The sequence below is a fragment of the Castanea sativa genome, chromosome 10, assembly GCF_040712315.1.
Source record: "Castanea sativa cultivar Marrone di Chiusa Pesio chromosome 10, ASM4071231v1".
NCBI classification, from domain to species: domain Eukaryota; kingdom Viridiplantae; phylum Streptophyta; class Magnoliopsida; order Fagales; family Fagaceae; genus Castanea; species Castanea sativa.
The window spans coordinates 27,993,396-28,063,363 of NC_134022.1; the positions used below are offsets into that span (position 1 = coordinate 27,993,396).

A 69,968-nucleotide genomic window follows, 5' to 3' on the forward strand; every position below is an offset into this window, starting at 1 on the left:
GATCACAGATGTGATACAGACCTCTTACATCGCTTTACCAAAAGTTCATTTTGAGGCCCCTTCAAATTGATCCCTCAGCAAGTCGTACTTCTTAAGCTCAGACATGGAGATGGAAGGAGACAGCTCATCTAGGACCTGAGAAATCAGGACAAAATTCAGACATAATTAGTTCCAGAAAATGGTTCTACAACCAAGTTTTGTTGTTTAAATTGAATGGTAAGCAACATTGATGTAGATGTACTCAACTCATTAAAACCTTGGAAAAATGTCTGTCACATGTGAATTGGTAAGGCATAATTTCAATTGATAAGTATGCTTTGATCAAAATTATTGGTCTAAGATATTGTAAAGTTTGTACTACCAAATATTTCAGACGCAAAATGGAAAGATCATATTAGATAGCCAATACTTATGGTTGTTCAATGTGAGTATTCTTGTATATTCAGATACAAAGAATCGGTCTTTCATAGGCACGGGCAATTTTATAAGTCATGACTGCTATTGGAATTATTTTTTGAAGAAGCATATGTCTTTCATAGGCACGGGCAATTTTATAAGTCATGACTGCTATTGGAATTATTTTTTAAAGAAGCAAATGACCAATAAATGAGCATTTCCAAAAGTTTTCTCAACCTAATCACCTATTTGGATACTGCTGTTCTCCATGGATGGCAGAAATGTTTAATTAGTATTAAACTAAATGATGCTAGAATACTTCCAACATTTTCCAATACAATAATACACGGTCATGACTTAGCTGTCAACTCAAAGCAAGCAGAATATATATGATTTGTCTCAAAGATCACTTTATAAATAAATAAAAAAAACTGTGTCATACCTTCACAAAATCATCGTATTCAACAACAACAGAGTCTGCTCGATCATCAGTGCTAGAAGAATCTGAATCTGAACTCAAAACCTACACAAAAACAAGTAAACAAGTCTAAGCACCTTGTCTAATCAATGTAGCAACCATGATTCATCACAAAAACCATTAGGTTGCATAAATGCTTCCACCAGCTAATTCAGCAACAAGGTTGAACTCAAATGAGCTACCTTGCATTTTGCAGCATGGAACCAAGCATCTGCACATAAAGCATACATGTCTGCTCCTGTGAAGTTTGGGGGACATTTCTTTGCTATTGAGTAAAGTGAAACGTCTTTATGCAATTTGAACTTTCGTGTTAGTGCTTTGAGTACCCTGGGAAAAGAGAAAATTAAGCTTCAAAGAGAAGCGCATCACATCACTAAATTTTACATAATGACCATGAAAGAGAAATGACAAGAAAACCAACCGCTCCCTATAAGATGCATCAGAATTAACTCCAATGTATAGCAGCTTATCAAATCTACCAGGCCGTAAAAGCGCTGGGTCAATTAGATCAGGTCTGTTGCTTGCCCCTATTATAAACAGATCCTAAAAGCCAGAATGATTAAACAAGGGAAACTTTTTAGGTTTAAGCAAAAGAAGAAAACTAAATACTAGTATAAATTTGAATGCAAGCCAAGTAAGAATGTAGGATAAATTACCTGTGTTGAATCATTTAGGCCATCAATCTCTGCAAGCATCTAGGACAAGGGAAAGTTTCCATGTTAAGTATTATAAATGGAATAAGAGAAAAGGAATTTGCCAAGTTCTATAGAAAAAATAATCTTCACCTGAGAAACCACTCTGTCCATAACTCCTCCAGAATCCCCAGAGGCCCCCCGAGCTGGAGCAAGAGAATCAAGTTCATCAAAGAAGATAACACATGGGCGAGCTGATCTGGCCTGCAAGGCATGTACAGTATTACAAATTTTGCACCGATGAAAAATTCTGAAATCTAAGTAATAGTCACCCCCCCCCCCCCCCAAAACAAAAAAAAAAAAGCAAGAGAAATATTGCATAAAACAAGAAGGATATTTTACCTTCTGGAAAATGTCTCGAACATTCTTCTCTGACTCTCCAATGTACATGTTGATCAGCTCAGGTCCTTTTACGCTGAGAAAGTTTAGGGAACACTCGGTTGCAACAGCTTTTGCTAATAAAGTCTGAGGTTTGAAACACAAGAATAACAAACAGATGTTATGAAGCAGGTAATTAATAAAAAGAAAAAAAAAAAAAAAGTGGCAAGTTAAAAGAACATCATATAACTGAAACAACAGAACATACTTTTCCAGTTCCAGGAGGACCATAAAGAAGAACACCAGAGCGCTTACGCAACCCAGACGAAAACAAGTCCTTATGCAAGAGAGGCAACTGCATATACGACAAATAAGAATCACTTCAATAATTCAGAACCAATAAGAAGTTAGATAGCAGCGGATTTTCAAGCCTACTTTTTATGTTTCATAATGTTGTTGAAGAACTACTGACTTTGATTAACAATCTCTTTCTTGGGCAATGAGGTGAAGAAGGTCCAACATAAAAAAAAAGGTGGTGAAGAGAGTATTTGAACTCCTGGAGTTGTGGACTCGACCTGGGTAAAGTATTATGAGACTATCGATGTGCAATATATTAATTTAAAATACATTGTAAAAAGTTTGACTCTTATCAATTAATGCACGGCAAGAAACAGGATAGGACAAGCTCCTAGCTTTCAGTCAAAAACATTTGATTCATGCAGATTCAGTAAATTTGTCATTTCATTTTTGGGTTGCCGGGGGTGCAGTTTGTAATACTAAATCTAACATGCTTTTGGATCCTGATAAAAAAAAAAGCAGTCTTTATGCATATTATCAAACAAAAAGGCAGCAGAGATAAAAGAACCCACCTGAACAGTGTCCAAAATTGATTTCTTCACATCCTCAAGCCCACCAACATCTTCCCATTTCACATTAGGAACCTATAGCAGATAATGGAAAAGAGAATATTTATAAATAAATAAATAAAATAAACCCGCAAGCAGCAGTACATCTCTCTAAGAATGATATTTCTCACAATAAAATACCTTTTACAAAATGAAAAAAAAAAAGAAAAAAAAGAAAACTGCAACACAAGACACCAGCATTATGCATGGTGACATAAGATAAGAATATGAAGCCAACTTAGCTGACTTAACTTACCTTCGGAGTGCCCAATGCTGATGCATTCCTTTTCTTTGATCGTTCCAATGCTTTGGTCATGCCTTCCTTCCTCAAGACCTGTGGTGCAACTTCATGTGAATCACTATGTAGTTCCTTGGGCTCAACCTTTTCATTTGGTACATTTCCACTGGGAATTAAGTTTGCACCAGCATCAGCAATCAAAGCACATAAATCTCTAGGCATGAACCCAGATGTCTGCCCCACAATTTCCTTTATAAAATCCTCTGAACCAGTCTGCAAGAAGCAATATTCTGACCCATCACAGTTAAACAGTCATGATCAAAAGAACAAAAAGTATGACCAACATGTAAGATATTCCTAAAGAGAGATATAGGAACAGTTTGGGCCCTCAATGACCTCAACCAATGAAACAACAAATGCAATTAAAAAATGAAGGGATACAATCCGTTGTGTCATAGGCTCCTTATTATCACCCTAGTTAAAACTGATTCGGTTATATAATTTTTTTTTTTTTTTAATCCCATAACACTTTTTGAACATATCCAAAGACATCTGTAGACGGATAATTCCAGACAGTAAGACATGGACATTTCACATACAAGGAACAAGTCAACAACAATCTTTTAACAACACCTACTGAAGTATTATATGCATCAATTGACATTAGTCCACAAAAGCTATTAAACATAAAACATACAAAAGAAAACAATGCGTTCGCTTACATTAGACAGGAGCTCAGACACACTTTGCAGCGACTGGGAAAGCATTTCAACCCTTTGTTCTTCAGTCAAAGGACCCATACTTATTTCATGGCTAAAGCAACGCCTTATGGTTGGAGGTAGACCTTCAGAACTGTCAGCAGCCGCAACTAACAACACTCTGTGCCTTCTTACCTTTCCAACATCCTTCATGTTCTGCATCAGCAGAGCATCAGAGTTAACATCTTGACAGACAGTATGAACAGTAAGTCTTGTTCTTGAGAATAAAATAAGAAAATTTCACTATGTAGACATTTCCTTTTCTCAATTTAGATTACTCTTCTTACACACACTCACAAGGAAAACCTTTGGATGCCCCCCAAAGTCGACTAAAACCATCTCCATTACATGGGCATCTAAGAGGGCATAATATCACAATTATCTCTTGTATTTCAAACCTTTTCAAAAAAGGACATAAGATAATATCCAAAGGGGTAGCAAATTCATTCAGAAACCACACCTTGTTAAGTGAAGGTCACTGGTCTGACTCTCCCCTACTCTTGGGGCTACTCATTCACTAATCCAAAAATATAAATTCTGTAAGAAAGATGACAGATGCTATCCTTAGGTATAAAAAAAGGTATAATGTATGAGTTTCAGCATCATAATATGAAGGAATCCAATTCCAATATCAACACGTGTTATGAAATATTTGTTGGGTGCTTTGAAGTACTTTAGTCTCTTCAAAGGAGACTGTTTAACCTCCCATTTATTGGTCAGGCCAAGCTAACAAGGTTCCACAGAAGTAAATTTGGAAACAAATTTTGTTGCAGTGTGGTTCTCAACTTTTTAAGAGTTCTAGGCACCAAAAATCGTCAGCCTCCACCACGTCTATTTTCAAAAAAAGGGATTTCTTCTGATCCCCCACCTCCCCCCTCTGTTCTTGCCATTATTTCAATTAACAAAAATCTAGTATCTAACGGAAAAGAAGAAGATGAAGAAGAAAGAAATGCAAAAAACTTAGGTTTTATCATTTAGCTTGCAATCATTCAAGAGGAGCGTCCAATAAAAAAAACCATAGCACATCAAATAGTTGCATCTTACAGAATCATCATTAGGTTCCCCTTCAGAATAAATGTCTTCATCCTCAGTGACTGGCTCTGAGAATTTCCGAATAACTGATGCTACTTCTGAAGTGATGCCTACTTGATCATTTGGTGAACCCTCATGAGAGCCTAAATTTCGGAAAACATCAAAATGGCGGAGAAGAAGAATTGTTGGCAAGTATCTGTTAAAAAAACAAAACAACAGGCAAAAAATGGAAACATCAATATTATTTTCTTCTTTTCCCCCAATTTTGGGCCATGGAACAACAATATCAAAAACCGAACCAACGACAACAATATTGTATGGCCAGATGTAACAAAGACACCCATTACTAGATGAAATGGTAGAAGGCCACTCGGTACAAAAAGTAAAAGGATGGGATAACAAGTGAACCTCCCAGTTTGGCAGTCATAAAATGCTTTATGGACCCAAAGTTACTCATACAAAATAACATAATTACTGGAAGGTCATTGAATATCACTGTAGTAGAATAGTAACCATGCATAACCCCTTTTTGCATAAGGGAGCACAGTTGCAAGCAATTAACAGTAGGGCAAAAGGCATAAATTCTGGAAAAACTTTATTTTAACATACTCAGCGTGCTCAACTGCTACCTTTGAGCTGTATTGAAAGCTTGAGCTAAAGCAACAGATGCTTTTCTTTCAGAGGGTGCTATCAGATTATGACAGCTATATTCCACTACATGCAGGCCCAATCGACGAGCAACATATCTGACCACAGTCCTCTTCCCACATCCTGCAACAGGTATTGGATCAGAACCCACCAGAACCACACAATTATACACATGCAAACAGAATCAATGTCATTGTTTTGGTACAGATTTTCTATTATAACCAATGATAGCTCACAGGGATACTAAACTGAACATTTGTTTATGCATGCAGTAAACTATATGAAGACAACAGATCAGGTAACATAAAACAAACCTGCCAAACCATGTAGTAAAACAGAAACTCTGAATTTTGAAGAAAGTGCTGACGGGCAAAGAGGTGGTGTAAGAATGGAGGCCAAAATTTTCACTGTATCTCCCTGCAAAGGTGGAAAACCTTTTGGTCCAGCAATCAACAAATCTGGGGGAACAGCAGAAGGAACACTTCCCCCAAGCACAAGGGCAGTTTGGGTGCTATTTACTCGAAGAAATTTTTCATCTGATGGTTCCAGAGCTACAACCTGAGGACATAAATTACATTGTCAAAAGAACCGGACCTACTTATGACAATCCTCAAGCACCTGTACGACCATAAAAGAATACAGGGATATTTACCTTGAAGTAGATGATGTTATCACTTCTATTTTGTGACTTTTGGTTGCAAGGAATGCAAGTAATTGAATTGCAATTCCAATTTATGCAAATGCTGAAAATATCACCTCTTGCTAGATACCTATCTGCTTCAAAGTATTTCTGTAGCGCCAAGTCAATCATATCTTGACGATCTTCAGCCTCAATAGATGACCTTACTTTGAGAGTCTCAAGAGTACCACATTCTGGTATCTTCACAAAAGAAGCCCTCAAATGTGAAGCATATCTTGGCAACCGAGCCAATGATTCCAACCCTACACTAATCCCAGAACCCTCAATCACTTCCCCAGACGTCTCATCATCCACTTTTGCTTGGAAATAAGACGCTAAAGTTTCTTGCCCTCCGTGGACAAGAGAATTCAAGCACAATACATGCAAGTCAAGGTTAAATGCCAAAATAGGAGACAAATAGGCAACTTCCACTCCCATCTGTAGACAACCTTCTGGTGCAAAAGTAGCTGAAGGAAAAACACACATTGTATGGGAACAACCAAAAGTGGATAATTTAATCCCATGTGCAGCTTCGTGCATGCCCGGAGGGTCTAAAACAACAACCTGCGCGATTCTTTGCACATTTGTCTCGATATTCTTGACAAGCACCTTGTGTATTCAAAACAAACAAATAAAACTTATGCTAATCAACAAATTATAGTGCTAGAAATTCCATATTCAGAAGAACATCCAAATTAAACTAAACTAAACCAAACAAACAAGATAAAACTATTCAACAATAAAAGCCTCAAAATCATATAAATTTGAGGCTTATAACTAGTCCCAAAAGCTTAAGCTAATAGGGAAGAATGATTTAATCACTTAACCATGATTATAATGAAATTATTACACAATATAATCTAAACTGATTGTGATTCAGATACAGAACCCATCAATAAAGCCAAGTATCAAAATTTTCAATTATTGCATTTCTTTTAGAAGTTTTTGTCGCGAAAACTGAGATTTTGAAGTGAGCTTTTTAAATTGTTTCCTTTTCCTTTATTCTCTCGACAAACAAACAGAGTTTTATGCTTGAAATTGAAATATTTTTTATTACCAGTGAGGCTGAAGTAATGGAGAGTCGTTTGAGGGCGCAGGTGGAGAGTCCAACCAAAGCGGCGTCGTCGAGAGAAGCCAAATTGGAGTGGTGACTGGAAATGACGATTTTATCCCTTGGGAATCGGAGAATTCCGGCACGTAGCTGCAAGGTGCCGCCGGACACGTCATCTTCGACTCGGTCAGCGAGTTGCGGCGGCGGCGACGGCGACGATGAACTGAGTACGGAGTTGATGAGGAGCTTGGTGGAGGAGAGAACCAGAGGCTTCCTCCTCTCCACCATTGCCAAACAAAGTTTTTTATACCACACTCAAAACCCTAGCTTTGCTTTCCTCAAACCCACACCATTTCACAATATTAACTCTCTCTCTCTCTCACTGTGTCACTGTGTATGCGTGTGTTTGTGTAAATATATACAGAGCGAGCGAGAGGGATGAATTGAGCAAATCGACGAAGCTGTTTGTCTTGGGAGTTTGTGTTGACGCGATAAATCTAACCGTTTTCAACGTAATCAAATCTTTTGGGCTGGGCTTCCAAAATGAAAAAAGAACAAACCTTACGTGGGCTGCTGGGCTTCAACGAAAGTTCAAAAGTTTTTTCATCATTCAAAGGATAAAGATTAAAGAGATCGTATTAGCAAGCGATATTCGTGTTAATATCGCTCTTCTAAAAAACATGTCAAAAAATACTTAAGCAATAGCAATCACTTTATCCTCAATATGTAAACAACTAGTATTTGATTGAGGATTATATGTCGTCTACAGCAGGTTACCCAATAGACATAATCAATGTCAATGACCTCCATTCCTAAGACTGCAGAAGATCTATTGTACAAGTGTGCCATGATCTCCACCCGGAGAAAGGATATTAATGATGAGATGAACGGTTTTGAAGACAATGTTTTTATCAAGGCCAACAACAATTCAAGAAACAACATGATTTGTAGCAAATTAACCTTAAGATTTTCAACCAGTTCCATGATGACAACTTGACAACAACTCCATATATATTCAAGCCATATCAATGTCAAAATACATGTATAACTCAATTGAAAAGGATTCTAACTTGTTATTAAAAGAAAAAGTGGGGGTGGAGAAAACAACAGGAGGAGTATAATTTTTTTCAAATAAATTAACATCTAAAAAGTATGTTTTTGGTAACAACTGCCAGTTGACTAATATATTCTACTACAGCAACATTTCTGATGGAAATTACCAGTACATACCCTTTGAATTCCTTACTAACAAAGAAAAAAAAGCAACATTTCTGATGGAAATTACCAGTACATACCCTTTGAATTCCTTACTAACAAAGAAAAAAAAACATTTGTGATAAAAAAAATTGTCCCTAAAAGGTCAACTTTAAGCCAATAGTAAATAAGTAAGATAAAAAAAATAAAAATAAAAGAGGAAAATTGAATCTTCACTCTTCAGCAAGGATAAAACATAGGGAAATCATAACATGCTGTATTGATAAACTGAATCCAAGTAGTTTGAAACAGATAGTTGCTGTCTTCAAGTTCCCATCAAACATTAGAAAGGAAACATGCTAATACTACAATGGGGAATGAAGACCCCGCACCTAACTCACCACAAACAGACATATGTATCAATCCCACATCGCTTAGCAACCAAACAGTTTCTATATTCATATACTGCAGCATAGTGGAATCGGATGCCGAGCTCTGTAACGTGGGCTTGTGACCCATTGTGGGGGCATTAAGGTGGGCTGAAGAACTTTAGTTGTGGATAACCTTGAAGGAAAATGGCACCTGTGGGGCATTGTGTGGGCCCTTATCGACTCTCCACTGGAGAATAAGAAGCTCGGGATGGCACGTGCAGTAAATAATGGGTTACGGTTGTTGTGTATAAAAGATAATACACTTCGCGTAACCAGCGCTGGCTTATCAGAGCAGTGATACGTCCCTGAAGGACACGAGCTTCTTCCTCTCCAGTGGACCAACGAGTCGGTACCCCTCAGGCCTACCCTGAGAGGCCCACTCTCAATTCCACTTCCATCTTTTCGGCCCAGAATATTTTGCCTTTTATCATTAATATTTTTTCAGTGAGCCCAATCTCAATTATATGTTCGGTCCTCCGTTCAAGACAGCCACTTTTTATAACATGCTGCTGTATTAATAAACTGAATCCAAGTTTCGAAACAGATAGTTGCTAACTTGCTATCTTCAAGTTCCATCAAATCAAACATTAGAAAGGAAGCATGCTAATAGTATAGTGGGTATGTAGACACCCCCCCCCCCAAACAAACATATGTTTCAATGTTTCAATCCCCACATCGCTTAGCAACCATAGTATTTCTTTCTTCATATGCTACATCATAATGGAAACAGAAGCCGAGCTCTGTAACATGGGCTTGTGACCCAATGTGGGGGCATTAAGGTGGGCTGAAGAGTTAAGAGAAGGCTCCACTGAAGAAAAAGCTCGTGCAAAACATATAGGCCACGGTTAGGGATTTGGAATAAGCTACGAGTTTCTGACTCTTGGACCTGGTGCTGGCTTATGCTGAAGCTGACTCTCAGGCTAACTCAGTGAGTCAATTATGTTTGGTTTTCTCTCTTCAAGACAGCTACTTTTTATTACAAATAGGAGGAGCACCCAGTTGGGTCTTCTTCAGAAAAATGCTTTCTTTATCATCCAATCATTTACATCAGTAGGTTGTTTAACTGAATCAGAGTTTGAAAATGAATCAGAAAGAAATTCTTTTACAGTGTCTTATCTCGTAAACTCATGTGGGTTGTCACCAGAATCAGCTCTATTAGCATCCAACAAGGTACACTTTCAAAACCCAGATAGGCCTGACTCAGTGCTTAATCTTCTCAAAGAGAATGGATTCGACAATACCCAAATCACCAAACTTATCAGGACTCGTCCAACCTTGCTTTTAGCTGATCCTGAGAATACCCTTTTGCCAAAGATTGAGTTTTTCCGTTCTATAGGGGTTTCAGGCTCTGACCTCCCTAGAATCCTCACTTTAAGCCCTGACCTACTGCGAAGGAGCTTGACTAATCACCTAATTCCATGCTATGATTTCCTTAAAAGTGTGCTTCTTGTGAATGAGAAAGTCATTACAACTATGAAGCGCTCACAGCGTGCTTTTCTATGTGATGTAACCAATGTTATGGTTCCAAATGTTGCTCTTTTGAGAGAACTTGGAGCACCTCAATCTACCGTCTCTCTTTTGGTGACTCATTTTCCAAGTATGGCATTCATTACACATGCGAAGTTTGTTAAGGCCGTCCAGGAGGTTAAGGAATTGGGTTTTGATCCTTCAAAAGCAGTGTTCGTGCAAGCAATCCAAGCGGTTTTGAAGTTGAAAAAACCAATGTGGGAATCTAAATTTGAGATTTTTAGGAGGTGGGGTTGGTCTAAAGAGGACACTCTCTTAGCATTTAAAAAGCACCCTAATTGTATGCTTTTATCAGAGGAGAAGATCACAAAAGCAATGAAATTCCTTGTGAGCAAATTGGGTTTCTCAACAAAAAATATTGCTAAAAATCCTGTGGTTCTGAATTTAAGCTTGGAGAAGAGGATTATCCCTAGGTGCTCAGTTGTTCAAATTTTGTTTACCAAGGATTTGGTCAAGAATGATTTAAGCTTAGCGACTTTCTTACTGCCTACTGAGAAGTGTTTTTTGGAGAAGTTTGTGATCAGATTTCAGGACAATGTTCCTCAATTGTTGAGTGTGTATCAAAATAAGATGGAGCTTCTGCATGTAGAAATTCAATCTGAGAAGGTTGGTGAGACTGAACTGCTGTAACATTTTGACTTCAATATAATGTTATTCTTGACTTTCATTGTCATAATTGCTAATTTTTGCACTTTAGATATATATATTAGATTGTCTTATCTTGAACTGTTTGCACATGTGTATGTAATTTCCAAGACAACAATCTCAACTACAAAACCCTGACATAGATTGATGGTTTTTCAAACGGAGTAAATCATACTCATTAAGTGAGCATTTGGATCACGTCCACGTTTTGGTGTTTCAGCCTTTTTTCTTTTTCTTTTTTTTGGAACAGCGCCTGTGCACATGAACAGTGTATCAAGCATATGAACAGTATTTTGTGTGAACAGTAACCGGAAATTATTATTTTTATTGTTTTCAATTTTCAGCAAAATAAGCGGTATTCAAACGCATCCTAAGACTCAAGAATTGAGAGTTTACCTATTAGACGACATGAGTAACTTTGATGGCTTTAGTTTAGTTTGCTACTCTATTAAGTGCTTAATGTGTTTTGTGCTATGTTCTGGGCAACACAAGCAAGGCCCTATTTACACACCTAGCAATGTCATCAAATTGCCCTACATTAGGTCTATTACATTATTTCAAACAAATGGAGTCTTTTGACAACTTCCAGCTTTTTTTGTTGGTACTTTGTTTGATTGGTGTCGTGCTTGGGGACTTACAAATAGAGATTCCATTCCAATGTTTATTGAGTTTCAATCTTTTTGTACATAACTTTTGTATTTTCTGTAGTTCTTTAGGCTATTTCATGTCATTTTGCATGAAGTAGTCTCTTTTCAATAAAATTTTTATTACCTATAAATAAAATGCAGTAGTCTCTTTAGGCAGATCTTGCTAAAAGTTAAAATAGGGCATATATATTGCTCAAGGTTCCTGCTTGTGCAGGCTCTAGGAAAGGTGATACCCACGAGACATGGTTTAAGTGAAGAGCAGTTGCCGTTACAACAAATTCTGACCTCAGGATCGAGCTAACAGTAGTGCTCTCAAATTGAGTACTTATGCATATGGGTTGTGTTTGCTCCTTTATTATTAGATATGCAAATTTACCATATGTGACACAGAATTCAGTTATGACAATTCATTGTTTTTGTCTGCATTTTTTTAATAAAAATTTCTGTCTGCTCTTATGATTGTTGATTTGTAATTTCAACCTTTATGGCTAGATTTGTGTGGATGTTTAATGCTTCAAGTTTTCTAGTGTGTTCACGGACTCATCTGTGATAGGTCTGCTTTGTTAGCAGTTCCAGAACTAGATTTCTCCATTTTTCTCCCCAAAAACAAAAAACAAGAGAGAGAGATGGGAGAGAATGAGTTGATAGGATAGTTTATATTATTTTAATGAGTTGTATGTAAAAATAAAAACCGGGATGTTGTGTGAATTGTAAAATGAGTTGGTAAAATATAAAGTGGTGTTTGAGGATGTAAAATATGTTTTTCTTTTTTGTATCCCTAGATGCTAGTGCTCTTAGGGATTTGTAAAAGTTACGAGTTACTTATCCCTGACCCAGCGATGCTGGCTTATCAGAGCAGTGGCGTATTGGACACGAGCTTCCTATTCAGTCCCACAGGTCCACTCTCAATATCCACTTTCACCTGTTTGGCCCTGAAGATTTTGCCTTTTATCTTTTTTTCTCTATCAATCAGTTTCAGATTCACATAGGCATAGGTGCTTAGTCGATGAAAGATTAATCAGACAATCAATGCAGCCCTACTGAAGCTGACTCTCAGGCAAACTCAGTGAGTCAATTATGTTTGGTTCTTTCTCTTCAAGACAGCTACTTTTTATTGCAAATAGGAGGAGTACCCAGTTGGGTCTTCTTCAGAAAAAATGCTTTCTTTATCATCCAATCATTTACATCAGTAGGTTGTTTATCTGAATCAGAGTTTGAAAATGAGGTAGACAGAAATTCTTTTACAATGTCTTATCTCGTAAACTCATGTGGGTTGTCACCAAAATCAGCTCTTTTAGCATCCAACAAGGTACAATTTCAAAACCCAGATAGGCCAGACTCAGTGCTTAATCTTCTCAAAGAGAATGGATTCGACAATACTCAAATCACCAAACTTATCAGGAGTTTCCCAACTTTGCTTTTAGCTGATCCTGAGAATAACCTTTCGCCCAAGATAGAGTTTTTCCATTCTATAGGGGTTTCAAGCTCTGTCCTCCCTAGAATCCTCACTTTAAGCCCTGACCTGCTGCTGTGGAGCTTGACTAATCATCTAATTCCATGCTATGAATTTCTTAAAAGTGTGCTTCTTGTGAATGAGAAAGTCATTACAACTATGAAGTGCTCACAACGTGCCTTTTCATGTGATGTAACCAATGTTATGGCTCCAAATGTTACTCTTTTGAGAGAACTTGGAGCACCTCAATCTACCATCTCTCTTTTGGTGGCTCATTTTCCGAGTATGGCATTCATTATACATGCTAAGTTTGTTAAGGTCGTCCAGGAGGTTAAGGAATTGGGTTTTGATCCTTCAAAAGCAGTGTTTGTGCAAGCAATCCAAATGGTTTGAAGTTGAAAAAACCAATGTGGGAATCTAAATTTGAGATTTTTAGGAGGTGGGGTTGGTCTAAGAAGATTTTTAAAAAGCATCCAAATTGTATGCTTTTATCTGAGGATAAGATCACTAAAGCAATGAAATTCCTTGTGAGCAAATTGGGTTTCCCATCAACATATATTGCAAAAATCCTGTGGTTCTGAATTTAAGCTTGGAGAAGAGGATTATCCCTAGGTGGTCAGTTGTTCAAATTTTGTTAGCCAAGACAGCAATCTCAAATATAAAACCTTGACATATATTGATGATTTTCAAAAGATTCATTAAATCATACTCGTTAAGACCCAAGAATTGGGAGTCTACGTGCTAGACCGGACATGAGTAACTTTGATGGCTTTAGTTTATTTTGCAACTCTTTTGAGTGCTTCATGTATTCTGTGCTTTGTTCTGGGCACCACATGCAAAGCACTATTCACCTAGCAATGTCCTTCATTAGGTCTATTACAATATTTCAAACAAATCCATCTTTTGACAATTTTGAGTTCTCTTACAAGTCAGTCTAAAGCAGATAGAGCTAAAAGTAAAAATAGGGCATATATAGTGCTTGAGGTTCCTACTTGTGGAGGCTTTAGGAAAGGTGATACCCACAACAAATGGCTTAAGGTTAGAGCAGTTGCCATCACAACAAAGTCTGGCCTCAGGATAGAACTAAAAGTAGTTTTTTTTTTTCAAATTGAGAGCTCATGCATATTGGTTGAGTGCTCCTATATCATTAAATATGCAACTTTACCAAATGTGACACAGAATTCAATTGTGATAATTAACTGTTTTTGTCTGCATTTTCAACCTTTATGGCTATGATTTGTGTGGATGTTTAATGGAAATTTCTATCCAGAGTGGTTTTGGCATGAAACTGAGAAGGGCGATTATTTAATGACAACTTTGATTAAGTTCATCAGTAAATCATATGAGAAGAAATATACTATGTATTATAAGATCAAACTTGACATAACTTGATTTATGATTTCTCTTTGCTTTGTTCTTGCCAAAGATCTTGTGACCTATGCTCTTGGAATCTTCCTCTACTTTCCTTGCTCTTTTGATAAAAAAATATATTATCACTTTTAAGTTTGTTCCTTGGGATGATCTCCCATCAGAAATGTTCTGCGTTTTTCATAGTAATTCCAACAAGGGAGTTGTTGGATGTGTTGCTGCTAGAGAAAATAAACAATTGTTGCCTAAAACGTACTTCTTGGATGTTAATTTAATGGAAATTAACTTTTTTTCTTCTTCTCTTCCGTTTCAATTGAGGTATATATGTATTTTGACATTGATAGAGTATGAATGTGGAGGAGTTGTCGTCTTCAGGGAACCGGTTGAAAATCTTAGCGTAAACTTACTGTAAATTCTGTTGTTTCTTGAACTGCTTGCCTTAATAAACCATTGTCTCCAAAATTGTTCATCTCACCATTGATATGGCACATTAGGTATGCATTTGAATAATAAAGATTTTCTGCAGTTTTAGGAATGAAAGTCATTGACTGTGTCTACTGAGCAATCTGCTCTAGTAATCACATAGTTGTGGAACTATTTAAGATGAATTGATTAGTCCTTAATCACATAGTTGTGGAACTATTTAAGATGAATTGATCAGTATTTTTTTTTTTTTTTTGTGTGACAAATGTTTTTCTGGATGTTGTGATTAACATTTCTTCCCTTTTTTTTTTTAATGATGTGTATATATAAAAATAATAGACAATCAATCACTCATAATTTGTCATATCAAAATCGTAATAGAAGGTATGACACATTAAAGAACTCATTAAAAAAGAAGGTTTAGGTTCAGTATCTTAACACGTAATTAAGTTTTGTTGTCGTAAAATAAATAAATAAAAAATAATGTGTACATATAAAAATAATAGACAACCAATCACTCATAATTTATTATATCATAATAAAATGAGTGACACATTAAAGAACTCATTAAAAAAAAGGTTTAGGTACAATATTTTAACATGTATTTAAGTTGTGTTGTTCTAAAAGAAAATTTAAAAAAAAAAAAAAAAATGGCGTGTACATATACATATAATATACCATCAATCATTCATAATTTGTCGTATTAGAATCTTAACAAAAGGTGTGGTGCATTAAAAAAATCATTAAAAAAGAAGTTTAGTCCAAGGTGTCATCATGTGCACTAAAGCCGAATGGCATATTGCCACGAAGTAATTCCCGGACACATAACGGCATCCAATTGGCTCCACTGCACATGACAATGGACCATGGACCCAAGCCACAAAACCACACATTAGCATGCCAATTGGATGGCTACAATCCCAGACTTGCGTGTCCCTCGCAGGCTTACTCAAGGGCAAGGCCCACTGAAAAACCAAGGTCCAGGCAATTGAATTATCTTCATTTCAATGCATATTTTTTGTGCGTGCCACGTGGTTGGCTGCTTTTTGATAATCCGATCCAGCTGGTTATAAAACTGAAAGCAGTACGTTGTTACATGCCTTTCTCAACTAACTACTCACTTTGCTGACAAAGAACAAAAAACTTACCTTACCTAGTTACCTCAAACTCTGAACTACCAAACTTCACAATCACACTGCTACACGCATACACATCAACACTACGCGGAATCCTAAGTTTTTTAAGGTAAGGTGTGTTGGTCTGCGATAACTTTGTTGGAAATTGGAACCATACATATATACCATAGCCCCATACGGCTATAATACCTTTTTCTAAAGTTAAAAATATTACTTCAGCTTTCTGAAAATCGGGCTTCGATCATGGAAGAATGACAACGAGCTCAAGTACTGTCTATGAGAAAGTCTAGAATACCCCCCCACTATTCCATTGTTGTTCAAGAAAAGCTTTTGGTTAATTAAAGAGTTTTTTACTTGAAATGGTTAGGGAGTTTCTTTATACAATTATACTCTTTCTAAAAAAATAATTAAATAAAAGATTTGATGAAATAATGAGGAGAGAAGGACAGGTTGACAGCTCCAGTGGAAAAAATAATACCTCTTTGGTCGTGTAATTATACACTAATATAAGATTAAATTAGTGTGAATAATTGTCTAATCAAATTAAATAATGTGTTTGGATCTATTATGCGTACCCATACACCTATTAGATTCTGAATCAGAAAGGTTGTGCCTACAGACTTTTACTCTCTTCCCACAACTTTCAGCTCTCAACTCTCTCTCTCTCTCTCTCTCTCTCTTGCTTTGCTTTCGATCTCTGTTTCTGTATGCCCTTTGGTTAAGCTAAACTATCAGCCAAAAAGTTTCCATTTTGGATCAGAGAGAGAACTTGTTGTTTTTATTAGAATTATCTCTGTTTTATGCATGGCAGCTGTAATCGTCTAATGTTTCTTTCAAATCAGCCTATGTGCAAAGCCTTTTAATACCGAGTTTTGTTCTTTCAGTATTTCGATTCTGGTTTCTAACTTCTAAGGCTTTTCTGAGCTTTGTTTATTAATGTTTTCTGCTTTTCAAATATATATGAATTTCTTTTGTTTGCGTGTTCACTCTGTCTGGTAGTGTCTCCTCTGTTTTCCCTTCTTTTATTCTAGTTTATTGAACCTATATATATTCAGCTATATATTCTTTCCTTATTTTTTGGTGATTATTCCCTTGTTTCACTGAAAACTTTCTTGAGTCCTAAGAAATATAGCCTTCCTAATATAGGGGCAGTGTTTAAGTTTAACCTGACTTTGCTGAGTAAAACCGACTCTGGTTTGGTTTCAATCCCACGTGTTAAAGCCAGCTGTTTTCTATAAATTCTATCTCTAATCATAAACCCCATATAGTTTTTTACAACTATATTAATAAAGGGATTATGGGGCTTTTGAAAGTTGTGGACTTTGCTGGTCTTCTAGTTGCCATGTTGTTGTTATTTACTGTGCTTTTGATGGGTTCAGTGAGTGGAATTGGTGTTAACTGGGGGACACAGGCAACGCACCCTTTGCCGCCTGCAACTGTGGTGAAGATGCTAAGGGACAATGGGATTCAAAAGGTTAAGCTTTTCGATGCTGATTCCACAACTTTGAATGCTCTGAAAACTTCAGGGATTCAAGTCATGGTGGGTATTCCTAATGACATGCTTAATACTTTGGCTAATAGTGTTCAAGCAGCTGAGAATTGGGTTGCTAAGAATGTGTCAGCACATATCTCTTCCAATGGTGTAGACATCAGGTAAATCCTTTATCTCTTCATCTTTTTGCAATTACTATGCTTTTCTATACAAGTATTTATTCAAGTGATACCTTGCAATCATGTTAACTCTTACAATAGATGTTCAATTAGTTAACTTATTCACTTAAATTGTATTCTTGTATGCACTTGACAAAGTTGTTATTCTTACAGTTTTATTAATTAGGAAAAAACTTAGATACAGTTCCTTCGACATTGTATTGTAGGTTCTCCAAATATAGGTTCTCCAATTAAATTTAACCGCATTTTTGTATTGATTAATGCAGCGAAAATGGTATTGTCTTTTCAAGGACAATTAAATGCAACCTTGTGGAATTGGGAGTTAATAACATTGAGCATAACTGTGTGTGACAGCTGCAAGACAATGAATCTTATCACCATTTTTAATACTATTTGCATAATTTTTCTACTTATTGGGGCGACAAAATGTTTGGAAGGGGTTTCAAAGAATCAGCACCACACAACAAGTTCATTAAAAATTTCAGAATTCCTATAGTAGAAGAAATTGTGATTGATTTACAAAAAATATATCACAAATTTAACAAGAGCTGCTTGCTGTGGTCAGATTGCAACACTTGTGTCTGTAAACACAGGAATAACAGAAAACAACTTCAATGGGATAAAGACTTCATTTTGTATGGGTCTACTTGTGTCCTAGTTTTCCTGAAACCAAACAAACATTTGAGATTGACTTGCACACTTCACCACAGACATTTATAAACAATAATAACCTTATAGAATGAAGCACATAGTTCTCAAGATCTACTGGGTCTTACAACTACTAGTAAATCCTTATACTCTTTAAGATTCCCACTAGGTAGAGTTTATTCAGCCTCATTTTATAATGCTTGCAAATTATCCTGCATAGCAAATTATATAACATTTTCATGTTTAATAATGCGTAATACAGGTGTACTGAATGTTTCCTATCAAAACAAAACTAGGTAGAGTTTACAAAGTTACTATCTTTCTAAATGAAAAATAAAAAAACTTGTACAAAGTTTCTTTTTATTTGCATGTGTCAGTAGCCTAGTGTGGTTATTTAATCTAAATTAGCTCCTCTTTAACTCCTATGTCTCTCATTTGCTAGTTATTTATTCATTTATTTTATAGCTTTGACCTTGGATATGGCATACAATCATCTATAGGTATTGGCATCAAATCAAATGGGGTGCCACTTTTTGTTTAAAAAATATATATGTATCTTTAATTTGCATCTCAACAGCCTGACACTACTGGAGTCTTCTTGTGGCTCCATTTTAAGAGACCTTAATAAAAATGACCTAAATAAGCTAATACTATTTGCAATTACCCTCTCTCCTTATCTTATTTATCCTCCCCCACTTATATCTCTGAACATCTTTTGATGGCTAAACATTGGTTACAATCCTGGAGGATATTTGAAATATTTCGAGAACAACATGCTATTCCTATAGTGCAATCTATCCAACCTTGGATTTCCTGCAATCTGAAGATATTTTATCTGCTTTTATTCACTATATTGAGCCTGTCCCTTCAGAGCCTATATTCTTTTTGCTTTCAAGTTGCTTGGTGTTGCATTGGGAAAGTATGTGTACAATATTTCAGTTAATTGCTGCCTTCATATTGTTTTGCTTTCTCAATCAGTGAACAAACAACATTGTGATAAGGATAACCCAACATTGTTCTTACACAGACATGAATAAAGAGCTATATAATTTATTTTCTAATGATTTGTATTGCCAGTTTTGGTATATATTCAAACCAATTCGTATTTGCTATTTAGCTATTTAAATTATTCTGTAATGATGAGATTTCCATTGCTTGATTATAACCTGGTTTCCGTGATATAAGATATCATAAAGCAAATTCTCTCCTTTTCCAATCAATAGTAAGAATATACAACTGAGTTTACATAACATCACAATGTTCTGCAACTTTAGTATTCCTTTTGCTGTAGTAGATAAAATAGGGCCCAGATAGATATTTATATGCTCTGCAGTTTTTTAGAATATAAAATTTTGGATAAAAGCATTTGTTTTAAGAATAGGATTTGTAGACATGCATTCCTATATACCATTTACCAAACTGTAAAAGAACAAGAAAGGTTGAAGGCAAACTATTTCTGGTCATTTTTGGTTCTTATATGAGCTTGTCTAGTTTCTTTGAATATGCAGTTTATGTTTGTCTGTTAAATTTACCTTTTCAATTTCATACATTCTCTGCAAGGTATGTTGCAGTTGGGAATGAACCATTCTTGACAACGTATAACGGAAGCTTTGAAGCGATTACTCTTCCCGCTCTTCAAAATATCCAGTCAGCACTTACAAAAGCCGGTTTGAGTAGTCAGGTTAAAGTCACTGTCCCCCTAAATGCTGATGTATACCAGAGTACAAATGATTTGCCTTCTTCTGGTAACTTTCGTGCAGACATCCAGGCCCTGATGGTGCAAATTGTTCAGTTCTTGAATGCCAATGGAGCTCCTTTTACTGTCAACATCTACCCCTTTATCAGCCTTTATAATAATCCCAGTTTCCCCTTTGACTACGCCTTCTTTAATGGCTATTCATCTCCCTTAAATGATAATGGAAGAATCTACCAGGACATGTTTAGCGCAAACTATGATACCCTTGTATGGGCCTTACAGACTAATGGCTATGGAAACATGTCCATAATTGTTGGAGAAATCGGGTGGCCTACTGATGGAGATCAAAATGCAAACTTACTGAATGCTCAGAGGTTCAACCAAGGTTTCATGTCTCGCTATCTGGCAGGGCAGGGGACCCCAATGAGATCTGGTCCCTTGGATGCTTACTTATTCAGCCTTATAGATGAAGATGCCAAAAGTATTCAGCCGGGTAATTTTGAACGGCATTGGGGGATGTTTTACACTGCTGGAACACCCAAATACCTGCTTAACATTACAGCAAACTCGAACGGTTTGGTAGCAGCAAGTAATGTACCATATCTGGCTCAACAATGGTGTGTTATGTCACCCTCAGCTAGTCTTGATGATCCACAAGTCGGACCAAGTGTCAGCTATGCTTGTGCAAATGCTGATTGCACTAGTCTTGGATATGGGACTTCATGTGGAAGTTTGGATGCTAGGGGGAATATCTCCTATGCATTTAACAGTTACTATCAGATACAGAATCAGCTTGCGAGGGCTTGCCAGTTCTCAAACCTTTCAGTTGTCACAACTACAGACCCATCAACTGGAGATTGCAAATTTAGGATCATGATCAATGTGCCTACAGCAATGCAGAGTATTAGTAGTAGTGTTGGATCACATAAACAACCCGTTGGTTTATTGCTGTTTTTATCTTTGTTTATCCTTTCAATTCTGTGATTTTGCTGCTAAGGTACATTACTAGCTTGCTTCATTTTTTTGCTTGTATATGTAGACAATATATCAAATATTAAACTTTCATAACTTAATAGTTAGGGAGGTGGATTTTCATATACAGAGACACAGAAAACTGCTTTTGATAATTGTCAACCAGATTGAATACTTGTGAGCTATGTGATATATGTGTGCGCACGCAGGATAAACGGTTTTCTGACCCTTTCCAAGCTAGGCAATCACTTTGTTTTCATGGAAAAATGGCTTAAATATGTCTCATTTTAATTTAGTCATTTTTGCTTTTGTTCACTGAGGTTCAAAGGAATTTGTCATATATTTGAGAAACTGCAAGTGAAGACGTTTACATTTTTCAGTCAAGAAGGAAACCAAGGGAAGGAAAAACAATGTAGTGGAGAAAAGCGTTCTTTGTTGAAAAATGCTTTCAATAAAAGTGACTTGTTTTGTTGCTACTAGTGACTCTGAAAATGATCCTGAAAACAATCTATGATGTTTGACTTGCGCGACACAGGGAAAAGCAGTAATATTTAACGTAGCATGATGGTTGTTGCAATAGTAATGCTTTTGGCCGTAATAATGTGTGTGGACAACACACAAAAAACTGAGAGAGTGACACTTTTCAAAGGCAAATATATGAAACATTTTACTACCGCACACCCTTGGTGCGATAGTCACGTACTCCACAAGTATAAATGTTTGTAAGGTGTGGGGGGAAAGGGTCAGTTTCAAATCTCCAAGAAGGAGCTTCATACACATATACACTTGAATTAGGTTAGAGTAGAAACTCTATCTTGTATAAATATATATATATATATATGAAACATTTTTCGCATGGCAGTTAGGCGGCCTTAGAGCATTCACAATGGAAAACGTCATCATATCCTATTTTACTATCCCAAAAAGCTATTTTATCAATTATACCATATTATTTTACAGTACACATAACATCCAAACTTTTATTTTTTCTAATCTACTCATTAAAATAATATATATTACCCACTAAAATAATATAATATATTCTAATATAACTCTCTCTTTTTCTTCTTCCTCATCTCTCTTCCACTTTATCAATGAAAATATATTATAATTTTTACTAAAGTGCTACAGTGTTAGCACAATTGCAAAAAAATTTGCAATTGTAAGATTTTACAATTGCCAATGGGAATGCTCTAAAAGTCTAAGGTCTTATCTTTCTAAAATTGTAAAAAAAAAAAATCCCAAAATTATATAATGGTAATTGATTAATTAATAAAATAAAATAAAAATATAAGTGGGTTTTGCTTTCCTTCCTTCATCTCCTAGAAGTCTTCTTATTAATTTTTTTTTTTATTTTTTTTTTAACTATCTTCAAAAAGTTCTCTAAAATATTGAAACTAGAAATTTAATCCAAAGTGTCGTAGTTAAGATTATAATCGATCAGTTTTTTTAATGCAATTGCATTTTAGTGAGTTAAACAAATATTTACTTATTTACTTTTGTTGCTTCTCCATGAAGTAGGACCCAATATATTCCTTTTTAATGAAGGCCAATAACAAAAGCCAAAAAAGAATGTTATAAGTGTACCGAATAATCATTGACGGCTAATTTTCCTAACAACTTTGTCTAAAAAAAATTCATAACAACTTGTAAAATAGATGTTAATAAACATAAATAAATAAAAACTAATTTAGCAATTTTACATCCCAAAAAAAAGAAAAATATTTTTTTTAATAGTATTTAGGTGAAAATACTATTTTAGTCTCTATAATTTAGGGTCGCAGTCAATTTGGTCCTTACATTTTGATAAAAGTCAATTCGGTCTCTATTATTTTCAACTTGCAATCAATTTAATCATTACCGTTAAGTCACTAATAGAAAATGCCCATGGCAAATAGTGTGCTTTGTTTGTACACTCGGAGCTGACATGACAACTTAAATAATGATAATTTTTTTTATTGACAATTACACCTCAGCATCTAAATAAAAAAAATAGTTTATCAATATTAGAAAAAAACTATTAAGAAAAAAATAAATAAATAAAAACATGAATTCAGATTTGAGAAGTTGGAAAACACAAATAAATCTGAAATTCCTACAAGAAATCACTAAATTTTCTTCAAATCCTCTCCTTCGCACATTAACCTCTGAATCTCTAACTTCTTTTCAACAAACCCACCAAAAAAAAAAAAATCAGCTTTCTTACATTACTTGGTGTGCTTTTGCCCAACTTCATCTTCTCCCCCACCACCACCACCACCACCATTAAACTTAGTTGTTGGGGACAAGATGACAAGCTCATTGTCACGAACCTGAGCCATGGCCATGGCATAAACACTCATGAAGCGGAAGTGGGAGAGAAAAAGGGAGATTGAGAGATGAGCAAATCTGGGTCTTGATAGCGGCTATGGATTATGACGGAGATCTAGGTGCAACGGAGGTATAAGGTAGACAATAAGAGAGGGAGAGGAAGAGAGAAACACAGAGATGGGTCTTAATCGTAGAGAGAAGGAGAGGAACCATTTTGTGCTTGGTTTTCTTTGATTTTAATTATTTGATAGTATCCCTTTGTATTTGTGTATGATATTGGAGCTTCAAAGGTTGGATGTAACTTTGTGAGCTTCATAGTTATTTTGTTTTGTGAATGTACTGAGTTTTATTTGACTTGTTTTGTAACTTTTGTTATATATAAAAATTTTGGATTGAACCTGTAAATAATTTTTTGTTCAAATCAGTATGTACTGAGTTTGTGTTCTTCCCATTTGAAAATAAATTTAATTATATATTTTTCTGGGCTTATGTTCTTTGAGTTCATTTTCAATTTGTGTTTACACTTCTCAAATCTGAATCCATGTTATTTTTTGTTTTTAATAGTTTTTATTCTTTTTTTTTTTTATCTCTCTAATATTGATAAATCTGAGGTGGCATTTTTCTAATGTCAATAAAAAAAAATTATTATTATTATTTTAATTGTCATGTCAATTTCAAGTGTGCCAACAAAACACACCATTTACCATATAATCATTTTCTGTTAAAAACTTAACGATAATGACTAAATTTATTGCAATTTGAAAATAACAGAAACAAAATTAACTACTATCAAAATGTAAAGACCAAATTAATTATAACACCAAAATGTAAGGAATGAAATGGTATTTTGGCCTAGTGTTTAAAATAGAAAATAAATATTTTTAATCGATATTTAAATATTTTTATTTTTAAACCGCTAAAATGTATTGCCTTGCCTCAAAATGTATTAAGTAGGCGCTGGTTTTCTGCTTTAAAAAAAAATAGGCGCTGGTTTTTCACCTCTTTTGAGATATCAACAGTCAACCATTGACCGCCAAAAACTTTATGCACCAGATCTTGCCCAAATTCAAGGTATTAGAAAAAAAAATTCAATGCTGACCATGAAACAGCTTCAAAAAAATGTATACTATGAAATTGGCAGAAAATAAGACATAAAAAAATTCAAGAACTTTTTTCACAATAATAAGCAATCTAATAGATACAACATTTGCAACTAACTAAAGTGCAAATTCTACCGCCAAGAGCTCTGGAAGCTGTAGCTTAACTAGCATTTTTGGTGTTTCAAACAAAAACATTTGGAATTCAAATCCTCCCACCCCAATCATTGACCTAGTAAAAAAAAAGGTGCAATATCTGACGACTCACAAGTCTAGTGCCAAGTTACGAAGCACAGACATAAACACAGGTACTAGTACAACACAACAACATGAGCAATTTTTTTAAAATTATAACATGAAACAACTGATATGACACCTGTATAGTACGGGTACAACACGGATATAACACGGGTATGACATCCTAAATGAAGCGCCCGTGCTTCCTAGGTGCAAAGAGTCTTATAAAACAATTAGAACCTCTTAATATTTGTAATGAAGATGTTCATGATTCAAATCCATCATTCCATGTAAATAAATAAATAAAAACTGCTAGTCTAGCAAGCTTTACATCCTAATTACATTCCATTTTACCATCAATAGAGAAACTGAAAGAATAACATTAAAAGAAATAGAAAACTACAATTTTCCTAATACTCTATCTGGCCTTTTAGTTTCCCTGCACCTTAAAATGTAATATGGAAGCAAAATTATTTTTAGCAGTTGAATCATTTGAAACAAACCGATCTTGCATTTATAATACGAAGCATTTGGCTAGAGATTGTGCTTTAATAAATCAATCAAATACCAAACAATTTGAACAATTCACGATTTTATGGCTGACTAGAGTGCTAAGCTGGCAGGTACTTGGTTCAAGTGACACATTAAAGTCACAATTTCATCTTTTTTTTTCTTTTTCTTTTTTAACATTAGTTTCAGAAACAAAGTATATTCATAATATTGTTCTTTTGAAGGTCTTATAAGTGTATACCTCAAGTTCACCCCCAAAACAAGTACAGTCAACCTTAGAGAGCTGGATATACGCTTCCATTCCATCAATATTCCCTCACCATAATCCATACAGTCATCAATATATCCTCAGCATAATCCATACAAGAAACATAACAAAATCAATGGGGTCCGTATACCTACTATATTTAAGCCAATACTAACAATGCCACCCTAGTCAATTTGCTCATCGGAACAGTAACATTCCAAATTGAGATAACCCTCCTTGAAGAACTCAACCAACCAAAAAATTCCAGAGCCAGATTCAAGCGTCAAAATTTGAAGAAGAAAATGACTTGTAGGTTTAGCATGTCATTATAAATGAATGATAAGTCAAAGAGTGTAGGTAGGCAAGATCATCATTAAAGACTCAACTGAGCTCATCGCGCCCACAGTGCCAGGTGAGAAGACCGAATATTTCAAGGTGGAGACCATCTTGGTGCTCAAAAATTATGCTGCCTTGGACAAATTCACAAACCTTGATTTGCAGCTAAAACTTGATGCAGCAGCTCAGGAAATGAACCAGGGTTCATAGTTCATTGGCATAGAATTCATACCTCATATAGAAGTCATGATGATCGATCTTTAGCACATTCATTGCTGTAATGGTTCCACCTGAAAGTATGCCTTGAAGACTTAACACCGAGGTAGTCTATTTTGTGGTGCTCTCTTTACCTCTTTGCCCCTAGTCCCTTCTGCTTTGATACTGCCGCTGGCATTCATAATGTCTGATTTGGCAGTGTTTAGACTGAACCTTCTTCATCTGTAGGCAGACCTTTCACGCGTTACAATTATAGATTTAATCAAGGATTAAACCAGACACACAAATCTATGCTAAAAAATGATTACACACAAATCTTGTTGAAACAGTAATCAATCAAGATTTGTGGCCAAAATAGCACCTGATAGCTTATATAAGTTTCTAGTATAGTAGACAGTTCTTCCAGATTTGCTTCAATTAAAAACACAACCTTTCATTCAATGGTTGCAAAATCTTCTTGGTTACTTCAAAATCTTGAGAGAGGGAGGGGGGGGGGGGGGACTTTGAATATGTTCTGTGCTGATTTTAGGTATGCTTGTACTGGGCTTGTGTTTAGTAAAACTTATGGGTTTTTTTTTTTTTTGGCTAGATAATATACTCAGGCACCTGAGGGTATTTAAACACCCACTGTTTCCCATCATCCCATACTTATTGGGGGGGAGGACCTGGAGGTGCCACTTGCCTGAAGGCCATTCAAAGAATGACTAAGGTTTGGTAGGAAAAGGGCTGTAAAAGAGGTAATAAGAAACTGAGATTGAATTTGTCCGTAAGTTGTGAAAAGTAGAGTAACAAGTACAAGCGAACAATATTGTTAATAGTGCACATAAACAAAACCATAAATAATGATAGTGACAAAGAAGAAGAGAAAGTGAGGAGTGAAAAGGAAAAGTAACACACTAAGGCCAATGTACCTCAATGCTCAAAACACTCAATGTTTCTATTAATCAAATCCATGAATTCTTTGATTATATTGAGCATAAATATAAAGATTCTTTCTTGTAATAGTAGTATTAGAAATTCAGATCCTGCTAAATTAACAACCTATGGAAAAAGCATACTTGCAAACTAGTTTGGAGGAAAACTCCTTCAACCCACTACATGGTAATTGAGAAAACCATACATGTATACTTTTAGTTACATGACCTATTTAATGATTCATCTGACATTTTAAATGATACGTGCGGATGTCTTTATGAGTTACTATGTAATGGGTTGGAGGAGATTGCCCCAAACCGGGAGGAAAACTTTGTCCAAAACCTGATAAGGTAATAAACCACTAACTTGGACTCAAAGAAATATACCTAAGACACTTAAATCTCCTGCAAAATTCTAGACTTAACTCAATTACCACAGACCATTATCCACAGAAGTTGATGAAATTACAGTTTTGCCATTGATAAGAAAACTAGCTATAACTTGTAAAACAAAAACCCAAATCAAAAACTATTTTAACCCTAGAATAGATATAATAACTAGACCTTTCAAACCATAGACTCTTGATTCAGTTAGACTTCACACATTGATCATATAATAAATCTTCAATGGACAAAATTGTGAAGTAGCAACAAATTAATCTTCTGTGGCAGCATCACTTAGCATATGTGCCAATTTCAATATAGCATATGTTGGTAGTGCAAATATATTTACAGCCCATATAACAATGAAAAAAGAATTTCCTTGTGAAAGGTCAGATGTATAGAACCTTTCAACAAGATGGTGCCTTTTCAACTCTCTCCAGTTTCCATTTAAATGAACAAAAGCACCAACCTTCTTGTCATTTAAATTTGTAATGTGCAAGTCAAGTATTTCCCTGGCATGTCTCTTTATAATCTAAAAGGTGTACCCACAACTCCAGTCTATTGAGTGCTACACATTTTTGCATGTAACATGTGATGTTACCATTCAGTCACTATGTATTGAAGAAAAACTATTTTAGAAAAAAATAAGTAAAAGAAAAACGTGAACCCACCAGATCCATGATGTTGCATCATTCTGACATGCCCGTTTGATGCTTCCGTAAGTATTCTCTTGACCTAATATCAGCCTGTAGTTTAATAAAATAAAGACCAGAATCAAATACAATATCCATTCAACTTGATATGTAACATAACAGAAAGAATACACACACTTGTATCTTCAGCGGTTTAAAGAGATGAAATACTTTTTTTTTTTATCAGTAACAAACTTTATTGAAAATTGATTTAAGAAAATACAGAGAAAACAAGGCACACAAGCATTGTGCTAAGAGGCAACAGAGAATAAAAACTAAATAACAATGGAAGTAAAAAAAATCAAGCATATCAGGCAGATAATTGAAAGTAACAACACTACGTGGCATGACCCAATGAACCCCAAATAGCGAACACACCATATTCCAAAACTCTTGAGCTAAAGTAATGAAATACTGTGGCCATATGACCAAAAAAGACCTTGCTGCTAACATTCTCACCCAGCCATATGTTAGATTCCAATTTGAAAGAGCACAAGAAATGTATCTAACAATCAAAATGATGGCCTTTTTAATATAGATCAACTTCTATGTAAATTGAAATCTGACGCACAACAATACTCAGAATGAACCATGAAATTTTTTTTGAGAGAATGCCGTATTCTATATTTACTATCATCTAAGCTGATAAATTTCTGGAGAAGAGGTTCTCCAACATGGTACCCATCATACAGTGTTTCCCCACCAGAGTACTTAGGCTCCATGCAACTTCTCGAGTTGTTAAACTAGCAAGAAGCCTCCAATGGTAATTTGATCAGACACTAGTTTCTTGCAAAGAAAGTGAACTATCACCAAAGACTGCATACATGATACAACTTTAGTTTTATGTAATTGATGCAGTAGTGGTACAGGGCATCAGAGTTTCCATATTGCAGTTACGATAACCCAATAGTAAGTCTATTGTATTAAAAAAAAAAAAAAAGGACCGAATAACATTGCATAAATAAACTTCCATAGCTTTGGAACAGATCTAGATTTTACCTGCCGGGTAGGCTCTGGCACGCGATACTTGCAAGTCATTTTAACAATTGTGATGGCAGCATCAAGTGATACACGGTGACCAACAGAAATAAATATAGGCTTCAAGGAGCCCTTTGTGGATCTCATTGCCTATAAAGAGAAAAATAGGGTTTAATTACAATGATTTAAATCAAAACTTAGGAACAACAGATAAACACATGAAACCAGATGTTGCGAAGAGCATGAATAATATATCAAAGGATGCATGTTTAGCCTTTTGCCTTAGATTGTGGCATATGCCAACCAATACAATGTCACTATTTCAATGTCTTCTAGCAAACTCCCACAAAAGCTTCAGAAGCTGAAATCATCTGAGAGTGTCTAAACCTTAGCTTGTTCATAAAGAGGGCGGGTGTGATTGCCTTCCATACATACTCTGATGCTCATCTTATTCTGACATTATATTTCCCACTGATGGGAAATATTTTCAAGAACACAATTTAAGCACTAAAGACGATGCCTATTTCAGGAAATAAGCAACCTAGTGCATGTCTTCTAGCAAACTCCCACAAAAGCTTCAGGAGCTGAAATCATCTGAGAGTGTCTAAACCTTAGCTTGTTCATAAAGAGGGCGGGTGTGATTGCCTTCCATACATACTCTGATGCTCATCTTATTCTGACATTATATTTCCCACTGATGGGAAATATTTTCAAGAACACAATTTAAGCACTAAAGACGATGCCTATTTCAGGAAATAAGCAACCTAGTGCAAGTATGTGCCTAGTGATCTTGAACACATGACCTCATCCTCTACCCAATTCTTACAAGCAAGGTTTTTCTTTTTTACGCAAGAATTACATATGCAAGACTAACTCCTCATATCAGGAAGGATCGTATTAGGCATGACATAGGATTATGAATCACAAGTAAAAAAGTATTCAGCAGCATAGTTGCCAAATCATCAACCAAATTTAATCAAAATATTAGTTCTTTACTCCATATGATACTTCCACCAACAGATTTAAATCAATCCACCAGTGAACGGTACACAAGCAATAGAGACTGAATCCATTGATCATCACCTCTTCTTATGAATTATTCACCAGTTTATGAACCAAAAAAAAAAATTTATACAGTAAGGGTGTGCCAAGCACATGAAGCAGTGCATACTGGGCAACAAAAAACTTTTCTTTCCTTAAACTTGGGCAATGAAACACATGAGAGCCATGGTAGCAAAGCTACAATTGGGAACTCTTTCCTGTGAGAGTATAATAGGGTTCCTGTCTTATAATTTTTTTTTTTTTTTTTTAAAAAGGAGTAAAATAGGGTTCCTGTAAGAGTATATTAGCCATTGAACTGATAAGAACAAGTGCCAAACTTGATCTTCACCAAAATTTTCAACCTAGAAGTAAAAAAGGAGTGTACAAGTAGGATTCTGAGCTTCCCTGACAAAATGAAAAATCATACTTCGATTACTTTGCCTAACAAAAAAGGAAAATTTCTCAGATTGCCGTATCTTAGCCAGCCAACTATTTGTAGTCCATTACAGTTTGCCATGTATGTAGTTTAAATGACGTTAAAATGACTCTATTATGTTAAATGATGAACTGAGAGATTTAAATAATGCTTCAAAAGTATAAGTTATAACACTTGGTTTCTTACTGCTCCCCATATTTTCCCGGAGCATCCACTCAAAGTAATAAAATCTTCAGCGCAATTTTCTTTGGTTTCTAGTAGTTGTCTCACTCCAGAATAAGTAAGACCATCCACATGATGCAGCTGAGATATATAAGTTCAAACATTGTCATAACTTAACCAAAAGAAAAAGTAAGCAGGGATCAAGTTCTCAAGTCAAAATGAGAACTTGATATATATATTGGGACTTGAATTTAATTCAAGAAGAATCAATCTCTAATATGGTCAGAACTTACATTTTTTACTTATCAAAAAATAAAAAGGACTTACATTCTTTCCAATCCCAATTGTAGGGAGGTCAGCCAAAACACCTAGATGGCAAGCCAAGCCAAAACCTATAAAAAAGAAGTTTATGTTTTGAGATTTTTCTCAGGAAAATAGAAGGATAGGTAACAATTGATGACATCACCAGTTGACATGAATCACTCACTGTTCACGTACACAAAGAACCATAAATGGAATCTACCTTCAAAATTAAGTGAACTGAACTAACAAATTTCAAACTGGTATAAAATGCTTTATTGAGTTTTGTGTACAATGCTCAATAAGAAGAATATACTGTAATCAGATTTGTGACAAGCACTTGCCTCGAGGATGAAGTATTCCGTTTCCATCAACCATTAAAACCTGTTCATTAAAAAATGAAACCAGTGTTACAAGTCTGAACGGTTATCCAATAAACATATGAAAATTTTCAGAATATATACAACAGTTAGTAATGTGCCAATCAGTTAGTACCATCTTATATCACATACTTTCAACCTATGCGTAGCACATTTATAGGACTTTTTGTTAATCAATAATGCTATTTTAAAAATTATTCAGTAAAGTAACATTGTTTTAAACTTAATTTGCAAAATAGCCTTTTGTTAAACTTGTCTTTTGAAAAGATGAACTTCGTCTCTCCAAGAGACAAGCTTCACCCACTATGCTGTCATGGATAATGGAACATGGCCATTTTCATGTTTTAAGTGGAACTCATCTTTTCTAAAGATGAGTTCCCTTTAAAACAGTGGAACTCATTTTTTCTAAAGACAAGTACACTTGAACTCACATCTAGCCAATGTGTTAACTCATGAATCATGAGTAGTCCAAAACTCCAAACTATTACATATATTTGCAAATTAATTTTACAACATTGCTATTTTTTGGCAAATAATTTTTTAAAATGTATAATTTAAGGCATCAAAGGAAAGAGTAGTAGTAGTAGCACTAATGATTAACATCAAACACAGCTATCACCTGTGGATAAAATGGACTTGCATTCTTTTTCATTCTCTCCAAAAGCTCTAGAAGAACCGGGGCCTGCCCAAAAAAATAAACACATTCAAACAGAACATCGAAACAAAGAAACAGATAAGCTAGCTTTCGACCTTTTGTCTCGCATTATACAAATAAACTATCAAAAATAAACAATTTCAAAACAAGCAATTCTTTATCGCCCATTACGCAAATAAGCTATCGAAAATAAATAATTTCAAAATGGGCTACTTTTTGTGTCTCGTTATGCAAATAAGTTATCGAAAATAAGCAATTCCATAACGTGTATATACGAAAGAACAATAATGAGCTAAGAAAAGAAACCTCTCGGAAAGCAAGGAAGCCAGGAACATAAGGAACAGTAAGTGTAACAAGATAGTAATCATGATACACAACTCGAAGGTCTTGACTTTGAATGTCCAACACCACGAGGGTCCCACAAGCAACTGACGTGTCCTCCTTTGAGAAACTTATGTCGACCCCACCAACGTATCTCAACAACACTTCCTCTTTTTCCTCTTCCTCGTTTTGTTCCGATAATTTCCATGAGAAATCGTCCTCTGTTATCAGTCTTCTCTTTAGATAATCTTGAGCCTCGATCCACTGCTTGTGATCATCTTGCGATGTGTTTGGAGATGATGATTCCTCGATCCCAGTTTCTGGTGCTTTTTCCATGTCCGGGTTAAGATTCTCGGTGTAACCAACCAGCGGGTGCGCTAACGTGAGAAAATTGTTTCACGGAATCGTGGATTCGGAGATTCCCAGAGAATGTGCTGTGTTTGGTAACGCACGGAAACTCGTCCTCATTGCCTCGTCGTATAGTAACTTCTGATGTTGGTTCACGCAATCCTAGACCATGAATGTGTTGTGCAAAGCCGTAAACTAGTTTCCAAAATGTGCCGTGCAAGGAGAAACATGAAAATATCCAAAGTCTACTCTATGACCATAGAAGGAAGTGAAGAGTAACTTGGTTTTTTTATGTTTGGTCTAATCGGTCTTGGACTATACTCTCTTTTTTTTTCCTTTTACCAACGTATACTTTTGAGTTTTCAACCCATATTTGGGGATATTTGGGATATTTGCAGGGTAGCACAGGGAGGGAATAGAATATTGTAAGTTAACACATGTTTGAAAGATATTTGTAAACTAGTATCTCGGGTTTTAGAAATTTAAATTCCATATAAGACTCAAGGTTTAAAAACTCGCTTTCTACTTGCTGAGTTGGACATTATTATGCCATATTGATCTTAAGTCTTAAAGACTCAAGTTCTACAAAACAAAACCGAGTCTTTAAGACTCGAAGCAAGAATCTGGAAACAGACGAAGAATCTGGTTTGAGATCCACCGAAGTTCAAAGACTCACTTTCTACTTGCTGAGTTGGACATTATTATACCACATAGATCTTGAGTCTTAAAGACTCAAGTTCTACAAAACAAAACTGAGTCTTTAAGACTCGAAGCAAGAATCTAGAAACAGAGGAAGAATATGGTTTGAGATCCACCGAAGAAAATCAGAAGCAAAACAGAGGAATATCAGATGGTTTGAGATCCATTGAAAGAACAGGGGAAGAAGAAGAAGATGACGAAGACGAAGACGAAGAGCTGATCTGAAAAGAAAACAGTGGAACTCGAGTTTCTAAGACTCAAGTTCTACGTGGAATTTTTTCCACATCAGATGCCACCGCTTGCATCTCGAGTTTTAAAAACTCAAGTTCTACCATTGAATTTGAGTTTTAAAAACTCAAGATGCTAGTTTTCCAGTTTGTTTTGCAACATGACAACTAACGATATTCTTAGAAAATTAACGCTAAATGGAAATAAAATTCCCCATATTTGGGTTATTTTTATTTTCACACTTTTTCATTTTTGGTTCTTATGTTTATTTCAATTTTCTATTTGGCACTTCATGAAAATTAAAATTTTTAAATGCAAAGGACTAAATAGAAAATTGAATCAAACATAAATGATCAAAATTAAAATTTTAATATATAAATAACCAAAATAAAAACTGTAGAGCCTGAACCCAAAATGCTCGATAATATTTGGGTCAGCCTCCCAATTTATTTGTTTGGATGGGTATAAAATTTCCTACAATGAGAAAACCTCCAGAGTCAACCCAACAGCCCAAGAAAAGGTTCTTCAGCCCTCTTTATCTTCTTTACCCTCGTGTGTTTGTTTCTCGAGAAGCCCTAAGTTATATTAAGCTGAAACATTCTCTCCCTCTTTGGTCGTTTTTCACTCTTTCTCGTGTATCTCCCCTCCAAAAATGCCAACCCCCGTTATCTAGCCCACTTTCCCTTTTTATAACGCCCTCCTAGTGTGGTCCCAATGATGATGTTTCATCCACTTTGTCACATGGACCCCACTTCTATTCAAGATTCCTGATCAGGTGGGATTCTTTAAGGATTCTCTTGAAGCTTGCACTTGATGCCAAATGGTGCTCAGCAAGTGATTTCCCCTAAGACACTATCGTTCTCATTTGTTCGAGTCATATTTGGTCTCTGGCCCATCAAGGTCTAATGGGTTGGTACCAACCTGATATTAGATCCTGACCTCGTAACTATACAAAAGTTAATGGGTTGAGCCCCAACATGATACTGGGCCCCAACCTCTTAACCATATGCTTGTACAAAAACAATCTCAAACTTTAAAGAACAAATCTATGGTTTAGTCTAGGTTTTTTTTTTTTTTTTTTTTGGATAAACTACATATTTAGTCTCTATCCTTTACACTATATTTCAATTTGATCTCTAACATTTCAATTGTGTCAATTTGCTCCTTAACCTTTTAGTGTCATGTCAATTTAGATTCTGCCGTTATATATTTGATGAAAATCGTTGACTTGACAAATGGCTAAAATAAAATTTTAGTTTATTCTCATTTCAACAAAAAGCTAATTTTTTATTTTGGTCATTAAACACGTTATTAATTTTTATCCAAAAGATAATTGCAGGGACTGAATTAACACGGTATTGAAAGGTTAGAGACCAAATTGACATAATTAAAATGTTAGAGATCAAATTGAAATATAATGTATAGGATAAGGACAAAAAACGTAATTAACTATTTTTTTTAAAGACAAATTATGATTGACTGAGAGGTTTTTATGTATTGTCTTTTTATGTAAAGTTTGTTTTTATCTTTTGTAAGAGCAGCTCAAAGTACTCTCACCAGCCATAAGCAACTGGTCAACAAAATTTATTATGAACAGAACCTTAATACACATTTTGAGGTAATGTTCATTAACGCACCAAATACAAAATACTTTTTACTCTCTCACTCATCCACACAAATTGACAGAGATGGAAGACAATGACTGGCTTACAATCCAGTGGCATGTTGTGGATGCGGTAAATGTTGAATTAGGAAATGATGGGTTGAAAGCAAATTGATATTTGGAGGGAGAAAAATTAATATTTAAATGAAATGTGATAGATTATATAGTATATAATATAATAGTTAGTGAATAATATATTAGCACAAATTGAAAAAGTAATATTTTTAGATCAAATTTGGCTAAAAATACTAATGCAAATGATCTCAATATCACTTTTTTTTCAATAAGGAAAAAAACTGGAATAGACACATGATAAAAGGAATTGAATGTTTCCTAATGTATTAAGTTCACAGATGAATGTAAATACATTAGAAGAAATAAATTTATGTTTTTTTTTCCTAATGTATTAAGTTTACAGGTGAATGATTCATAAAAATAAAAAAAATAAAAAAAATCACAGGTGAATGAATGAGTGATAAATAAATAAGTATATAATTTTAATAATACATCAAAAAAAGACAATATGTTTAGTTTACTTAATTATAAGTTATGTATCAGGAGTCATATAGCTCAGTGATATTGATTGATCTTCTTTACAATGAGAATTATAACTCAAAATATCAAGAGTTGTGTAACTTTAGTGATATCGATTGATCTCCTTTATAAGGAGAAATAGGATTCAAATCTTCATATTAAATAATATTGAATTATGTGGGTCTAGTTAGCTTAATTAATAAAATGTCTAGCAGTTGAATAAGAGATATGAGATTTAATCTCCGCCTACACTAGAAACTAATTGGTGTCTTGATATGATAATAAATAGTACAATCATCATAAGCGGACATCATAGGTTGAAATTTTATAAAATAATAATAATATTGAATTATAAAAAAATATAAATTAATAATGCCAAGTTATATAGTATAAAATATGATCCAATACATGCCACGATGACATAAATCTAAACCAAAATTTATAAATTGGACTGAGAAATAAAATCACCCATAAGAAACCAGCAGCTTCTTGGTGATTGGAATATGGGTGCAAGGGCGTCTGCACATTGATTAGCCTCTCTAAAGCAGTGGAGCAGACGGACCTGAGGGATGCTCGCCATAAGGTTCTTGTAATCATCAATAAGCGAGGAAAATTCCCCATTAGTATGGGTGGCTTGGGACAATAAAGATATCACAGCCGAGGCATCCACCTCTACTTGCACTGCCTCTAGTGACAGAGCGCAGCACCAAATTAAACCATCGCATATAGCCCAAAGTTCAACAACTAGGCTCGATGTTAGACCAATTGCCCTTGCAAAACTTGTTAACCAGTTGCCATGATAGTCGCGTATAAGGCCTCCACACCCTGCCAACCCCGGGTTACCCTAAGCCGAACCGTCTGTATTCAATTTTACCTAGCTCCTAGTATGGGTGTGAGTTAGTGCTTTAAATTTATCATACATTAATCTGAATACAAATTAAAAACTCTTCATAAGATAGATGCTCTCAAGTCATCATAAACAACAAAAAAAACAATAATTAAACATACAAATTATATTACTTAGCTCAACAGATTAAATAAATTGTTGTTAAAGCAAAGATCTAGATCTAGGTTAAAGACCTGCTCATATATATATATATATATATATATAAAAACCTAAAGCTTTTATTTATTTATTGCCCATCCATAATATTATAGCTTGATATATAGTAACCGCTAGGACCATTACAAATCTTTTGAATCAATAAATTTCTCTCTTGCTCTATTAGCTTATTTTAAATTATAAAAAATAAGTTGGGTAGGAATATAAATATTGTATACAGAAAAAAAAAAAAACATAAAGGTTTAAATTATATATAATTCAGCAAAAAAATTTATATATAAACAAATAAGAAAAAAAGTTTGGAAAAAAAAAAAAAAAACCAACGGAGACCCCCAAAAGCTCAAACTTATTTATTTTATTTATTAAAAAAAAAAGAAAAAAAAAAGAAAAAAGAAGAAGCTAGGGCTACAAAGGTGAATCGGGTCGAGTCGCTCTGGAACATTCCGACTCGTTTTCTCCAAACCCCTCTGCCTCTCTCTCTCTAGGATCTCCTGCCACTATAAAAAAACGAAACCCACTCAGCGACGCGTTCTCTCTCTCTCTCTCTCTCTCTCACTATTTTCAAGCTCTCTCTGCAACTTCCCAACTCCAAAAAAATAAAAAAACACTAACAAACACACACACACACACAGACACACAAAATAAAACCATAGCGATAAGCCCCCAAAAAATTCTTTCATTCTTATTTCTATTTTTCTTCTTAATTGTAAAACACAATCATATAATTTTCAAATAAATATTTATTCATAAAATATATATGGAGGCAGTCATGAATGACCAAGCGAACCAAGGTGGTGAAGACGAAGAAGCTCAGCCTCCACAACCACCACCTGTATCGGAATCTCAGCCTCAGTCTCAAGTAGAAGAAGAAGAAGAAGAAGACGAGGAGGAAGAAGAAGAAGAAGAGGAACCGAGAAATGAAGACGACGAGTTGATCGCCAAGGCTCAGAAGCTCATGGAGAAGATCACTTCCTCGCCTGAAAACCCTAGCTCCTCCGCTCTCCATGCCCTAGCCTCTCTCCTCGAAACTCAAGAATCGCGGTACGCTTTCTCTCTCTCTCTCTCTCTCTATCTCTCAAACTGTAATTTTGGAATTTGTATGCTGTAAAAGAAGGGATTGGATTAATGCCGAGGTTTTTTTTTTTTCGCAAAATTTGAAATTTTTTGAAGCTATGAGTGTATGTATGTATATGCTTGAAGTTTATCTATGCCTGTGTATATTTCATATTATTTTAATTATTTCATTTTGTTCTTAATTTGGTTTTGATAATTCTCTTTAGGTTTTTTGTGAGCTTAGTTGAGTTGAGTGATGTGAATTAAATTGATGATTTTTATTTATGATTTTGCAAGTTAAAGCGAGTTCCTTTGGATTACACTACTTATTTTCATAGTGTGTAATTTTTGTGATTTTAAAATTTTTTTTTTTTTGGATAAGTAATAGAAACTTTGTAAGCAAAATGAGACAATCAATCATGTACAAGAAGGTTGCAAAAGAAGCAAAATTGTACAGCTCTTCAAAAAGAGAATATGTAAGTGATAAATTCAAAAAAAGAAAAGAAAAGTAAGTTCTATGATAGAGCAGCTTGTGTCCACAATCTTGTTTACAAATGCTGTATCAGGTAATGGCTTTTCCGTTTGTCTTTTGGTTATGTAATAGGGGTATCTTCACTGGCCACTTACGGACTTATTTCTCAGTATTTAAGGACATCTCTTGCATAATTATAGATTACAAGAACACAAACAACTTTGGTATTTTATTTTATTATTGAATCATCCGGGGTGGTAAAAACCAAAGAGGTAGAAGCAAAAACAAAAAAAAAAGGTAAAAAAGATGGCTGATATAAAGAACAGGTTGGGCACAACTATGAATGCTGGAATGGAAGAGGATATGTAAGTGATAAAGAGAATATATATATATATATGTGTGTGTGTGTGTGTGTGTGTGTGTGTGTGTGTGTGTGTTAACAATTTTTTTACTCTACTGTGTGTTAAAAAGAAAAAAAAGCAAGCATCTCCATGGTAATTTTATAAGCCTTTTTAGGTTATCTACAATCTGTCTACTGGTTTTGCATATGTGGCTTACTGCTTTGGTAAGGTTCCACGTCATAAAAAGAAAAAATCATTTCATTCAGGAAGTCTGCATATGATTTATGTTGAATGGGTGTTCTTTGCATGTTCTCCTATCGGCTTATTGTTATTTGGTATTGTTTCTTTTCTTATTTTAACAAAAATGTTGGACTTTCTTTTTGTATGTATTATTTATACATTCTGCATTAAGTGCAGATACATGGAAGAGAATGGTCATTCCCCTAATAATATTCGTGCTTCACATAACATTGGACGGCTTGGAAGCTTAGTCCGGGTAACTAATTTTGGCCTCTGTTGATTTTTTTTTCCCAATCTTTATCGTTTCTGCTTTCCACTACCCCACCCAGCCTTTCTATGGTGGTGCACCATAACAACTTCATTTAGATTACTTAGCAATGTGTATCATAAAATTTCCCCTCTTGTCCTTAGGAAAATGATGACTTCTTCGAGTTGATATCTTCAAAGTTTTTATCAGAAGCAAGATACCCACCCTCCATCCAGGCAGCTGCTTCAAGGCTTCTTTTAAGCTGCTCACTGACTTGGATTGTAAGAAATTTGTCCTCTTTGATCTATTTGGTGTGATTATTGTGAGTTTATGGTGTGTTAACAATTGGATGAACTATTTTGCAGTATCCTCATGTTTTTGAAGAAGCCGTTTTGGAGAACATAAAAAATTGGGTGATTGATGATGCTTCCAGAATTCCTAGTGTTGATCACAAATGCCCCGATTATGAAATGTTGAAAACCTATTCTACTGGACTTCTTGCTGTATCTTTGGCAGGGTATGCTGCTGAAGTTAATTACTTACCACTTATTTTTTAGTACTCATTATATTCTTCTCCACCACTTTAGTTCTCATTATATTCTTCTGCACTAGTTTAATTCTCATTATATTCTGCTGAAGGAGATTCCTTACCACATATTTTTAGTTCTCATTATATCCTTCTGCACTAGTTTGCTTCACATTAATTTAAATATTTTGGTCGATTTCAGTGGTACTCAGGTAGTAGAAGATGTGTTGACATCTGGATTGTCTGCCAAGCTTATGCGCTATCTTCGTGTGCGTGTCCTTGGGGAGACAAATACAAGCCAGAAAGATGCTAATCATTTAACAGAGAATAAGACTGCATCTGCTGCTACTATCATAAGAGGGAGGGACGAAGGCCGGGGTAGGGTAAGGCAGGTTCTGGAAACAACTTATTTAGATGATCTGAGGGGAGCAGAGGAGAGATCCATAGATGACCAATGTGTTGAAAGGGATCAGGATAGAAGCATTGTTTGGCAAGGACGTGGAGAAGAATGCTGGGTGAATGATGGTGAACCACCCAATGCCTTGGATGAAGAGTTTGATAACTATGAGGCAGATGCCGATGGTGAGGACAGATGGCATAGTCGAGATTTGCGTGATGGGAAGAATAAATTTGGGGATCTTGATGAAAATACAAGGGATGACTCTTTAAGGCGCAGAACAAACCGTGGGTTGAGATCCAGAAGCAAGGGAAGGGTTAATGAAGGTGCTCTAGAGAATGAACATCTTTTAACCTCACCTGGATCTGGTAGTCGACTAGGACAGGGGCGGAGTACAATGAGGAGTTTTTCAAGACATTTAGACATAAAAAAAGTACCAGATGCTAGAAAGCCTTATGGCAGGATCACATCTGATGCTGTGCCTGTCGAAAGAGAGGATAATGATGACTGCTTTCAAGAATGTAGAATTGGATCTAAAGATATATCTGATCTGGTAAAGAAGGCAGTTAGAGCTGCTGAAGCTGAAGCGAGAGCAGCCAATGCACCTGCAGAGGCTATCAAAGCAGCTGGCGATGCTGCCGCTGAAGTGGTCAAAAGTGCAGCTTCTGAGGTATGCTGCGTTGCTTTCCCTACTTTATACCAAATTATGGTGCATGGAGTATTTAATTCTTACTGCTTTGTTACTCTCTATGCTAGGAATTTAAAGCTACAAACAATGAAGAGGCTGCTGTTTTGGCTGCTTCCAGAGCTGCATCCACTGTTGTAGATGCTGGAAATGCACTTGAAGTTTCAAGGTAGGTATTTTCATATTTAAATATGTACAGAAATTGAGGGGGTACTTTTTTTTTTATTTTTTATTTATTTAAATTTGGTAAGTTACACTAGCACTGTGTGAGTTTTGAACCCATGATTTCACCCTCTACCTACACTAGTGAGATTAGGAAGTGCCATTTGAGCCTAGGCTCATTTGTGAGGGAGTACAAACAATGTGCTGCTTAAAGTTGTTATAGACTAGATCCCCAGTGACCCATGCATCATTTTTGTTAGTTTGAGTACTTTTATAATAATACTTTCTTGGTTTGGTGACAGAAGCTCTATTACTGTCAAGGATGACACAATGATTCAAGGCGGGCCCGAAGCAGAAACCAATGAGGATGTTGAAGAATATTTCATCCCGGACTCCGAATCTCTGGCACAGTCGAGAGAAAAATACTGTATTCAGTGTCTTGAGATACTTGGAGAGTATGTTGAAGTTCTTGGACCTGTGCTGCACGAAAAGGGGGTTGATGTCTGTCTTGCACTGTTGCAACGGAGTTCCAAACACAAGGAGGCATCAAAGATTGCAATCTTGCTTGATGTAATGAAGCTAATCTGTGCATTAGCTGCTCACAGGAAATTTGCTGCATTATTTGTTGATCGGGGTGGCATGCAGAAACTGCTTGCTGTCCCTAGGGTCGCTCAAACCTTCCTTGGTCTTTCTTCCTGCTTATTTAGTATTGGTTCTCTGCAGGTAATGGCTTGTCAGAATGTTAGGTCTGATTGTTTGAAACATTTTTTTTCACAAGTATTTTTCCTGTATATCATTTTTATAAAATCTGTTCATTGGGTTCTCAATTCCTAATAAATTCTTTCAGGGAATAATGGAACGTGTATGTGCTCTTCCCTCAGATATTGTTCACCAGGTGGTTGAGTTAGCTATCCAACTTCTTGAGTGCTCCCAGGATCAAGCTAGAAAAAACGCTGCCTTGTTTTTTGCTGCTGCATTTGTCTTCCGAGCAGTTCTTGATGCCTTTGATGCTCAGGATGGCTTGCAGAAATTACTCATCCTGTTAAATGATGCTGCCTCAGTAAGATCTGGAGTAAATACTGGAGCATTAGGCTTGTCCAGTTCAGGATCATTTCGAAATGATCGTTCATCCGCAGAAGTACTGACATCATCAGAGAAGCAGATAGCGTACCACACTTGTGTTGCTCTGCGGCAATATTTTAGAGCTCATCTCCTTTTGCTTGTGGAATCCATTCGTCCAAATAAAAGCAATCGAATTGCAGCCCGCAATATATCAAGTGTAAGGGCAGCCTACAAGCCACTTGACATCAGTAATGAAGCTTTGGATGCAGTCCTTCTGCAGCTACAGAAGGATCGGAAGCTGGGTCCAGCATTTGTAAGAACTCGCTGGCCTGCTGTTGAGAAGTTCTTAAGTTCTAATGGACATATTACATTGTTGGAATTATGTCAGGTATGATATGCTCAGGTTTCATCTTTCCTTGCTTGTATTTGCTTCTTGCATTCTCTAATATGTCCAATTTTGGTTGTATTTAGGCCCCACCTGTTGAGCGTTATTTGCACGATTTGCTCCAATATGCACTGGGTGTTTTGCATATTGTTACATTAGTACCCAATACCCGCAAGATGATTGTAAGTGCCACATTAAGCAATAATCGCGTTGGTATAGCAGTCATTTTGGATGCGGCAAATAGTGCTAGTAGTTATGTGGACCCAGAGGTAAGACATTGTGCAATCTATTGATTATCTTCCATAACATCCACGGTTGCTGGAATCTGACTAACTGATCATTTTGTCTGTTTGTTCACCACTATATCACATTTTCTTATTTTCTCTTGGATCTTTGCAGATCATTCAACCAGCACTAAATGTATTAGTCAATCTTGTTTGTCCACCACCTTCAATCAGCAATAAACCGCCTCTACTTGCACAAGGCCAACATTCTGTTTCCGCCCAAACCTCAATTGGTCCTGCCATTGAGACTAGAGATAGGAACACAGAACGTAATATCTCAGATCGAGCTGTTAACAGTTCCAGCCAGAGTGATCAAAGGGACCGGAATGGGGAATCTAGTGTGGTAGATAGAGGCGGTACTGCAGGTAATACGCAATCTGTCAGTAGCACTTCACAAACTCCTGTTGCCCCGGCCACTTCAGGACTTGTTGGAGATCGTAGAATATCTTTAGGTGCTGGAGCAGGTTGTGCTGGCCTTGCTACACAATTGGAACTTGGATATCGTCAAGCAAGAGAGGCAGTACGTGCCAACAATGGCATAAAGGTTCTTCTCCATCTACTCCAACCACGCATATATTCACCTCCTGCTGCTCTTGATTGTCTTCGTGCTCTTGTATGCCGAGTCCTTCTTGGTCTAGCCAGGGATGATGCTATTGCGCACATACTGACAAAGCTTCAGGTAACTGACCTTCATATAATTAATAGTAATATTCTTAGATGAAATGACTGAATATCATATTTAGTTTCTTTTTACCATAAATGTGGATGCCTCTAGTGCCAGACATGGTGATGTTAAATGATGTAATTTGGCACTGCAGCCAGTATCAAAACCCAACTTAACCAATTAAGTGCAGTCTGGTCTGCTTCAGTTCATACCTCATAGCCAGTTGTGTACAGGTCCATATTCCAGAATATTGCGTTTGGAGAAGTCAAGAAAAATGGACCATTCAGACCTTGTTGTGGTCATATTCACTGTTTTTATGGATGATTTCATTTCTGGACTTGCATTCCTCATACCCAATGAAGAAGGGATATCACTTTTCAAAATTTACCATATTGGTTTTCTCAAAAGAGCCTACATATATTCCTTTTATGTTACTGAGTACCAGCACTTCCCATTTGGCCAGGATGCCCCAAATATATTCACAATATTTACTTGCAGTTGCAAAAGGGAGAAGGTATTATCTGATAAATTACCAGAGACTTCAAGGGAAGGAAACAATCTCTTGTGATCTTTTGGGGATTTAAAAAGAAAAGTAGATGCAAAGTTTAAACACAAATAGGGTTATCTACATGAAAAGGTTATCTGGTAAACTCAAGTGGACCTTACTGTCTCTTTACAGAGGAGTTAAATTTAATTTTTTTTTTCCCCTTTTACTCCATTACTTGAATGGTATTTTATGGTTGCAAAGAAATTTGATTGTTTATTTGATATTTCCATGATAGTTTAGGTGACATTGCCTGCAAAAATAATTAAAAAATCATTATAGATTAGTTCAAGTATAATTCTGCTGCAGCTTGCAATTATCATATCCTAGTTAAGCTTTCACAATAAGTTTTAACTGTATTGATGTTAAGTTTTGCTGCACTCAAACTAGTGTACTGCTTTTCTGATGTTAAGTCATGGCTGTGTTGATATCTTATATATTAAGAGAAATGTTTGGATAAATCTCCCTAGGTCGTCACTTTGTGTTACTTAGTTCAATTTGGTGTTCTAGGTTGGGAAAAAGCTATCAGAACTAATTCGGGATTCAGGCAGCCAGACAACTGGAACCGAGCAAGGCAGGTGGCAAGCTGAACTTTCCCAGGCAGCAATTGAGCTGATTGCAGTAAGCCTTTAAATTTATTTTATTTTATTTTTTTTATTTATATATAATTAGGGGTAGTTTTGAGGTCAGGAGTTGAAATTGGTTTCCATTATCTCTATCTATCTATTGCTCTCATTTCATCACAGATGTAACTGAAACTTATGTTGAACCATATATTTGCAGATTGTGACAAATTCAGGGCGTGCAAGTACTTTAGCAGCTACTGATGCTGCTACACCTACTTTGAGGCGCATAGAAAGAGCAGCTATAGCTGCTGCTACTCCTATTACTTACCATTCCAGGTACTTTATAATTTCTTGTTTGGTGTGATTATTATGCATTCATCATCCATTGCTTTCTACTTGTACCTCCTCTTTTCACCTTTTGACGCTCTCTCTTCTTGCGGTATATGTTTACAAAAATCCCAGGGAACTTTTACTTCTAATCCATGAACACCTACAGGCGTCTGGTTTGGGTTCAACTGCTGCTGCATTGTTAAAAGAGGCTCAGTTGACACCTTTGCCATCCTTGGCAGCTCCATCATCTCTCACACACCAATCCTCTTCACAGGAAGCCCCCCCTATGCAACTCCAGTGGCCCTCTGGTCGTGTGCCAAGTGGATTTTTCACAGAAAAATCTAAACCTGCTGCACGGGATGAGGATACAAGCTTAAAGTATGATTCAACTGTATTTTCTTCAAAGAAAAAACCACTAGCTTTCTCGCCCAGTTTTGGTTTTCAGTCAAAAAATCAGTTGCTATGCCATGATTCTCACTCAGCATCTGTCAGGAAAATCTTCATTACTTCAAAACAATCATCTGAACATGCAACTGTATCAGAAACCCCAGCTAGATCAGAAACTTCATCTGAGTCATTGCCAAACCCTAATTTTGATGCAGAGTCCCAGTGTAAGACACCAATTGTATTGCCTATGAAGCGCAAATTATCAGAGCTAAAGGATATTGGGTCATTTTCATTCTCTGGAAAGCGATTTCATGCAAGTGAGCAAGGACTTCGGTCTCCAGTTTTTCCGACACCCAATTCTGTTCGTAAAAGCAATCTACTAGTTGATACCATTGGGCTTTCTACACCAAGTTCTAACCTAAGAGATCAGCATGGGCGATCAACACCAAGTAGTTGCTTGGGTGATTATGTGGATGACAGCCCATATGCTAACATCCATATGGGTCAGGGGACACCGTTCTCACAATTTGGGCTTTTAAATGATCCTCAAGCCATCAGCACGGAGCGTTTAACTCTAGACTCTCTTGTTGTTCAATATCTGAAGCATCAGCATCGCCAATGCCCTGCCCCCATAACCACTCTTCCACCACTCTCTCTCTTACATCCACATGTTTGTCCTGAACCAAAAAGAAGCCTTGAAGCCCCATCCAATGTAACAGCCCGACTTGGTACACGTGAGTTTAGAAGTATGTATGGTGGGGTACATGGAAATCGCAGAGATCGTCAGTTTGTTTACAGCAGATTTAGACCATGGAGAACTTGTAGAGATGATGTTGTTTCCCTTTTGACGTGCATTAATTTTCTTGGAGACTCATCCCGTCTTGCAGTTGGCACCCACACTGGAGAGCTCAAAATTTTTGACTCCAACAGCAACAATGTGCTGGAGAGCTGCATAAGCCATCAGTCTCCTATGACATTTATTGAGTCATATCTTTCTGGTGACACGCAGTTGGTGCTTTCTTCAAGCTCCCAAGATGTAAGGTTGTGGGATGCATCTTCAATCTCAGGTGGGCCAATGCATCCATTTGAAGGGTGTAAGGCGGCAAGGTTTAGCAATTCTGGAAACATTTTTGCAGCCCTATCATCAGAACCTGGACAACGGGAAATCTTCCTGTATGATATTCAGACCTTCCAGTTGGAATTGAAACTATCAGACACATATGCCAGTTCTACTGGTCGGGGGCATATTTATTCGCCAATCCATTTCAGCCCTTCAGACGCCATGCTGCTATGGAATGGGGTCCTGTGGGATCGGCGGGGTCCTGCCCCTGTTCATCGCTTTGATCAATTTACAGATTATGGAGGTGGTGGTTTTCATCCAGCTGGGAATGAGGTATGGAGAACCCTTCCTCTGCTACAGTAGTCATACTGGTATTTCTTATTTGAATATTATGAGTGCTAACCTGTTGAACTCCTCATTACTAATCCTCATCACTAAAGCAAATTTATCTCCAGTCCCTTTTAGCAACTTTGTCTTACATTCAAAATGCAAGAAAATAACAACAATGTTTTCTAGAGAAAGGTTAATGATCAAAATTACTTGATTATATTTATTTTCTTTTTCAGTTGTAGGGTTTATGTCTATAGAGTTTGACTGCCAATAACATCAGTTGGCTTATGATTGGGTTTGTTAAGGTATTTAATGTTAGGTGGATGGTGTTTTTGACTGATCAGTTGTAGTCAGGAGCGTAATTTAAACGTTTAAACTAATTATCAAAATCAATGAATTAAACATATAACTGTTTAATGGGCTTTTATTAGGATCTTGATTTTTTTTTTTTTTTTGGGATAAGCTGACTGGAGGTGTAACTTTTCCAAGATGCACCTGAACTTTTATTTTTTCTTTAGAAAGAATTTTCCAAAATTCAAAACTGATATTGAACCGTTGCAGTTGTCTATATACGCTGGTTTGCATTGCCAAACTTCTAGCTATTGTTTAGATGCTTGTAGTCTCCCTCTCCCTCCATCTTATTTCCTGTGATTTTTTTTAAGGGTCCGGTTAATGCGTGCTCCTATGGCATGCATTAACAAATCCATTTTTGGAAAAGTTTTATTGGGAATTGAAATAGTTATCGAAACTTTTTCAATTTCCGATAAAACTTTTTCCAAAATTGGTTTACTATTGTGTGCCCTAAGGGCACACATTAGTAAAATCCTTTTTTTAATACTTTTTTTTTTTTTTTCATTTGACAGGTAATTATAAACTCTGAGGTCTGGGATCTCCGGAAGTTTAGGCTCCTCCGAAGCGTACCTTCTTTAGACCAAACAATGATAACATTTAATGCACGCGGTGATGTAATTTATGCAATCCTTAGGAGAAATCTTGAGGATGCAATGTCAGCAGTTCACACACGTCGATCCAAGCATGCCCTCTTTGCTGCATTCCGCACAGTGGATGCAGTCAACTACTCCGACATTGCCACTATTCCAGTGGATCGTTGCGTCCTTGACTTTGCAACAGAACCAACAGATTCCTTTGTAGGGTTGATTACAATGGATGACCAAGAAGAGATGATTTCTTCTGCTAGGGTTTATGAAATCGGTCGCCGAAGGTCAACCGATGATGATTCTGATCCCGATGATGCTGAGAGTGAGGAGGAAGATGAGGATGATGACGACGACGATGATGATGGTGATATGGACAGCTTACTGGGTCCAGATCTTGATGGGGATGGTGATAGTGATGCTGATGATGTGAGCAATGATGATGATAGTGTAAGTGATCTTGACGATGATGAAGATGATGGGGATTTCATCATGGATGGGGGAGGAATACTGGAGATTGTGACCGATGGTGATGAGGATGACGATGATAGTCAACTGATAGAATCTTATAGTAGTGACGATGAGGATGATTTTGTGGGCAACGCATTTGGTTACTAAATGTAATAGAATTCTGATGTAATTATTGTTTATTGGGATTCCTCTCTCTTTCTTTTTTGTTCCTTTATTTTATTTTTGGAGATAGGAAGTGGGAGAGGGCATGCCAATATAGATCGTTTTATCAGATCAGGTTTACTTTTTCTTCTTTTTTTTCAATATACGAGTTCTGTTTTTTTTTTTTTTTTGGGGGGGGGGGGCTCGGAATTGTATCACACAAAGGTTTACTTGACCGCACAATCAAAATCATAACATAACCAAGTTTGCCCTATGAGATGGGAGTGATATCATGGGCCATGGCAAGCGAGAATTATAGAACATGTGGCAGCAGGAGAGTCACTGGCCATGGCAAATGTTTCACCCTGCTTCAGGAACTCGAGCTAGTCAGCCGCAACAGTAGTGTTAGTCGAAACTAGAAACTTAGCTGTTAAAAGCTTTTCAAACTCTCACTAATGTTATGATAACCACTTATTACACTTTTTGACACTTGATTGGATATTATGGACTACTTTTCACCAGAAGTGACAGGTCACAAGATCGAGTGTGGGAATCAAATTCTTCAAATAAAGTTTGAGAGAAAAACATAGTCCTGTCGAATTTCCATTTTATTTATTGTAGATCTGTACAACGAAGGTGCTTGACTTTTTAGTTTATTGCGGTTTAAGTGTACGCAAATCCTCCTAGGACCGCGGTAATTCTGAAATGGTAGATGTTCCCCCTTGGTATGTAGTTTCGGATTCAATCAGTAGGAGAACAATTTGAAAGGATGCCTTTATTATTACCGTTTGATCAACCGGTATGAAATTGTTGTATTTCCTCTCCTTTTTTCATGTTAGGTAAATTGAAGATAACTAGGTTAAATCTGTTGGGTATTGACATAACATTGGTCCCAAGAAAATCTAATATGCCTCTAGCATTCCTAACGACCCGTTGATTTACTTGAAAAGAATGATTCTTTGATTCGGTTTTGATACAAATGTCACTATAATGCTCTGAGGAATCTGGGAAGAAAATTGTGGAGTAGTTGTAAACTTATAATTATGAGATGAGTGATTTTTGTAAGCCATTTGGCATATTGGCCCATTAGTTTGAATAAGATCCCTAGTTAATCCTTCTATTTCATAGAAAGAAAAGGCGTGTGAATTCTTCTGATTAGTGTGATTATACAGAGATTGTGATTATAAAGCAATTATAAATTCCTACTTTTGTAGGATCATAAGAACCATGATAACCCCCGCAGCAAACATTGATACGCCGAGTAAACATTGTTACACTTGTATGGTCAATCATTACAAGCCCAAGTAATTTAACCCTTTCTACATTTTTTAAAACCTAAACTATAAAGCTATTTCCAAAACTATAAACCTAAACTTGCAACAAGTTTACCAGTAAGTCTCACATGGAGTGTGTCCAGATGGCAAAATATGCGGTTATTTAGAGATCCTTTCTTATACCAGTTGATATAGTCCTGTAGCCCAACTGGCATTCCATCTGAGAGTGGTGGCATGAGGTTCACTCCCTTTGGTGTGTGTGTGTGTGAGTGGGAGTGTGAGTTACTTCATCATAGGCAATAGAAAATGAAGACTTCCAGATAGCAGCAAATAAAGGCAATAAAAAGTAGTAACAATTTATAGGAATTTGTCATTGCTTCACATGCTTTGAAAGTGCCTAAAAGAAATATTCCCCCTTTGTCAGGAACTCGTATAAATTTCTCAACAGTTCTAAAGCATGAAATTTTGGGGAATAAAAAAGAGAATCGAAGTGTCAATGACTGCTGAAATATTCCGTCATGGAGCGATCCTTAGTGGGTCACGAGGGAAAAGGGATGTTTTCCGAATGTTGTTCAAACCACAGAAAAGCATCACCACACGCTCCAATCCTACACCGAACCCACCATGTGGAGGTGCACCATATCTGTGATAAGCGAAAATACAATACTTCAGTCATGAGAAAAGAAACCTTGTTTTCAAAATATTAAGCAGCATGTTTCCATAATATTATTTAATAATAAAAGAAAAAGGGTTTTACGAATAAGAACACATGGGCTAAATCTTGAGTGCATAACCCCATTTCAGGAGAACATTTTTAACCTTGTGTGCTCAGTGACTGTGCAGGGCATCTGCCTAATGCTAGACAATCAATTCAAATTATTTGACAAAAGCAACCCTTAAATGCACAAAACTGTACATTGTAATTCTAATTTCACCAATAACCATAATTATCACCCCATTCTTTTGTTGAAATTAAGCTGTGGAAAGAATCTGAGAGGGAAAGTGGCCTTGGTTGAAACAGGAATAACGGAAAATTAAAATTAAAAAAAAAAAACTGTAACACAGAAATTACCGGAAAGAATCAACATATGTTGATATTGACTGGACATCAATTCCTAATGACTGTGCCCGCTCAGCCAATAAATCTGGCACATGTACACGCTGAGCTCCTGAAATTATCTCCTCACCTGAGAAACAAACAGAATTGAATTAAGATCAATAACCAAAGAAGAATTAAAAAATGGTTCAGATCATGTAAATGATTGCATGGTATTTCCTCAAAACATGCACACTACTATTTTCCAATAAAATAGGAACTGTTAACATTCAAAATAGACAGACACACAGATTAACCTTCAAAACAGGTGATCAGTTTACAATGAAAGAATCTGTTAGGCCAATGAGAACTCAACTAGCACCTCCTTCCCTATTAAGTGTGTCTTGGGTTCAAAACCCACTGGGTGGGTGAATTGTAACTTACCATTCCAAAAAAAAAAAGGAATAAAAAAAAGAAACTGTTAGAAGATTCAAAAGACAATATTATTCAATGGAAATATAAAAACACCTTTGCCAATGGTTCAGTTGCAATTTTCCTTCATCTTGCCCTAATCACTACCCAAAAATTCTAAATCTTTTATTCAGAAAGCCCCAATTTTTTTTTTTTTTTTAAATCCCTAATTTGAAGATCATACAATGAAACAATCTCTTCAAGCTACCTCAATCTGTCTGATATCCAACTTCTTTATATATATATATATAGGTAATGGCCAGGGGCTGGTTGGGTTCAAACCCCAATGCCTAGGCACCACAAGAGGTGATGGAACCATTGGGGTATCCTCGAACCCCATGTCTGATACCCAACTTTTCATCTACAATTCTATATCTTTATATAAAAAAATTTACTAAAAAATGTTTTAATTAAATAAAGATCCAACAAAAATTTGTTTTTAGGGTGTTTGTTGAGTCAACTACTAAAATCATTATTCTAATTGAATGAGCTCTAACTGTGTAACTTGCAAATTTAAATAAAAAGAAGAAAGATTTAACTCTTTTTTTTTTTACTTGCATCAGTAAGTGCTCAAGCCTAAGTCTTCGTGTTTGACTTCTCCAACAGTAAAAAATTTGGCATAGGGACAAGGCTCTAGGTGATTCCCTGATGTATGATCTTTTTAACCATCAAAGTTTAGGTTTAAACAATTTTTTTCTTTCTAAATATAGGTTACAAGATTAAATCTCAGAAAAACCAGACACAAAACAAAGAGAAAATTTGGATAAAAGAAATTAATTGATATTGGGCTGAGTCTTCCAATCAATTTGCACCGCATTGGGGCAAGCTCAACCAAATCTAACATGGTGTGTGCACTGCCCACAGCCAACACAATTTATCAAAAGGCCATTAAAATTGCAACCCACCCCCCCTATCAAATAGCTTTCAGCCATTCACCCTAACTCCACTGGTGCAACCTATCCAAAAGGTTGCCAATATTGGCTGCATAATCACTACATATAAAATGTTGCATAATCTAGGCAATAAATGGGCATCCAAGGATACAAAGTATTTCCAGAATGAGGACTGACTAATACACATTACATGAAAAAAAAAAAAAAAATCAAACAAACAAACAAAAAACAAAAAGGATAAAGATAGAAAAGTCACCAAAACTTTGCGACAATAGTTGGTTATTTAAAATTCTAAAAATAAGGCAGCAAGAGATTTAATAAATATATGCGACAACAGTACTACCGAAATAGTTGATAATTTACCTCGAATGAAGACATCAAATGAGTTACTGTAAGTTGGATTATCGTAGCAAGGCATGGTATAAAATGGTCTCACTGCCAAAGGATAACGGTGGAGGATGTAGAACTCAGTATCATACCTATAATCAGAACAAAATCTGATTGTCATTTATGTACAATTTTTGAATCATAAACAACAAAATGTAAATAAGAAACACAAGAAAAGAACTATATAAAAGGCATAGGTAAGGATAAAAGAGCGAGTAAGATTAAATTACTTCTCCAGAACAAGTTGTCCCAACTTTCTTTCTGCCTCAGTATTAAGGTCCCCAAGAGGGTCAACTTCTACACCAGCATCCTGTACAAACATGCCAAACTTTAGGATCACCCCTTCTTTATTTATCAATAATAAAGTAAAATAAAACTTAACAAAATTTAAAGAAGGAAGGAAACTTTGCAATTAGCAGCAGCCATGTGTTACTGAGTGTTAGTCTTACTAAGCATAAGCCCCCACAATTTTAAATCACTGAAAGCAAAAGATGCCATAAATTTTTCGATCAGCCATTCAGCCTATTCTATCACCTTTTGTTTTAATGTTATACAATTTGAAATTTACACAGGATAATAATTACTGCAAAAAAGAGAAGGAAAAGAATGCACAACATTCAAATATATATGGGACTGGTAGAAACTAATTATAAGCCATCTAGAAGTACTTCATTGCCTATTCTTAGTGTTCTAATTCCTAAAAGTAAAGGAGTGGGGGGTAGATCAACCACATAACACAAATACAACTCAACAAAACACCATGTAACCCTCAATCCCAACAGTTGCCTCACCAGCTAAACTATGAATATTTTTTTTCCTGTTCAAACCTATGTGCCAGGGACACAGACACGAGGAACTGCCAATCCTATTAGTTTCTGCCCTGTGAAGGTAAGGTTCATGTAATTTTGTTAAATTATTTAAATCTGACAAAGTATTGGAATTAGGAAAGTGATTATGATAAAGCCATGTAAATAAGAACTGAACCCCCAACTGTTAATTTTTATTATTTGTTCAGGCTATTCCTACCTTAATGATCATAGCTACATTCTATATATTCAAAGGTGATGCAATGACATAAAAGCATTATCCTTTTTTTGCTGAACTTAAATGCATTATCATTACCTTGAGCATTTGGATCCCTTCCTCAAATGTAAGCCTTAGGGTCTGTCGCAGGTACTGCACATATAAAAACTTAAAATTAGATTTAAGATTAAGATGAGCCAAGCGGAATGTAAAATGGAGATAGTTCCTAAATAGTCCACAAGTATTATAATGGATAAACGTAAAGCAATTTTCATAAGCGTCTTGAATATATAGGCACCTAAGAGTCCAAGACATCATATACCAAACAGAATGTTGCAACCCAAGAATTCCAAGATTTTGAAACTCATAATAAAAAATTACCTTCAGAGGCTCAAATGGATATTGCCTCCTCACTGCTTCTAGCTCCTTTGCAAAATTATTGTTCAAGGAATCAAACATTGCAACAAATAAGTGGTCCACAACATCCATAACCTACATAAACCAGCACGATTCCTCAGCAAAGTTTAGACCATAACTAAATTTAGATGCTGATTAGAAAATAACCTCAGCAATCCAATTTTACCTCAAAATAATGCTCCTTGATTTCCATCTCAACATCAAGACCTGTAAACTCACACAAATGTCGATGAGTGAAGGAGTCCTCTGCTCTGAAAACAGCGCCAATCTCAAACACACGTCCAAAATCACCACAAATTGCCATTTGCTTGTGAAGCTGAGGTGATTGAGCTAGGCATGCAGGTTTCCCCTTGTAGTCCAGTTTAAAGACAGAAGCACCACCTTCACTTGAGCCAGCTATTAGTTTTGGCGTGTGGATTTCAACAAAACCCTCCGATAACAAGAATTGTCTAAACACCTGCACAGTAATGAAAATAATCAAGCACAAAGACATCCAGCCTTTGAATATTTCAAATAACAATTAACTCTAATGAAAAGATCAACAAAAACCTCAAATTTGGACACTACTTAAGATCCATAGAATACCATCATCTTCTTCAGCACACAAAATTTGGACACTACTCAATAAGCTCATATATAGAAATAAAATGACGGGCTTTTTTCTCCTGGAAATACTGATGATTTCATACCATTTCTATATAATTAATTTCACAATACATGTGAGGAATAGATGAAAGCCTACAAAATAATTAATTCAAATAAAGGAGGTAGTACTCAATGAGTTCCAACTGATAATTTTAAGTGCTTTACAAAATCATCAATCATTATTTATTAGTTCAACTTTTTTGATAAAATTACTTTGAAATCCATAAAAACGTTTGAAACAAAAAATATAATTTTCCAAATATGAATCCATTATTGAAAAGTTTAGTATGTATAACTACAAATCCCAACCTTCCATTAATTTCTCTTTGGGTAAGGGAAGAGAAGAGTACTATTCTCTCATGCTTTCATGCCTCTCCCTGCTTCCATTTTTTACTTCTATGTCCAATCAATGGCAACTCTCTCTCTCTTGGAAAATTATCCTACCGAGATATGAGACAGTAACATGAGATACCACCTCCTCTCTCACACACACATGATAGAAAACCAACTGACGTACTTTTTTAGAGAGGCCAACTAGAAATTCTGCATCTACGGATTACTAAAATTGATACAAGGTGCACAATGATGATGATGACAAGCAATATATCAAGTATCCAGAAAAGGGCAATAACTTACATTCCCAACTTGACACTGAATGCGAAAAATTCCTTGATTAGCAGGCGTTCGAATGTCAAGAACTCTATAGTTCAAACGAGTATCTTGGTTAACCCGAACAAGCTGCTCTCCATTCTGCACCCATCAAATGATCCAATAATAAATACACGTAGAAATGGCCAACGTTTCAATAATAAAAGGTGTAAGAATTTTTAGCAAAGTTCAAGCTGATTGCAGATATGCCGTCATCAACTGATAGCATCTCCTAATTGAAATGCTAAGATAAGTAGGAATGACAAGAGAGATAGAGAGAGAGGTCTTTATTAGTGAATGTACCTGCAAAGCCTTTTCAATTTCAACATCACTGCGAGCAGCATCTTCAACATTGATGGGTAAAGTTGGCATAGCTTTGTTAACACAGAAAATCTTTCGAACTTGAATTTCAACCTTCAAACATATAAACATGTCTTATGCATCAATACACTAAACAAATTTCCAAAAAAATATGTCAAAGCTCCAAATCACTTCATTAAATGAGAAAAAGACCCAAACTTATGTCAACAATAGCAATACAAGAGCATAGACCTTATCGATAGAATAGATAGAAATGAAAAGCAAGCTAGCTAGCTAGGAATTGAAAAAAGAAACCTGCTGTGTGGTACTGTTAATCGTAATTCCAGGTACGGAGACGAGGCCTTCAACATCGACGATCGACTCGCGGCTGAGGCCGGCGGCGTACTTCAGCATTGGGCGGCTAACGACGCCGTCCTGCTCGGTGAGGACGCACTGCACGGTGAATCCTCGCTCCCTCAAAATCACGAACGCGGTCTTCCCTTTGGCGCGGATCCTCTGCGCGCGACCCCGCACCAGCACGTACTGGTCCTTCAACGGCTCGGCCAGCTTGCCGATCTCGGTCCAGACCCTGGTGCCGGGAACGACCTTCGACTGGAGCTCCGAAATTGGAACTTCGCCGTAATTGTCGGCGAGCGGATCCTCCATCGAAAGCGACTGAACGCCGGAGGCCACGGCGGCTTCCTGGCGGCGCTTTAGCTTCTCAAGCTTCGCGGCTTCTTTCTTCGCCGCTTTCTTGCTCTGAGGTTTGGAGGATTCATCTTCTTCTTCTTGCTGTTGTTCTGGTTTTGGTAGCTGGGGTTCGGAGGACGACATGGATGTAGGAGCAGAGAGAGAGAGAGAGGATTTTGGTTTGAATGGGTTTTGCGATTTGCGAAGAGCGAATGTGCACTGCGCTGCGGTTTTGACAAGTTTTTTCAAGAGCCGAATCTATGGCTTTTTTTTTTTTGGCTTTTTGAAACTATGGGTAAGTGTAAAGTGTTGCCTTTGAAAACCTGTGGGGGTTATTTTAGTCTTTTTGGTTAGTGACCTAAGAAACGATTCGGTAAGAGAGAGAACAAGGGGCTTATTCCAGCGGCGGCGGACAAAGAGAAGTCAAAATGAAAGAGGCAGAAATTTTATTAAATTTCTTTTAAAAATATAAAATTCAGTTAGTTGGTAGCATACAATCCGTATATCTAAGAGAGAGCAAATCAGTTTGAATAGCAAAAACTGAAACAGCTCGTTTATCTCTTTTCTAATTTAGGGTCCTTTTCAGATTTGTTTATTTTGTTTGAAATTGAAATTTTTTTTACTGAAATTATTATATATAAAAGTAAAAGTTAATTGAAATAGTATAGTAAAACTTATAAATAGTATCAAAAATGTAATGAAAATCATGAATAGTAGAAAAATAAGCTGAATAGTAAAATAAGATGGCAAAAATAATTTTTGTCAAATGTGCACTTAACATCTCATAGTCTTATCTATACTACTATTTAAGGGCTTTTCCAGTTTGGAAATCTTTTTTTTTTCAAAAATGCCCCTACACCCTAAGTAGAGATAATATTAAAGGACAATCTAGTAAAAATACAACTCTAACTCTCTCTAAAATATTGCTTAAAAAATATGGTCACTACCTACTAATTTTCAAATTTCTTTATCTACTTATAAATTAAATTCTCAAAATAAAAATTATATATATAGAATAAAAACATAGGTTTTTTTTTTTTGTACAAAATATGACCACTAAACAAGAAAAAAGAAAAGTCTCATTGCACGTGCAAAACACGTGTGATGTTTTTTTTAAGGGGTCATGAAAGGAAAGGAACTCCTTTGTGTTTTAACAAAACATGCAACATTTTTTTTTTTTTGTCATAAACTTTTTTTTTTTTTGTTAGCTTAGATTTTGCTATTCCCTTTCATCACACCACAAATTTTTGTTCATATCAACTTCTTCAATGCGGGGACTTTTTGTTCATATCAACTTCTTCAATGTGGAATATAAATGTATGTGATAAAATAATGATTTTTTACTACCTATTGTACACGGTTTTACTCTACTCTTCTCCTACCTGCACAACCTTCCAGAGGTATGTATTTTTATTTTTCATCAAATTGAATAGATTGTGTTTTTTTTTTTTTTTTTTTTTTTTTGTCTTTTGTTAACGTGATTTCCTTAATTAAGTTTTATCCAATCTATATTTTTATGCTTTGGGAATCACTCATTACATATGTTTAGAGGTAATTTTATATTATTTATATATCATTTAAAAAAATTTGTTATGAACTTGCATGTAAGATTTTTTATTTTATAATTCATATCTTCCATATTTTTATTAATATTAAAATTTTAAGTTAACTAAAAAGATAAAGTGGGTTTCAATTTTTAGATCATATATGAATTACACATTTATGACATGGGTTCTAATGATACCATGTTGCTTCCATCCCTTAATTTTGATTTCGAGGACAATCTTTTTTTTTTAACTTAAATTTGATGAAAAATTGTTGATAATAATTTATTTATTTTGTTTATAATACTCGTGGTGGCCCATCCCCAACAACCTTGGGCTTTTGGGAGGTCCTAGAAATAATACCTTTAGGTTGAGTTTATCCCACGATAGGAGGTTCTAGAAATGGCTCTAAAGGTTACTAAGGGAGTTAAACTATCATCTTGACCCTAGATTCTCTTGAACCTAGCTTAGTCGAGATGATGATTGGGATGGTCGAACACCTACCTAGGAATCCGAGCAGGATTTCTTAATCCCCTGGTGTGGGTGCAAGTGCCCACGATGGGTCGTCTTCGTGGTGGGTGAGTACGCCTTGGCCTAGGGTGGACCATGGCGGAGAAATGGAGTCGCCACCTAGATAAAGTCTAGAAACCATAAATATAGCACTTATCGTAGAAGGGTTGATCTTTTACCAGAGCACGTGTCCGGAGTTTAGGTATGGGGATGAGAAAAGTGTTAGACACCTAACCCCACCCTACCTGTGGGTCGACTTCCACTCATTGTATTCCAAGTCTTAATCTTATTAAAGGCAGTTTTAATACATATTCTAACTTAGACACACTCTAGCATGCATCTAAGGCATATAACATGACATCAATCATCCCAAGCATAGTATTCATCTATTAGCGTTGAGCAAGCACATCCAAGGGCAAAAGCATCATATGGCAGAATCAAACAAGCATGTTATGACATCCAAGCATCAAAGGCGTAGCATTCAAACCAAGCATATTCATGTTATTTAATCAAAACAAACTTATATTCAAATCAATGCATGTTCATGTGAATGTATGACTTACCTTACTTACCTCATTACATCACAGCATCTATGCATCTATGTATGTTCATATTTTATGCATGTCCATGGTGTACAAACAATATAAAAACCCTAATAAGCATCAAAAAGATAAAACAGACAAACAAAAACAAAACAAAGAAGAAAAGACTTAAAGATATAGGAACTAGGTTAACATAGGGGCTAAACATGTAAATAAAACAAAGAAAAAATCATACTGAAACGAGATTAGGGTTTTTGGGTAAGAGTATGTGTGCGCATACATAAAGCATGTGTGTGCATCCCAATTGTATGCATATGCATATTACAAATATGCGTACACATGCAAGTTGCATGCACTCGCATACACACCCGAAACCCTGAACCCAGAAAACCATAACAAAAAACAAGCAAAACACAAAAGAAACAAAGAAACTAACAACCTAGCATGCTTCTAACACAAACACGAAATAAACCTAAACTAAACAAACATATTAGAGCATTAAAACATATAAACAAGACAAGGAATTACAGAAAAACTAAGAAAAGTGAAGAGCCAAAGATAAAACTTTTACCTCAGTACAAGAACTCTCTAGAACTTGATTTTGATCACTCCCCTTAGTCAATCTAGTCACAACCAATTCAAAAAACGAGTTAGTAAACTTCGAACTCAAAGATCAAGACCAAAAAAGATCCCAATCAAATAAAATTTGACTTGAGGATATTTTGTGAAAAACTCCTTCTTTGATTCATTATTTTCTATTGAATTTTATGCGTTTTACTAACCAGATTCGTCCTCCTTGAAAATGTACCATTTATGACTTGATATTGTCGAAAAATATGGGTTTAGGATGGCTCTCAGACGATGTGGGATTCGTTCCAAACCAAATTTTAATGCAGACAACTTTTCATTTCATAGTTTTTGGAATCCTAGCATGCTTACGCATGCACATGTATGCATACACATGCAAATCTTGAGCATGTGTGTGTATGCGTACGCATGCCCTAGAGTTTCTGTGGAATTTCTTTTCCAAAAATAGTTAATTTGGTAAAAAAATAAGTTTTATTTTTCATAAACACTTTCCTCACGACAATTTTCATCTGATCGGGCCCTAAACCAACCTTGGGCTTTTAGAATTCTTACATCATTGGGGAACGGGGCCCGAGTCGTAAGGGGTACAAAATGCGTTACTTCTCTCGTATTTCACTTCCCAAAGATTTTCCAACCCCCTCCTTTATTTATAGCATATCCTTAATGGGGTTGTCATGATGAAGGGATTTCCCCCCATGCCAATAAGCCACTTCCCCCTGTATCCCTGACTGAATAGGACCCACCACTTACGACTGATATGACTTCCTAGTAAATTACGCCTAACGTTGGTTATTGCTCGATGGGTGAATTCCCCCAAGGCATTATCTTTGATCCATCTTAGCCTTGCGTTCAATGTGTTCAGCCAAATGGGCTAAGACTATTCAAAGTATAAGCCTGAAGCTCGAGGATGGGTTAATATTCTTGGTACGTACATTACCCTTTATTTTGATTTGGAGTACAATCTTATTTTTAGGTCATTCATGACTCTTAAATTAGAAGAATATATTCAATGATATTTTGGTAGAAGAAAACACAATCAAAAAACAAAAACTCATCTTTTAAGAGTTGGTATACACTAACTTACATGCACGCACATATTTTTATTTTTATTTTATTTTTTACTTTAATAGCTTATAATATCAATCTGTGGATGAACACCATCGAAGTGAGCACCTTCAACATTACTATGATATAAAGAAAAGGGGAATGCATCTCTACTTTTTTATTAAAGTTATTTTACATAAACATCATACTTTATTATGTTGATATTAATTTAATGATAAATTTTTTATAACATTTTGATTTTTTTTTTCAATTTTTAATTTTTTTTTATCAAAATGGAAAGACAAAATTAAAAAAAAAAAAAAATCTTTGATGTAATCGACACTGAAAAAGACAATTAGAATATAGAGTAAGAGTCACAAGAATGTGGCAGGTACTTAATATTAAAGCACATAATGAACTTATGAGTCTTGATTTGGTATAAGTTTTGAAGTAAAATAATAAAATTATATTTATGTAAGTATTAGAATTTAGAAAATCATTTGTTGATTATTTTAGAGATATACAAGACATGGGAGACATCACCACCAGCATTACTGACCTATAGGCAAGTATTTTTTACATGCACTTGATTTTTCTTTCAAATATACATATTGTTAGTTTGGTTGTTTATACATACCATTATTTTATACAAAAGACAAAATTTAGCTACAAAATTAGTTGTAGCCTTAATTGGGGGTGAATTTTGACAAATTCATCATTGGATGACATCTTCTTCTTTTTATATTCTTCACACTAGCAAAATTTCTAAAAAATTAAATATCAATAGCTATGTCATCAATAAATTGTTCAAATTGCAAGTTTTTGTAGTTTAAAATTATGCATAAAATATAAACTTATAGATCATATAGTAAATAATATATGATTGACACAAAATTTGACATGTATATTAAAAGCATAAAGAACATGCAATTCAACAGTTAAATAATCAAAATATATAGTAATGTTTATTTTATTGAATAAGATTGTAGCCTTAAACTACAACCAATTTTGTATACAACCAATTTTGTAGCTAAATTTTGTTCTTTACACTGGTATGCTTCAACTGTTCAACATTGGTATTAGCCATCAAGTGTGGCATTAGCCATCTCCTCTACATTGGTATGCTTCAACTATTCAACATTCATTTTCAAATCTTTAGACCTCATCTTCTTCATGCTTTCATAGGCCATCCTTATCAAATCCAGATTAGCCATGATATACAAAGCCTAAAAGTTTGTAATGATTAATCAGAGTAAAAATTTAGAGTGAGAAATTTAGTATTTATGTGTGCATGTAAATCTTGATGTTTTGTGCTTGATTCTAGAATATAAAATAATGAAAAAGAATTAAGGAAGTTCCTAGAAAACACTTTATGAGGAAAGAAATCTTAATCCAACTATCAAATTTATTTAAGATCCCATACATGAAAAGAAAAGAAAAGAAAAGAAAAACTATACAATTAGTTATACCCCCCAAATCTCATAGTTGATGTGGGGGTTCCAAGAAGCAAAGAGGATTAAACCACGAAGAAGCTTGCATAAGCTAGTTTGAGGGTATAGGTAAGCTCCAAGGATTCCACCAGCCCAAGGATGGAAGCAGAAATAGGGTAGTTGATATCTTACAAAGGCCTAGGAAGAGAAGAAAGGACCACAGTGGGAGCAAGGGACGTGGGGGAAGGTTTCTTGAAAGATATACCTCCCACCTCCATATTGCATGCCCTACACTAGCTATATCAGCTGCATTAATGTGGAAATGACACCTGAATAGTAACTTCACGGTTAATAGCTCCTTCTACCACATTTAGCAAAGGTTTGATGGGACAAGCGAGGAATGTTTTAAGGTGTATAGGTGGAGGGCTATGATGCAAAGGAGGGAGGATATAAAAGGAAGGGAACCTCCCAAAAGAAAGGGGAGGAACACTTTCTCTATGATATAGAAAAATGGAAAAGTGAATAGTGTATTATCTGGTAAAAAGCTTACACTAATCATATATAAGAAACTGAACCTCGAACCAGCCCAAGGAGAACATTATTCTCAATTATTACTCGAGTTACATTTATCTGTTATTCGGGGCTCTTCGGCCATAGACTTAAACTTAGCTTAGAATTGCACTTAGAGTTTTTATCACTCTCTAAAGAAATTCTATTGTTGGGGCTTAATTTAAAGGACAAGGTGCCACTGTTCTTAGTGGGCTTGGGCTTTTATTTCTTTAGCACCTACAATTGGCGACGTCTATGGGAAATATTCATTTGCAATTCACTCTTTCCAATCTATGGCTAACTCCAGACATAGGGAAGAAATTGTTGGGTCTTAGCGTGTGGATCATTTTGACAACTTGGAAGGAGGAGAGATAGGGAGCATAATCATACCCCAAGTGTTAGGGTGGAAAAGTAGTATACTGAGCGAATGAAAAGGAGCCACTCAAGAACTGGAAGTCATGTTTCATATGAGCAAGAGACTCAGAATCTTAAGTTGGAGATTGACCATTTACGCAAAAAGTTGCATCAGAGGGAGCGTGATAAGGGAGATTCAACACCCTCATCAAGTGAAGGATCTGATGAAGATAGAGATCATACCTATAGACAAAGGTCAAGGACTCCTCCCAATGAATCTTTCTTCGCATCTTCATGTTTAGAAAAGTTAGAGAAGCATAGAAGAAGGCTCGGAGAAGGCTCATCCCTTAGGAACATGGGAAATGATGCAATGAGCAAGGCCCTTCGCCAGATTTCAAAATTACCCTTCACAAGGAGAATTGATAAGGCCAAGCTTTCCCATTGCTTTACACAGCCTACATTTACCATTTATAATGGGAGAACCAACTCTGTGAAACATATGAGTCACTTCAATCAGAGGATGGCTATCCATTCAAGGAATGAGGCTTTTATGTGCAAGGTATTTCCCTCTAGCTTTGGCCCTGATACTATTAGATGGTTTGACAAGTTGGAGGAAGGTTCAATGAGATCTTTTGAAGAACTAACTAGGGCATTTGAAGCAAGGTTTGTGACATGCAGCAGGGTTTCCAACCCCTTGGATTCCTTATTGTCTATGGTGATGAGGGAAAGGGAGACTTTGAAGACCTACTTAGATAAGTATTGGGAAACGTTTAATAAGATAGATGGTGATTTTAAGGATTTAGCCATTAGAACCTTTAAGGTTGGGCTTCCAACGGAACATGACCTGAGGAAATCTCTGACAATGAAAACTGATCAAAGTATGCGTCAGCTTATGGACCATATTGACGAGCATAAGCAGGTCGAGGAGGATCAAACCCAAGGAAAGGGTAAGACTAAAGTATTTCCCCCCAAAAAGAAAGATCCTCGGTTAGGAGGATATAATCACAATTGACCCCAGAGAGAGTTCATTAACCAGTCATCAAGGGCTAGCACACAAATGGTCAACTCATAACTTAAGGAGCTATTTTACCAGATCCTCGAGAAGGTAAAGGATGAGACATACTTCAAGTGGCCCAATAAGATGGGGGGAGATCCATCCAAGTGTAATCAAAGTCTCTATTGTCTCTACCATCAGGATAGGGGATATCCAACTAAGTATTGTAGAGCCTTACGTGACCATTTAAGTCAATTGATGAAGGTTGGGAAATTGAAGTAATTTTTGCCCTAGCCTGCAAGGCAAACAGACCAGGCCGGGGCTGTGTACCAGAGGGATGTTGCTACTCGGCCAGCCTTAGGTACAATAAACATAATTTTTGCCACACCTAAGTGCAATACTATCTCGTATGCTGGAGTTATGTCTATAGCTTCAAGGCTAGAGCTGGAGGATCAAGCCAAGAATCTAAAAGGGTTAGGCTAGAGTCATCACCAACCTTAGGCTTCTCGGAGGAGGACAAAGTGGGGACTTTCCAACCCATGATGATACCTTAGTGGTGACCCTTTGGATCGGGGGATATGATGTGAAGAGGGTCCTTGTCGACTAGGGAAGCGGAGCTGAAATTATGTATCCAGATTTGTACAAGGGGTTAAATCTCAAGCCTGAGGATTTGGAGAAGTATGATTCACCTTTGGTTGGATTTGATGGGAGAACTATAATTCTCTGAGGAATGATTAAGCTACATGTACAAGCTGGGGACAAGGTGGTGCAAGTTAACTTTATCGCAGTTGAAGCTTATTCTCCTTATACAACTATTTTTGCGAGGCCCTAGTTTCATGCTATAGGGGCGGTGTCAAGTATCCTACAGGGGGGCAAGTTGGGGAGTTGGTTAGAAGTCAGGCAATGGCTAGACAGTGTTTAGTGGCTACTATCAAGTAGCATTCATTGGATGAAGTTCCTATTAGGAGGGAAGAGGCCCTAAAGCAATTAGCCAATCTCTAGGGTGGACTTGGGATTGAATCACATGGGCTGCTTTTTGAAGAATTGGAAAGAGTGATGATCGGTTCAAATGAAGATAAGTATTTTTAGGTTGGGGCTCAGATGCCCCCTATTGAAAAAGATGAACTTGTAGACTTTTTGAAGGGTAATGTGGATGTCTTTGCATGGAGTGCTTACGAGGCACCGGGGATTGATCCTGATTTTATCTGTTATCAACTGAATGTAAATCCTAGGGTTGTACCAAGAAGGCAACCACCTCGAGGGAGCATGCCGAGGCAGTAAAGGAAGAGGTGAACAAATACCGTGGTAGGAGATGACGGTTGGATGGACCCTTTGGTTTCGTTCTTAAGGGAAGGGTTGTTACCCAAGGACAAAGGTGAAGCTAAAAGAATACGTAGAAAAACTCCGCGATATTGGTTTTCCAAAGAGCAGAAGTTGTGTCTATGATCTAAAAATGAGACATTTTCTTATTTTTTTGTGGTTGTTTGCTAATACTTAAATTTGATGTCTTTAGGTTATAGAACCCTCTAATGATGCACCTCCTTCCCAAACAACACCCGCTGCCCAAGCTGAACCCACTGTCCAAGCTGAACCTGTTGTCCAAGCTGAACCTGTTGCCACTCCAACTAATGTTGAGGCACTTCCACCTAAACCTAATGATAAAACCAAGGTGAGTGAGATAGATGCTGATTGTGGTAATAATAGGAAAAAGTTTACTACTTGGGATCATTTTGAAAAAATAAAGATTAGTGAGGGTCAATTTAAGGTTGTTTGCCATTATTGCCAAAAAACTTATCATGCTAATAGTAAGGGTCATGGTACTACTAATTTATTGCATCATACATCAAACTGTGTTAAGAACTCTAATGGAGTTTCACTTAAAGGGCAACAAACCTTAGCATTTGAACCCAAAATGAATGGGGAGGAAGGGTTTCAGCTTGTACCAACATCCTTTACTGTTGAGACTTCTAAGAAGACACTCGCTGAAATGATTATAATAGATGAGTTGCCTTTTAGGTTTGTTGAAGGGTATGAGTTTCAAAGATATTCAACAACCTTACAGCCTAAGTTGCAAATTAGGGATATCCCATCTCGTCAAACTGTAGCTAGGGATGTGATTAACATTTATGGTGTTGAGAGAGAGAAACTAAGGGAAGCCTTGAAAGGTCGTAGGGTGTGCCTTACTACGGACACATGAACTAGTATTCAAAATCTAAATTATATGTCCCTCACATGTCATTTTATTGATGATAATTGGAACTTGCATAAGAGAATTTTGAATTTTTGTCAAGTGGAAGACCATAGGGGGAGACTATAGGTAGAAAGATTAAGATGTGTTTGCGTGAGTGGGGTGTTGATGGCATATTCACCTTGATAGTGGATAATGCTTCCTCTAATGGTACTACCATTAAATTTTTACAAACAGTAATTAAAGATTGGAAGGGGACTATTTTAGAATATGAGTTCTTACACATGAGGTGTTGTGCACATATCCTAAATCTAATTATGGGAGATGGTTCGAAAGAAATTGAAGCATCCATTGCTAGGGTGCGTGAAGTGGTGAGGTATGTGAAGTCCTCACCAAATAGAAATCAAACTTTTAGGAGTTTTATGGAGAGATTAGGTATTGAGTCCAAGTGTTTACTAAGTCTTGATGTACTTACTAGGTGGAATTTTACCTATCTCATGTTAGATACTGCTGAAAATTTGAGAAAGCGTTCCTAAGAATGGACTTTGAGGATGATAGCTATTGTTCATACTTTTTGAACAAGGAAAATAGTGGTGGTTTGGGATCTCCTTGTGGGTTGATTTTCAAAATTGTAGGACGTATGTGGGTTTCTTGAAACTTTTTTACAAAGCAACAAAAAAATTCTCCGGTTCTTTGTATGTGACTTCAAATACTTTCTTTGATGAGATGTTTGTGATTCAAGAGAACATTGCTCATTTAATTAAATTTGAAAATTATTTCTTGAAAAACATGGCAACTAAAATGGAAACTAAGTTTGAAAAGTACTGGGGGAAAGGGGATAAAATTAATCAGCTTTTGTATGTGGTTGTGGTTCTTGATCCAATGAAGAAAATGAGGTTTTTGAAGTTTTCTTTTTCTGAAATTTATGGGTATGAAGTGGCTGATGAGCTAGTTGATTTAGTAAGGAAGATCATGGATAGGTTGTATGATGATTACTCTAGGGTTGATTCACCAAATGTGGCAGTACCAAGTGAGAATGAGAGGACACACATGGAAGGTGATACAATTGGTTGTAGTGATCCATATCCGATGGTTAATTCACAATATGAGCGGTTCTTAGAGGCTGAGAAGTCTATAGGGTGTAGCAATGAGATTGAAAAATATTTGGCTGAAAATTGTGAGAGTAGAAGGATGTGAAATTTGAGATTTGGGGTGGTGGAAAGCCAATTCAAATAGGTACCAAGTGATGTCCAAAATGGCTAGGGATGTGCTGGCTGTACCTGTTTTTACGGTTGCTTTTGAATCGGCATTTAGTACTGAAAGGCGCATACTTAATCCATTTCGAAGTTCACTCTCCCCTCTCATGATTCAAGATCTTGTTTGTGCTCAAAACTGGCTGCAAGCTCATGTTCCAATTTCTTTTCGCAAGTTAAAGGATGATATGGAGGCCTTGGAGGATGAATTTCATGAATTAGGTAATATGTTTAACTTCCAAACGTCTTGTCTGTTAAGTGTTATTAAATGTGTCATATACTTGAGCAAAATTTAATCTATTGTCTCAATTTTTTCTTTTCTAGTTTTAAATCAAGCAACAACAGTAGCAAGTTCTAATTCCTGCTCAAGCAAAGGTGGTACTCGTACCACAATTAGTATTGATGAATGATCATTGATTGGGTATGTTTCTGCCCTTATAATTTTTGTTCATATTGGTCACTTCCCTTTTGGTTATTATGTAGCTTTTGTTCTTTGTCTTTATATATTATTGATAAATATTTTTCCTCTTGTATTGTAGGAGGAAGGAAGGTCGCATTTTGTATAGGAGGCCATTTTTTTGGACAGATGTGTAGCTTTTCTAATTATACATGAACTCTTGTCTTGCTTATAGGAAGGAAAACTTAGCATCTATGTAGGCTTTCCTTTCTATAAGTTATGGACTTGTTAACTATAGGTAATAGAGTAATTCTTTACTACTTTAGGAAAGCTATTTTTTGGAAATACTTAATAATATTTTATAGTTGTAACTAATTATATATATTGTTGGGAATATTGCCTACTACTTTGGTAATTTACTGCCTTGTGCAATAACTGTCTTCTCTGCTTCCTCTATGACTTTATATATATATATAAGATGGAATTACGAAGATGATGTATATTTAGTAATGCTTGCTGCTGTGTGATTCTGGATATTTATTTGATGTGTGGAATGGTTGGTAGGTATGTGTTTAGACTGATAGATTGATGAATGTGGAAACAAAATGGTATTGCCCTGGCCTTAAGGCTTAGGCAGTTTGGAAAATTTTTGCTATAATGTGTGGATGATTAACAGGTGGTAACAAAATGGTATTGTGTTTTTATTTGTTTGATTAATGCCTAGGTTTTACAAGCTATTGATGTTTAACAGGTATCTAGGTTTTACTTTGTAAATTTGTTTGTTCCCAAATGTCAATACTCAATATGAATTGTTTTGGGAATTCATACTCAATATCTGGGAAGTATGAATTTGGAGCTTTGGACAAATTCAAGTAGAGTTGAAGGCCCATTTTAAAAAGAAATTAAGTTAAAAACAAGCCCAATCTGATATGTTAAGAATCAAAAACTATTAATTCCTTAAAAAACTCAATAATTTCGACCAAAAAGGCCCAAAAAAATTAAATCCAATAAAAAGGGCCAATAAGTGGTCCAACCCGCCAAACCGTTGAATCCAACCCGGCGGGTTCAACCCATATTTCGGTTGATTGCGGGTCAGTTTTTCAGTGACCCAACCCAATCGAGTCGAGTGCGGGTTGGGCCCAAACCCGGGCCGACTGGACCCGTGGACAGGCCTAATATATATATTGGTTAGAAGAAGAAGAAGAAGATAGTGAGAGAAGAGTACAGTAATAGTAATGGAGGATAGAGATATCACAACATGTTGAGGTGAATTCACAAGTTATAAAGTCCTACTAAGAATCCATTATATTCCTACCTATTATTGCATTTATTTTCCCATCAAATCTTTTGCTCAATAGATTCTCGAAACAAAACACACCATAAAAAAAAAAAAAAAAGTTTTATGGACACACAATTTGCCATATACACTACCGCAGCTTGTGCATATGTTAAGTGAAGATTGCATTATTTTCCACTAAGCACCGGTCGTGATTCCATGTGTAAGTGACGTAATCTAATTATTATAAGTTGTCAAATATGCAAGTTGTAGTAAACTGTGTGGCAAATTGTGTCCCTTATTAATATTATTATTAGTTAACGTGCTATAACACTGTTAGGTTTAGCTTTTAAGTGAGATGGCAAGTTGGCATGTTATAAGCTATGGATCTATTTTAAATACATCTTAGCTGTAATATTGAACCTCTCCATTTAAATTGGGGTTCTTTCGGACATGTCACCTAGACACTGGTGATTTATATATTAACTTTTTCAAAGTTTTTTTTTTATTTTTTTTATTAACTTTTTCAAAGACTTTCTAGTAATGCTAAAAATACAAACTAGTTTACAGCATTTTTATAAACAGTTGATATGATCAACTTCTTATTGGTTTTTGTAAGGACTCAAAAAGAAAAACCCAAACCCACTTTGAAAAGTGATGCCCAGTCTTTCAAGTTAAGCCCAAAACAATTAATTTGTTAAGATGGTGGGCTTTAGAGTCAACTACAAGGCAAAGAAGATCACAAGTCTAAGACTAATGGAACCAAAATGATTAATAAGTGAGAAAATAACAACAATTCAGTAAAAATTCATCCTCGGGTGAGTCTAAGAATAGGTTTCTTATTGAAAGACAAAGATGATCTTTTCTGTTTCAGGGTCCTCTTTAGTTTTCACACTTAATACTTCTTTCTTGGAAATTCTTCATCCCCTCTTTCTGGGGGGGGGGGGGGTTCCTTTCCTTATATAGCCCTTTCTTTTACATCTCAACCCTCTATCTATACGTTTCAGGGGAATTCTTTGGATGCTTTTCCCATTAGGATCCTTTTAGAGGTGGTAGAAAGAGCTGTGAGTTGTGAAGTCACTGTCTAGAGGGTCATTTCCTCATTAATGCAGCTAGTTAGGTTGGTGCAGAGTATTGAATGCAAAGATGAGAGGTGTCTTCTTTAGGAAACTTCCTTCCTCCACCCTTGCACGTCTTGTACATTTCCTTTGCCATCTATTCCCTTATCCTTGGGTTTTTCGGGAGTTCCAGTTGCCATTTGGCTCTTTAATTCTCCTCAAGTGGGCGTAGTCCTTGGGAGATTGTTTGCCTTTATTTGCTTGGGTTGGTAGATTTATTTTCGGATTGGGTTCCTCGGTCCTCGACCCTTCCATAGTTTTCATCTAGATCTACTATTAACATCACTTTTTTATTTACCAATAACCACTCATCACATCAGCGGTTTGTAAAATTTTTTATAAAATAGTTTGTATCTCT

The 69,968-nt window shown here is 36.0% G+C and overlaps 7 protein-coding genes and 1 pseudogene across 12 annotated transcripts in view; 5 read left to right on the forward strand and 3 right to left on the reverse strand.

Annotated features, from left to right (window-relative positions):
* LOC142614030 (peroxisomal ATPase PEX6) overlaps positions 1–7,627 on the reverse strand; it is a 7,778-nt gene extending 151 nt beyond the window's left edge. The window contains exons 1-16 of the mRNA XM_075786552.1: positions 7,202–7,627; positions 6,118–6,753; positions 5,780–6,023; positions 5,447–5,588; positions 4,830–5,013; positions 3,750–3,941; positions 3,046–3,300; positions 2,754–2,825; positions 2,153–2,239; positions 1,909–2,031; positions 1,660–1,770; positions 1,531–1,569; positions 1,296–1,417; positions 1,057–1,201; positions 839–919; positions 1–135 (exon numbers count right to left, since the gene is read on the reverse strand). The exon at positions 1–135 is cut by the window's left edge and continues 151 nt beyond it. Coding sequence (XP_075642667.1) covers positions 46–135; positions 839–919; positions 1,057–1,201; positions 1,296–1,417; positions 1,531–1,569; positions 1,660–1,770; positions 1,909–2,031; positions 2,153–2,239; positions 2,754–2,825; positions 3,046–3,300; positions 3,750–3,941; positions 4,830–5,013; positions 5,447–5,588; positions 5,780–6,023; positions 6,118–6,753; positions 7,202–7,483 — 2,805 coding nt within the window. The 5' untranslated portion in view covers positions 7,484–7,627 and the 3' untranslated portion in view covers positions 1–45. The remainder of the gene's footprint in view (positions 136–838; positions 920–1,056; positions 1,202–1,295; positions 1,418–1,530; positions 1,570–1,659; positions 1,771–1,908; positions 2,032–2,152; positions 2,240–2,753; positions 2,826–3,045; positions 3,301–3,749; positions 3,942–4,829; positions 5,014–5,446; positions 5,589–5,779; positions 6,024–6,117; positions 6,754–7,201) is intronic.
* A 1,989-nt stretch (positions 7,628–9,616) lies between these two features.
* On the forward strand, positions 9,617–12,092 carry LOC142613012 (uncharacterized). Its single transcript, XM_075785192.1, has 2 exons — positions 9,617–10,953; positions 11,854–12,092. The coding sequence occupies exons 1-2, from the start codon at positions 9,760–9,762 to the stop codon at positions 11,938–11,940; spliced, it is 1,281 nt and encodes a 426-aa protein (XP_075641307.1). The 5' UTR covers positions 9,617–9,759; the 3' UTR covers positions 11,941–12,092.
* Positions 12,093–12,885: 793 nt separating this feature from the next.
* Positions 12,886–13,485, forward strand: LOC142612339 (uncharacterized). The gene has a single exon (XM_075784442.1). The coding sequence runs from the start codon at positions 12,886–12,888 to the stop codon at positions 13,483–13,485; it is 600 nt and encodes a 199-aa protein (XP_075640557.1).
* Positions 13,486–16,011: 2,526 nt separating this feature from the next.
* Positions 16,012–21,131, forward strand: LOC142614165 (glucan endo-1,3-beta-glucosidase 5). 2 transcript variants are annotated; one of them, XM_075786709.1, is made up of 3 exons: positions 16,012–16,128; positions 17,399–17,672; positions 19,899–21,131. In XM_075786709.1, the coding sequence occupies exons 2-3, from the start codon at positions 17,467–17,469 to the stop codon at positions 21,016–21,018; spliced, it is 1,326 nt and encodes a 441-aa protein (XP_075642824.1). In that variant the 5' UTR covers positions 16,012–16,128; positions 17,399–17,466; the 3' UTR covers positions 21,019–21,131. The 2 variants fall into 2 exon arrangements, with proteins under 2 accessions (XP_075642824.1, XP_075642823.1); XM_075786708.1 differs by lacking the exon at positions 16,012–16,128 and having other exon boundaries at positions 16,612–17,672.
* A 4,175-nt stretch (positions 21,132–25,306) lies between these two features.
* On the reverse strand, positions 25,307–32,916 carry LOC142612571 (uncharacterized). Of its 4 annotated transcripts, none has more exons than XM_075784665.1 (8): positions 32,208–32,913; positions 31,866–31,928; positions 31,211–31,250; positions 30,894–30,958; positions 30,591–30,707; positions 28,949–29,077; positions 27,929–28,003; positions 25,308–26,181 (listed from the first exon to the last, which is right to left on the reverse strand). In XM_075784665.1, the coding sequence occupies exons 1-7, from the start codon at positions 32,556–32,558 to the stop codon at positions 27,947–27,949; spliced, it is 822 nt and encodes a 273-aa protein (XP_075640780.1). In that variant the 5' UTR covers positions 32,559–32,913; the 3' UTR covers positions 25,308–26,181; positions 27,929–27,946. The 4 variants fall into 4 exon arrangements, with proteins under 4 accessions (XP_075640783.1, XP_075640780.1, XP_075640781.1 ...); XM_075784666.1 differs by lacking the exon at positions 25,308–26,181 and adding an exon at positions 26,189–27,825 and having other exon boundaries at positions 32,208–32,916; XM_075784668.1 differs by lacking the exon at positions 30,591–30,707 and having other exon boundaries at positions 25,307–26,181; positions 32,208–32,916.
* Positions 32,917–37,204: 4,288 nt separating this feature from the next.
* On the forward strand, positions 37,205–48,203 carry LOC142612879 (DDB1- and CUL4-associated factor homolog 1). Of its 2 annotated transcripts, none has more exons than XM_075785053.1 (14): positions 37,205–37,798; positions 39,041–39,119; positions 39,275–39,391; positions 39,476–39,627; positions 39,839–40,703; positions 40,790–40,887; positions 41,183–41,603; positions 41,728–42,330; positions 42,414–42,596; positions 42,727–43,290; positions 44,330–44,440; positions 44,603–44,721; positions 44,848–46,495; positions 47,356–48,203. In XM_075785053.1, the coding sequence occupies exons 1-14, from the start codon at positions 37,515–37,517 to the stop codon at positions 48,043–48,045; spliced, it is 5,934 nt and encodes a 1,977-aa protein (XP_075641168.1). In that variant the 5' UTR covers positions 37,205–37,514; the 3' UTR covers positions 48,046–48,203. The 2 variants fall into 2 exon arrangements, with proteins under 2 accessions (XP_075641168.1, XP_075641169.1); XM_075785054.1 differs by having other exon boundaries at positions 41,186–41,603.
* Positions 48,204–49,634: 1,431 nt separating this feature from the next.
* Positions 49,635–56,104, reverse strand: LOC142613316 (aspartate--tRNA ligase 1, cytoplasmic). Its single transcript, XM_075785619.1, has 10 exons — positions 55,449–56,104; positions 55,137–55,247; positions 54,822–54,935; positions 53,707–53,997; positions 53,505–53,615; positions 53,223–53,276; positions 52,331–52,410; positions 52,077–52,192; positions 50,386–50,500; positions 49,635–49,956 (listed from the first exon to the last, which is right to left on the reverse strand). Exons 1-10 carry the CDS (start codon positions 55,965–55,967, stop codon positions 49,830–49,832), a joined length of 1,638 nt encoding a protein of 545 aa, XP_075641734.1. The 5' UTR covers positions 55,968–56,104; the 3' UTR covers positions 49,635–49,829.
* A 6,353-nt stretch (positions 56,105–62,457) lies between these two features.
* On the forward strand, positions 62,458–67,229 carry LOC142612340 (zinc finger BED domain-containing protein RICESLEEPER 2-like; annotated as a pseudogene).
* The last annotated feature ends 2,739 nt before the right edge of the window (positions 67,230–69,968 follow it).

What these genes read in the sequence shown, in the direction of transcription:
- LOC142613012 (XM_075785192.1), top strand. Translation starts at nt 9,760, where the DNA reads ATGTTTGGTTTTCTCTCTTCAAGACAGCTACTTTTTATTACAAATAGG. An exon ending in TAGAAATTCAATCTGAGAAG is followed by an intron (nt 10,954 to 11,853) that starts GTTGGTGAGACT and finishes CTGCTTGTGCAG; the next exon opens with GCTCTAGGAAAGGTGATACC.
- LOC142612339 (XM_075784442.1), top strand. Translation starts at nt 12,886, where the DNA reads ATGTCTTATCTCGTAAACTCATGTGGGTTGTCACCAAAATCAGCTCTT.
- LOC142614165 (XM_075786708.1), top strand. Translation starts at nt 17,317, where the DNA reads ATGGGGCTTTTGAAAGTTGTGGACTTTGCTGGTCTTCTAGTTGCCATG. An exon ending in TCCAATGGTGTAGACATCAG is followed by an intron (nt 17,673 to 19,898) that starts GTAAATCCTTTA and finishes ATTCTCTGCAAG; the next exon opens with GTATGTTGCAGTTGGGAATG.
- LOC142612571 (XM_075784665.1), bottom strand. Translation starts at nt 32,558, where the DNA reads ATGGAAAAAGCACCAGAAACTGGGATCGAGGAATCATCATCTCCAAAC. An exon ending in CGGAATACTTCATCCTCGAG is followed by an intron (nt 30,959 to 31,210) that starts GCAAGTGCTTGT and finishes TCTTTTTTATAG; the next exon opens with GTTTTGGCTTGGCTTGCCAT. An exon ending in CAATTGGGATTGGAAAGAAT is followed by an intron (nt 30,708 to 30,893) that starts GTAAGTCCTTTT and finishes TATATATCTCAG; the next exon opens with CTGCATCATGTGGATGGTCT.
- LOC142612879 (XM_075785053.1), top strand. Translation starts at nt 37,515, where the DNA reads ATGGAGGCAGTCATGAATGACCAAGCGAACCAAGGTGGTGAAGACGAA. An exon ending in TTAGTATTGGTTCTCTGCAG is followed by an intron (nt 41,604 to 41,727) that starts GTAATGGCTTGT and finishes AAATTCTTTCAG; the next exon opens with GGAATAATGGAACGTGTATG. An exon ending in CATTGTTGGAATTATGTCAG is followed by an intron (nt 42,331 to 42,413) that starts GTATGATATGCT and finishes GGTTGTATTTAG; the next exon opens with GCCCCACCTGTTGAGCGTTA.
- LOC142613316 (XM_075785619.1), bottom strand. Translation starts at nt 55,967, where the DNA reads ATGTCGTCCTCCGAACCCCAGCTACCAAAACCAGAACAACAGCAAGAA. An exon ending in ATCCATTTGAGCCTCTGAAG is followed by an intron (nt 53,277 to 53,504) that starts GTAATTTTTTAT and finishes TTATATGTGCAG; the next exon opens with TACCTGCGACAGACCCTAAG. An exon ending in ACATATGTTGATTCTTTCCG is followed by an intron (nt 49,957 to 50,385) that starts GTAATTTCTGTG and finishes CGCTTATCACAG; the next exon opens with ATATGGTGCACCTCCACATG.